The sequence below is a fragment of the Vigna angularis genome, chromosome 3 (genome assembly GCF_016808095.1).
Source record: "Vigna angularis cultivar LongXiaoDou No.4 chromosome 3, ASM1680809v1, whole genome shotgun sequence".
Classification (NCBI taxonomy): domain Eukaryota; kingdom Viridiplantae; phylum Streptophyta; class Magnoliopsida; order Fabales; family Fabaceae; genus Vigna; species Vigna angularis.
Genome location: NC_068972.1, coordinates 19155066 through 19227154, shown reverse-complemented (window position 1 = coordinate 19227154; position 72089 = coordinate 19155066). Strand labels below are relative to the sequence as shown.

Sequence of the window (72089 nt, the reverse complement as noted above, 5' to 3'; positions counted from 1 at the left end):
ACTTCCACGTCGGATATTCTTCCCGACGACAAGGCCGCTTCGGAAACTCTCCCCGACGAGGTTGCCCCGGCGGAAACTCTCTCCGACGAGAGCGTGGCCCAAGAGCAATCGAGCGACGACGTCGTTGAGCTTGAGTCCCTCCTACGTACAAAAATGAGAGCCAGCGAAATCGACGAAGCGCTCCTCGTCCTGGACCGTCTAATTGAACTGGAACCGGAAGAGCTGGAGTATCCGTTCGTGAAGGCGCACCTGCACCTCCTCAACGGCGAGCACGAACTCGCCTCGATGGGGTTTGAGGAATTGCTTCAGAGGGATCCATTCCACTTGGAGACGTATCGATGCCTGTTAATGCTAATTTCGGAGACGAAGGCGCCGACCGTGGAGCTTCTGAAGAAAATCGAAGAGGCCGTGAAAGTTTGCGCGGAACAAGAGAGGGATTCCGATGTGAGAGACTTTAAGTTGTTGATTGCGCAGATAAAGGTTATCGATGGGGATTTATATGATGCGTTGAAGGTGTATGAGGAGCTTGAGAAGGAAGAACCCAAGGATTTTAGACCTTACTTGGGTCAGGGTATTGTGTATACTATGCTGAAAAAGAATGATGAAGCTGAGAAGCAGTTTGAGATGTTTGGCACGCTTGCTCCCGAGAATCATCCATATAAGCAGTATTTTGAGGACACTTCTAGGATTTTGGAGACGGGACTACAAGACACAAACAGCTGACGGTAATTTTCTTTCTCTAGAAAATTAAGGAATAGAAATCCTTTCAATGATCCGTTTTCTTTATGAATGGAACTAGTTTAGGTGTTTAATGGTTTGTCACACTGATTTTTTACACATATTGATAGTGTGGTTTAAGAACTGGGTTATTTGTGCTCCGAAATAGAACTGGCGTGTGCCTCAGTCTATTTCCATTTTCCCCTGTCATATTTTAATATTTTTCCTCCTTGTGGTGTGCCTTTTGAGAGGTGTAGGAGCCTGGATTCCTTACATAAACCACAACACTGATATAGGATACTCGAAATAATGTAATATATGCTGGGACACTCTGGGGTCGAGGAGTGTATGTTCTGAAAATAGTTTTTCCATTGAAATTAAATTTGTTAATCTGTGTACATTGTTAGCAATCTGGTGGAGAATGACGCGTGAAAGTAAGAAACTGAAACCTCATTGGACGTGACGAGTTTACAATGAAAATTAAATTCAATGCACAATATTATATTTGGTGTTGTTGAAATTTTATTATACTTCCATTTACTATGGTGCTATGATGTTTTTGAATCCAATTACGCTAATTCTTGTTTTGTATTTTTATGGTGGGTTATCTGTCTCAAACTTTGTGTTTCTTGATGTTGTATAAATAAGTGTACCAGCCTGCTGGGTGAATTTTGCTTACGCAGCTCGAATAGTTTCGACTTGTGTCATGTTGTTATTTTAAATGTAATTACAAACAGTATGCTACTGGAAAATCATTTAGTGGTGTTGCTTGCAAAATGAATAGTCACTAGAAATTGTTTCTTGGTCAGTAACATGGTATTTGAGGAGATTCTTGATGATAAAAGAGTGTATATGGCTAAATGCAGCTGCAGATCTTTGCATTGTAGAGTGTACTGGTAGTTGGATAACAATAATTTGTAAATGAAAGAGTGGAAGAACTGAGTGGAATCAGGGTTTTTAAATTAGTATATAAACATATGCTTACATTACTGATAATTTGTAAATGAGAGTGTGTAACACTGGTTTGTTTTGAATGCTGGTTTTAATTTATGACAAAACTGGCTATTGGTAACCAACTCAATCTCTTGCGTTTTTTTCCAAATCTGCCTGCAACCAAATATGGCATTTATAAAATATTTGGAGAGTGGATTTTCTCACATGCTGGCCCTTTCCTTTCACTACCTCTCTTGAGTGTGCAAAAGTCATCATCCTCTTAATTATAATTTTTTTTGTCTTGTAGGGAGATGTTTTTGCCCTCTGTGATAATCTAAGAAAGAAAATAAATAAATAAGAAAAATTGTGGAGGAAAGTATAATAGAGTGGAAATATTATTGATGATTAATTATTGAGTATAGATAATTGATTATGGAATTTCACATATAATAACACTGATAATCAATTATTAGTGACTGAAGGCGTGATTAGAGGTCAATCTTCACTGATATCAGAGAGGAAACACATCTTACTTTTATATTTCCCTACCAACTTATCTCCACACTACCAAATTAACTTTATTTTATTCTTATTTCTTCGCTACCAAATGAAACATTAATTTCACAAAAAAGAAAAATAAAGAAGAAAAGAATTTGAGGTTTTGTTTCTTCATTTCTTGAGTGATATAACATTCCTTTGTCTTGGATGGGCCATTTGGGATGTTGATGTCTTGGGTTTAAATAATCCGTCTCACGGAGTTCGACTTTTGGAACCCAATGTAGAATAAAGATTATATTCTAATTTTTAAAAAATGCATATTTAAGTTCAAGCATATATATGAATACAGGATGTTTGCTATTAAAATTGAAAGGTGGATTGAATCGTGCTCCTAACTTATTATTTATCTGTAACATGTTAATAAAAAAGTTTACTAACAGATAGTTCTAATATATTATAAATTTTAAAGGAAGAACATTTCATGTATTATTTGTATTTTATTATTTAACAAAGTCAATAACATTTGTCGTTCTATAGTTAATGGTTTAGTTTATCATGGTAGTTTTTTGTTAACTAGACTCACGCATTATTTTGGATCTTGAACCTACTTGATAAATATCAGTTTTTTTAATCACAAATGTAATGTAGTGACAACCAAAATATCAATCTAAAGATATGGTAAAGCAAATGAGTAATTTGTTAGTGTGTGATCTGATTTGTTTGGGGAAACACATGAACATTAGTCTAAACTGCCTAAATATACTCTATATGCGGTGCAAATGATGTATCCATTTTCTTCCTAAAACAGAACACTGAACTAGTGCAGAATACTATGCTAATCACGGTTTTAATATCCTAAATGCATGTGTAATGAACAAAAATTTGATATGAATGTATGGAATGCATCTGCAAATGATATGGAAGTTGTGATGAATCTTCAAACTACTTAAAATGATACAAAATGCCAATTAATAAACTGTTTGTAGAAAATGCTTAGAAGAAAACCTAATATATAACGTTTGATGAAATTCCTAAGAAAAACTAATGATATGATTTTTACAATGTAAATGACATGAACATATTCTAAATGCTAAAACTAATCAAAATATCCAACTAAAACTGATTAACAGCTTTTAACATAAGTAGTTACCTAGTTCATGTTTTGTTGTTTTTGCTTCACAATGCGACTTTAACTAAAGGACATGCTATACGAATACTAAAGAAACAGTGGACAACACATTTCAGCGGATTTATGAAGAATCTAAGGACAACCATCATTTTATATGGCAAAGAATAATGAAAGGTGCTTGAGTCCGACACAAATCAACTACGTTGCTTCATGAAAGAATGCACTCAGAAGCAATTAAGTTAAATCTTATACAAGAAGTACAGAAAGAGGCTTGTGGCATAAAAAAATACCTATTTTAGGATTTAAAAATATTTTAATTGTGTTTTATCACTTTTACAAATTGAATAAGAAGAAAAAAAAAATCAGTGTGAATCTTTTTTCTAGCTGTTAAACAATTTCACACTCAATCATCTTTCTTACATTTGATGATCTTTCACGTAAAAGATGTATTAAATATGTTTTATGCATTGAATTTTTTTTCCCTTTAAGTGGCATTTTAATAAGTAGATTTACTTAAACATATATAATATTTGAACTTGTGAAAAACATAGAATTGTAAAAAACAGATAGAATTTTCAAAATTGACAAAGTATATATGTTACTTAGGAATGTTGAAGCAAGATAGCTTTAGCTCAGATTATAAGAGATTATTAAAGTGATGTAAGCTTTTTCCAAATCTTCTTGGTCAAAGTTAAGAATTGTAACATACAATAAGAAAAATGATACTAACAAAGTATGATATTAACATAAGGCTATATATGTATAGTCTAAGCATCACAATGTTTATCAAACATAAAACAAGATTATACAATGTTATATCATCTTAGAAACAAAAATATTTGTATCTTTCAATTTATTATTTAAACAAAAAGCTTACATATTTTATATTTTGTTCCTTTCAACATTTAATGAAAATCATAGGAAAATTGGACTTTTAAATAATACCCTAAATTATACAATAATCATTTTTTTCTATATGATTGAAATAAGTAATAATAATCGATTTTTTTATATGATTGAAATAAGTAATAATAGATAAAAAAAATTATAATAAAAAATATTAAAAAATAAGAAATAATAATAATAAATTAAACTAACACCTGAAAATACTAAATCGTTTATTACTTATGAGCTAAAACATATAAAATAAAACTACCTTAACATATTTATCACGCACTGTATTGATCAAACTAATTAATAAGTTCGTTAAATAAATAAATAGTTACTTTATTGAACTTATCAAACACGATCAAACTTATTAAATCCTCTATTATTAAGAAATCTTGAAATATTTTACAATCCATTATTTTTTAATTAAATAAATAGCATAACATTTGAATGATGTTTGATAAGAGAAAAAGCGATTCTCTAAGTTTGTTTGTATTCATGCATATATTTTGAAAAAAAAAATTATTCATTATATTTGGAAACGTATTTATTACGTCAAGTCGTAACACATCACATGAGTACTTACCCTAAAAAAAGTAAAATTATATCCGCTTAATTAATCACAATTAATAATGGGTAAAGTTGCTGATGAAAGAAGTACTCAACCTAACGCACTTAACATAGAAGGAAGAATAAGCAAGTGCAGCTTACTGGAAGATCGTTCCAATTACTCGCATTTACGTTGTGTCACTTTGACTTTTCCATAGACAAAACGCCATTTCAAAGCATTTTATTAGGCCACTAAAATGAATTTACATAACTCATAGTGATTTATATTCTTTAACCAAATGATACAAAATTCAAATTCTGAAAACATCTTTTTAATATAAAATAAATAAATCATGTTAAAGGAAAAATATTTATGTCGTAATAATTTTAGTATATAAAATTCATTTTGTTCCTTACATTAGTGTAAAAATTATGTTTAACGTCATGAGTTTAATGTATAACAAACAAAAAATCAATTTAAAAAATGATCAGTGACACTTTTGTAAATAAAACGTCATCGGTTACGAAAAGTCTCTACATTTCATAGTAATTAGACACCAGCCCCCCTCAAGTCCAACGTCAAATGGTTTGCGAAAAGTCATTGTTCTATGGACTTTGAACATCGGGGCCTTTGATGTCTTATTTATATTAGACATTAGATCTCACCACCACAGACGTCAAAAAGGTGCAAAAATATCTCATTTTGAGTGCCAAGACTAACCCTTTTACAAATAAGACGTCAGTTGGAAATGAGAGTCGATGTCAAATGCCATGTAATTTCACCAACTCCAGAACGCAAACATCAATTATGCATTTTCTCTCTTACTGCTTCGTCTTCTTTCTCTTGCTTTCCCGTTCACCATTATTGTTCAGGTACATTTTCTTCAACTTTGCACCGTTTAAAATCATTTTGTTTCGATTACATTACATTTTGACTCATTATATTTCATTTGCACTAATTAAAATTCGTTTTCACTGTCTTTTGGTGCAGTTTCTTATCCGTGAGTTCTTGGACCTTGACGATGGCGCTTTCCCTCTCCATTGCTTATGCTCATTCTCCATTGCTTGTATCCATTTTCTTTCGATGATTTCCATTTTCAACTTTTCAAGAAGGTTATCGTGATTTGCTAGGATGATTTTCTATATTTCAAATGTGGAATTGCAAAAACAAAATTATTTAAAAAAAAAACAAATTGGACGTCAGTTAGTGTTAAAACTGACGTGAATTAGTGTCTCATATGGAATTTGATGTTTATTACATCTTTCAATAAAACATTGGAACGAGATTAAATGTTGAATGTCCAAAATAACAAACATTAAACAACTTTTTTACACTTATGTTAGCACGACAGGTTAGAAATCTTACAGTAATGATTACGTTATAAAATAAAAGAAAAGTAAAAGTCATAACCAAGTTGGTTACGTAAAACTGAACTATATATAATATGAAGTAGGGTTTTCATCATCTTAAAACAAAGGGGAGAATGACAATGTGTTTACCAGAAGTGATTAAGATGGTTGACTAAGCTTTTGTGATTTTCGTAATACTGTGCCTAAGTTTTGATATAGATTCAAGCCATATATACATATTTGAAGTAGTGTAAAATATGTTTCTTTTATTCTTTTAAAATATGTAAAATACGTTTTAATTTTTAAGAAAGTATCTTGTTCCTCTGATTTTAAAATACCCTATTTTCTTAATCTTACAAGTATTATCTAAATTATTTATTTATTTATTTTAAAATATATACTGACATGTTTATTTATAAATAGGGTGTTTCGGTGTCGTCATGGACAATAGCCAAGTGTATTTACCTAAAGTCAAAAAGTTTGTTACCACATTGAAAAGCATAATTATTTGGACCTACATCAAATTTATTATAGGCAAATCGCTTTAAGCTTTTGTTGTTTATTTTCCTTTTGAAACCATTTCTACGAAAAAGATAATATTCCATCTATCATGCATGCATGCATCTTAATCCCTTATGTTCAGTAGCCAATCACGGTTGTCCTTCATATATCTTTCTGTCTAAATTTGCTTCTAAATTACACTATGTCATTTGTGTTCTTCATTTCAGCCAACTACTAGCAAAACCACCCATTCATTATTTTACTCATTCTAAATTATAGAATTTCTTTTACCATTTTAATCTCTCGTATGAGATTTTAATTTTTTTTTTAAATAAATATGATATAAAAAATTAAGTTGTCATAAATAATTCTAACAAATTATTAAAAAAAAAATCAATTAAAAATGAAATTACATATATACAACTATTCCTTTATTATCTTGTAAGCATAAATTAGATTAAAACCTAGTTTCGTAATCATGGTTTATATTTTAAAGAATCCATCTCACAAAGTTTTGAGAGGCTCTTAAATCCTTAAAAATATAATTTTGTTTGAATTAAATGTTTGCATTGTAAGAAGGGTGCACATGCGACTATAGACAACATATGATTTATGATTTGATGGTTGGTGGGAGAGGACCAAGGGCTCTTTGCTTTCACACGCTTCCATAGGAAGAGCCATTTGATTAAAGAAGAGGAAGACGTAGAAGGTGAAGAATCATTGTGATTCCACAGAATGCTTTGGGGAACTTTGGTCTGAAGATGTTGGCGACAAAATTAACTTTATAGTTGTCGTGTCTTTTCCATTGGATCCATGTGAAAGGACACTGAAACCAAAGATGCCCCTCGGAGCTATCTCCAACATACCACACTACACAATTAAACATAGTAAGTGTTATCAAAATAGATCACTTGGTCTGATTCAACTCGATTCATCATAAATTAATCGTAAATTGATTACTTAATAAGTTAATTTAACTCGATTCATTTATTAATGAATCAAAAAAATTTAAATCTAGTTTGATTACCACGGATTGATGGGTTAAACGGGTTGGATATTTGGTTCACTTAATTTTTTTTTACCCTTTTCTTCTAAAATTCTTATAACAGGATTGATCAAATTGAAACAATAATAATTGAACCAATTAATATAAAAAAGAGTTTTGCATAAACATAATAAGGGTTTGACTTACAATGTTTTTTTGTCATTGAATAATTAATTAATTTTATTTCATTAAAAAAAATTAAAACAATAGGTAAATTGGTGAGTCAATCCGACTCATCACAGGTTAAATCCGGCTGAACTGAATTCTTAGTGAGCTAAATCAAAATTGAGTCATATCGAAATTTTATTTTTTTTTCAACCAAACCTAACCTAAATCTATAGTGGAGTGAATTAACTTACAAGTTTCAACCCATTTTAACAACACTAATGATAAGTTATGATTTTCACAAGTCAATCCACAAACCCTAATTTTGGCCCATGATTTCTTAACCACCACGTTTTAACTTGTCCCTGTAATATTAATCCTTGTGCAATGATTCCAACCCCTTTAATAAGTCAAAAACTTGCATTGGAGAAAAGGCCGCGCTATATACTCCTATCATAATGTGCATATATATTATATATTCCTCTTTGTGGCTCCCTTTCTCACTCTCTCTTAAAAGAGAGAAATCAAATTATGAATATAAATGTAAAAGAATGTGCCCAACTTTTTTTAGTTTACCTTTTTGACTTTCATGTGTTCAATTTAAATATTCATCACCATGCCTATGCTCCCTACCTTCTACCTAGTTGCTTTCTCTTCCAACATTTAAACTTACAATATAGTAGTTTGGATAACTTTTATATAAAGCTACAGGCGATATATATGAGGTTTAAACAAAGTAAAATAAAAATAAAAATCGATTTATATATAAATCTTTTGTTCTTGATTGGAAATGAAGTAATCTTTTACCAATTGTGAAAGAGATAAAAATTATTATGGGTTAAATATTTACCCATGTATATAGAGTATAGAAAACAAAAAGTAGGTATATGAGACAAGCTAATACCTGTACTGTACCTAACAAGCACCTTTCACTCTTAACTTGGATATATGAGACAAAAACAAAATTAAAAATAACGAGCCTGCAGTTTGATTTCTGATTCTCAAAACATTTGTTTTTTGAAAAATCTACACACGACAAGATGCCCTGCCTGGTGAGGTTTATATGAATATCAATTTGGACTCAAACAGATAATAGAAGAAGAAAGTAAGACTAAAACAACATAAAATAACTATTTTTTTTCTATAATGTGAATTAATTTATGTACAAATTAAAAACATAATTTTTAAAAAAGTTGAACAAGAAAATTTCTTCCGAATAATTTATACATTAATTTCCTTATAAAAATTGAAAAAAATTTATTATTGTTTTCTTCTTATATTATATTTAAAATAGTGGCACGCTAGACAGAATCTCAATTGAAATTTTTGTTTGTGACCCTACTAAAATTAGTTTACTTTGCCTTGTTCTAGTTTGATCATATGATGGCGACTTCTTTTGCATGGAAGACCATAACATTATAATGTTATTGTCGTCCAAACCTTAATCAGACATGCAAGCTTTTACCACTGTATCGCAGGATTTAGCGTAAAAGTTGTTCTTTTTATATTGCTTATTTTATAATATAGCCTTCAATTTTATGGTTTGTCCTAACGTGAATATTAACAAGAGGAGTTATTAAAAGGTCACTTTAATTGTAGAAAGTTTTGATTGTAAGATGGTATTATATTATATTCTAATCTATTATCTAGTCATTTGCTCTTATAATTGTATAATGATTCAACTGAATTATATATATATATATATATATATATATATATATATATATATATATAGGAATATTCAACGATCACAAACATTATTCATGGATGCAGCATTTATCTTTATATTTTGTATTAGAAAATGAAAGTACTATTAAGGAGATTAATTATGATTTAAAGGGGTTAAAAAAACAGAGATCCAAACGATTATTTTTGTTTTTGCTGACTTGTAAAATTTTAGGGAGCCTAATTAGATAACAGTGACTAGGTAGGTTCAGGAGCTTTAAAAGAGGAAATGATGATATATGATATTTCACATCTTTATAACATGCAAATAAAAACTTGTTGATAAAAGAAGCACTCAAGAAAGGTTATGGAAATGAAATCATTCTTGTTTGGACAAAGAACGATTATATAGATTCTATTTACCTTTGATTAAATAATTTTTTGAACAATAAGAATAAGTGTGCTTTCGAAAAAAATAACAAACAGAACATTTTATGATAATTTTTTTTGCTTGCATTGTTTCTTACATAAGAAAAACAAGGCATATTTCCCTTACCAATAATCTGTTATTAATAGAGCAATTGATTTAAAAGAAATTTTTAGAGACAATGTTGTTGGGTGTTAACAATTGTGACCATGAGTGCTTGGTATATAACAAAGAGTAATGGTATCATGACACACTTTTACATTCATTTGACATAAAATACAAGGATAAAATGGTCATAAAAATATAAAGTTTTATATTTTTTTAAGAAGAGAGTAAAAAATAAATAAAGATAATGTCAAATAAATATAAAAATTTTATATGTGTCAAAGAATATTTTTCATAACAGAAAAGATTTTAGTGGTTGTTGAAATCTTTGTCCACCATGAGAATGGTTCTTAATTACTTGAAGAGGTAACTAGGGTTAGCAATTATCATGAATTTAGAAACATACATGTCTATTAGAGATTTGAAAGAGCCGTCCACAAGAATTATTTAAGGCAGATTTAAATTTTTGGTTTGTATAGTTACTATAACAGAGCAATTTTAGGTCCCTAAGCATTTAAAGTTTTAGTCTATGGCTTTCACTTTTGTGGTTATGAACAGGCTTCACAACTTTAAAGAACACACGAAATCCTACATTATAAATGCTAACTATATTTATTGCGCCGTTTAATTAAGTCTTTCAAACTGTCTTTAAAGTACATTTCGCATATCACTTCTTTTTAAACTATTTATTTTTCTTATTCTCATATTACTATACTTTTGTTACAATTATGGTAATAATGGAAGAGAAAAGAGGGAGTACAAAATAAGGCTACATGAATATGCAAGCTGATGAAAAGTATACATATGCCTAGTTATGCTACTGTGTAAGTCACATACGTAGAAGGGGAATTTTGTCATGGAATGAGAAAGCGGAAGAAGTGAAGCATTAGTAATTTAATATAAGAGGAGAAAAGAGATGTTTTTTTTTTAAAAGAAAAATAACTACTCCAATAATTTACTTAATTATCGGCAAAATATTATCAATGACAATAAATTTGCGATAAACTATAATTTACTAATTTTTATATTTTAATTATCGATAAATATTTTCATTGATACATATTTGTCTATAAAATTTGTTAAAAAAATTTGTTCATAAATTATAATTATTATTACGAATAAATTTATTCACCAATAACTTATTGATATTTTTGTTGACACTTTAAGTGGTAAATTTTTCACTCAATCTAATGGTATATATATATATATATATATATATATATATATATATATATATATATATATATATATATATATATATATATATATATATATATATATGAGAAATTAGTGAGAAGAAGACGATGAGGAGAAGGAGGAGGTGGTTAGGGTGACATGGAGGCTTGTCAATTGCATATCAGTAACACACGTTGATGATCGTCCGCATAAATGGAGGATGTCAGTGGTGTGCAGAGTTAAAGAAGGAAGTGAAGAAGGAAAGGTGGAAGAAGAGACAAAGGAAATAGGAAGGCAAATAGAAGGAGGATGGTATCACAAAAGGGGGAAATGGCCTAGAGGTGGAGGTGGTGGCACAACGACAATTTGCGACAAAAGGATAAAGATGATGAAATAAAAGAAAAAAACCAGGAAAAGGAGGAGAAAGCAGGAAATCCCATCGGTACTTATCGATGGATGTTATTAATAAACATTTATCGATGTTTCGGTTTATAAGGTCGATGTTATGTTTGCTTCTCCAAAGGGTTTCCAATCTTCAGGCTTAGGTCAAGATTCAATCTTCGGTCCTCTTTCACTGCTGTTCGATTGAACTGGGGTGCTACTTGCAGAAAACACATCGATGCTAAAGTGAGTGTTGGTCTAATAACACTAGTAATAAATGTGCAATCAATGTAACCAACTACCACAATACCAAACCTATATTTATAGATTTTGTGATTGACTTCTGATTAGTTATGTCGTAATTAGGACCCAAATGATGATGATCTAGCTTAGAATTAATGTAATTATTCTTGGCAGTAATTCTGTTTGTAATCTGACCGATCGGTTCACTGACCGACTCATGTAGGATCATAGATTGTTGACCGTTCGGTTAGTAGTTGATCGAACTTTCATTTTGTACGCAGGCCCTCCAAGCCCGAGCATATCTTTCATTGGTGAGATGTGTAAGGGTTTGTTTAAGGTGAGTAGATGGTCGTGTGTGTTAAGGGGGAATGGGTTTCGCTGAGCCGTTTGTTCAGAGCAGTTGCTCGCGTGGACAATTACCATGACAGTTAAGAGAAAATGTAACTGATGTAAGTGGAACATATGGCTTCTCAAGATTTGTGTGCCCGTTTGAAACGAAGGGTCGCCTCATGAAGAGTTGGATTACACTGGTTTCAACGAATAAGATTTGTTCGTTGAAACCTTTTTTTCGATTATAACTAAGAGATGGGGTTGATATCATGTTCACACTTGCTACTCTTCTTATAAAATCATAAACTTTTTAATAAACAAATATCGTTTTCTATTAGTTTACCTTTTATATATATATATATATATATATATATATATATATATATATATATATATATATACTTAAATTCTGACAAGCTTCACACCCTTAAAATCCATCGTTTTATTGACAATATGGTGATGATGATGCTCATGTGTTAACAAACATTAATTTAAAAAAAATAAGCAAATATTGTATGTAAATTAGTTTTAGGATGAATTATCAGTTTAATTCTTATTATTTTTATTGAAATTTAGTTTAATCTCTTATATTTTAGAAAAAAAAAATCAATTTAAACCTTTATTTTTTTAAAATAAGTTAAATTGGTCATTGTATTAATTAAGAATTTACATTTATTGAAAAATTATCAACCAATGAAAATTTTAACTAATAATTAGAAATTTGAAAAATAAATAAAAGTTAGAAAAAACAAAAAGTGGCAGCTGAAAAAACAAAAATGGATAACTGAAAAAGAAAGAATATGAATGATGAACACAATAACACACAGAAAAATCCATGCAATGATAACAAAACACAAATTCCAAAAAGCAGTGACTACTTAAGCATAGAAACACAAATCATGAAACTCATGCCTCTGATCATTTTTCTTCTCTGCAAAAAACGGGTGCAGAACACAAAGATAAAGCTAACACATGAAGTTCCGAAGGGGAAAGCAACAGTGACAGAGAACTAGCCAATAAAGGGAGAAGAAGAATGACAGAAAATTTGCAAAGGCAGGATCTTTTAATATTTTTATTATTGTGATAAACTGCAGTTATACATATATATAAATGAAAATTATATCAACTAATATTTTTATTAATTACTAACGTAAAAGGTTTTTGCTAATTCTATATATGAACTTTAACTAAGAAAAAAGAATGAAAGCTTCATACATATCCCTGAAATGAAATGTTTTACAGTTAACTCTGCGAAGAAAAACAAACATGTCTGTCCCCAGAAACCAAAACACATGAGCGCGTGAACTCATTAATTAATCATCGCAAAACAAAACATAAGATTTTGGCCACATATGACAATGATGTGTTGTTGTGTTTAAGAAGCTGCATGCAATCAAAATTATAAGATTCTTTTTGGCCACTTAGGTTTTGTATTGTAGCTACCTTCCACGACTCGTTTATTTATTAATAAAAGGTAGCATGCTGCATGCTTCATGCTTAAAACAATAGACAATGGTATTTTGATATCTATTTTTTTTTTCACTTATTTCATATTATCTTTCATTATTTTTTATTTATAAATACAAAAATTTATTGTGTACAAAAGATTTCCATGCTAGTGTTTCATATAACTTTGTTTAAGAGACTAATTTAAATACACTGATAACGATACTTAAAATTGCAATGTGTGTTTTTTAAGGAATTTGTCCTTCCATTCACAATATGGGATCATGTCATTGAAAGACAATAAATAATAGCTAATTCGTGTAATTATTATATTAACAAAAATTAACTATTTTTCTAATCATTGACAGAATACAAATTTCTAAACAAGCTAAGTTCATGAAAATTAAAACTAATAACAAAAATATAATAATTAGGCAATCTATTAATAATATGTCGCGTATAAACTATTTCAATTTTTTTTTATATAAATAATTTAATTTTCCTGTAACATAGATAATATGAATGGAGCATATTAGCGTGTATACCATTTTAATTTTAAATAAATAAATAAATATATATATATATATATATATATATATATATATATATATATATATATATATATATATATATATATATATATATATATATATATATATATATATGGAGAGAGTTGTGGTGGTGATAATGGGAGGGAGAGAATTGTCTACAGGAGGACATTTATGATGTATTCAAAACCCTTTGTCCTTATCTATAAAGTATAGTTACAATGACTTCCAAATACAACAATAGAAATAGAAATGAATAAAGTATCAAGAACGAGTATATAAAATTAAAATTTTTTGAGTCATGTCATATACATATAAACAGTAAATAAAAATCACAATCTAATAACTAATATATTATCTTTAATTATAAATTAACACATGTAAATATCAAATAAATTTATAATAACAAATATCAATTTTTGTTTTTTTGAAAAATTCATATTAAAATACATATTTAAAGATAAATAGCAGACACATTTTAAGTATTTTAGGTATAGAAATTTCAGTTGAGACAGATAGTAGACACATTTTAAGTTTGATATTTTTTATTTTTTACACGTGTTAATAATTTTGACGTTTATGTGGATAATTTATGTTAGAGAAATTCTTGACATAAATTTATATCGGACTTTATTATGATATCTAATGTAAATTTTGTGTATTTATTATAATAAAATAATTTGTTTTAGCATAAAAGCATAACTTGTGTAAAAAGAGATATCAATTACAATTATTATGTTTTTTACATACATAAAATACAAATGATACTAATATGCATACATTTTTTTTATTAAGATTAAAAAAACAATCACACTGACTGATATATCTTGTATCGTATCCAGTGGAGCCGAACGGTTAACAATCAGCACCGTTCGGTTCATCCACTTAGGTCAAAGATTGGACCGCAATTGGGTCAGTGCTTAAGTTATTATTGGGCCAACAGTCCAGCAGATGATAAAATAATCAAATAATATCTAATTAAAGATATTGATAAGCAGGTTATAAACAACCAACCAGATTTTTAGGTAATCTGTTTATCTTATTTTGTTTATATTTTATTGGGCTTGTATCAGCTCAAGATCCATGAAATAAATTATAAATACAAAGCCAGGACCGAAAGCCAAGTACGTTTCATTTACGTTCAATTCACCCTTCATAACACCCAAACATTCAGTAGTGATAATCCTTCACTGAATACTCAATCAAGAGCCGAGGCTCTTCAAACTCACGCCTAACTTGAGCGTCGGAGTATCTTTTACAGGTACCTCCCCCCTGGAGCACGAAGGCAACCGATCGGCCAAGACTGAAGTGACCGAACGGCCCAGACGGAAGTCAACCGAACGGCTCCGACAGAAGAAAGGCAAGCAGCTCAAGCGATTCCAGCCTTCGGGAGGAAGGAAGACACGTCAGCAAAGGTTCGTCTCTCGGTCCTGTAAAATCCTACCGAAAAATTTTGGCGCCCACCGTGGGGCCGAGCGGCAAACCCAATGGTGACCACGAGGAGCATGGAGGAACAGTAGAACACCAGAGATTTGATAGCGCAGATGCAAACACAGATACAAGCACAAGCAAGAACCATACAGGCGCAGGCGCAAGCACAACAAGAGATGCAGCGAAAGCATACAGAAGAGACTGCGGCGCTAAGGGCGGAATAGGTCCATACCGAGCGGTCCGCCTCAAACCACGAGAATGGAAACAAGGGAAGTAGTAATCGACAGCCATCACAACACACCAACCTGAACGGTCGAGGAAGAAGAGGACCTCCGCCCATCAAAACCGTTCGGCCAACTAGCTTACTCCCTTTTACGGCGACCATCATGCAAACTCCAATCCCAGAGAAAAATCCTCCGGTATTAGAGAGGTATGATGGCTCAACGGATCCCGACAATCATCTTAGGATCTTCACCAATGCAATGGCGTTCTACACGGACAGTGACCCGGTCATATGCAGAGCCTTCTCCTTATCGCTTAAGGACGAAGCATTGGAGTGGTATAACCCTCTTCCCCCAAACACAGTGGATTGCTTCGCCACAATAGAAACCCTCTTTAGAAGGCAATACGTCTCCAATCAGAAGCAGGAGATAACACCAGCGGAATTAGTAAATACTGGGAAACTTTGAAAGCCTTTATGACAAAAGTCAACCGAACGGCTCCGACAGAAGAAAGACAAGCAGCTCAGGCGATTTCAGCCTTCGGGAGGAAGGAAGACACGTCATCAAAGGTTCGTCTCTTGGTCTCATAAAATCCTACTGAAACATATCTCAATAATATACTTTATCCATAAAAATTCTAATACACGTTACGAGAAAAAAATCATTTAGCTACTAAAATAATAAAGTCTCAATGATTGAAATAGTAATCAATTTATATTAGTTTTAAAGATACAAAATGACTTGTTAGTGATATTAGTTCGTAAAGCTACTTAAATAGTGACAAAAAATATTAGTGACAAAAATTTGGTCGCTAAATTGGTGCACTAGTGAAAAAGGTTTTCCACAACATTAATTAATGACATTTAACAAGTATCATAGTAAAAGAAATTATTCACTGAGAAAAGATGAAAAAGGAATTATTCACTGAGAAAAGATGAAAAAGGAATTATTTTGGTAACCAATAAAACCTTCTAGGGTTGTCGATGTAAATGATATTTTTTATGTTTAATAACAAAGGGTTTGAACATAAACAAATAGCTCTTATTTACTAAAATTTCACAACACCTTTTTAACGTTTGATTCTTTATAGTTAAACGAAAATCATATAATATAATTGAACCATTTTTCATTAGTGGTTTAAGACATCAATATACAACATATATTACATATGTGTAATAAACTTTCATCTAACTTTTAACCAGATGAAATCTTAATATATAATATTTAGATACTTAATAAAGCTATAATGTTTTTGTTATATATAGGAAGATGCACTTAATACATACAATAAGCATATTAGGTCAACATACAACTTAATATCATCAATTCAATCAAATACATATATCTCTATACATATACTCATATTATATACTTTTAAATTAATTACCATTCATACAATTCAATCAAAGAAATTAATTGTATTATACCTCAATTGTACTAATTGAATTGAAAAATTGTTGTAATTTCTTTTAGATTTAAATTTGTTGAATCACTTTAAATTTGCTTGACAAATATATCTAATTCGATCATACTTATGATTGATATTGATCTTAAATTTTGAATTAACTTTTACTAAATTAATTTATAATCATTATATAAATTATCAAAATTCATTGCATAATTTCATGTTCAATGAGCAAATCAAATATCAAACTAATTGGAATGATTTTTGTTGAGTGAAAATAAGTTTAATAACCAAATTCCAAAACTCAAATCAAACATTCAAGTCCCAACGAGTTTAAAATGTACATTTACAACTAATTATTGCATAACTTACATGTTTCAATAATTTCAACTTATAAGTTGGAGATCAAAGATTCAATATTTAGATCAAAACATAATAAGCAATCAATTCTCTTCAAACATTTCAAAGAATAATCTTAATAGATCTAATATATAATTTGTAAACTACATATACTCCTTAAACTAAAGTTATATTAATTCAATCAACATAATATTTTAAATGAATAACAACTTAATATCCATCCTTACGTCCAAAAAAATTAATATCAAAATTCAAACTTCCAACCCTACTATGAATTATATTTGATTCAAATAACTTTCTTTATCTCAATTCCTGTATAAGGAGATGCTCCAAAAATTTAGAAAAGTTAGAGATATTTTTATTGTAGTTTAGTAGAGATTCAAATATTTGGCTTAGATACATTAACAAAACTGAAATAGAAAAGAAACATAAGACTTAAGAGATGAGAAACTATTACTTTTATATTGAAATTTGAATTAGTTAAAATTTATCATTGCTTTTGTCACAGTTCATGGATATTCGTTGATTAAGAAATAGATGAAAATAAACTCTAAAGAGAAGTCAAACAAAATGTTTAAAAAGTTCATATTGACAAGTTATAATTAGTTTAGTTATCATTGAGTTCAAGAATGTGCAGTTAGGTAGAGTTTATACTAACAGTTAAAAGTGAAGTAGACCACAAATTTTAAAAATATAGTAAAATATTTAAATTAAAAAGTTGACTTGTATTAATTATTGTGTTTAATAATCTATTAATTGCAAAATCATTTATTGTAATACATTAATTACATTAATTACTTATTACTTATAATATCTTCTAGGTTTAATAAATATAACATTTTCACTGAATGTATTAGTTTCATTCAAATTCATAAATGTTACAGAATATATTATTAAAATACACAACACAAAAGTAACGCTGGAGAAAGTAGATTAGTTAAGGTTTGAGAATTTGAAAAAAATTATAAAATATTTTTGTACCTATATTAGAAATATAATATATTAATAAATAGATAATTGTAAAGTTTATATATAATTTATGTTTAATAAATGTTTTGATTTATTAGAAACAGTTACTTACATACGTAACAGTTGCATTTGCAGTGTATATGGAGAGGGAAGGGAGGAAGTGGTATCCAATGTCTTTGGCACGTGTGAATGAAGGTGCAGTCTACCCTCACACGCTTCTGGACGCCCCCACTTGCCCGCGCAGAAGGTGAGGATCCTGTGTCAGCATTTCTGTATTTGAAAGTTCAAAAACAAACCCCACTCACTACTCATCCCTTTCCCACTCTCACCCTCAGGCACACGCACTCTCTCTCTCTCTCTCCTCCCTCTTCCCTCCTTCAACGCCTGTTGCCTGTAACGTAACGGATCTCCATTAATGCTCTCTTTGTCTTTCTCTCTCTTCAAATACATTTTTCTCTATTTCTATCTCCTCTTTTCCGTTTTTCTCTCCATTTCACTGTGCCTTTTCCTTTTCTAATCTTCAACACTGCTAGGAATCCTAGGGTTTTCATTTCTCCACCCTTCACCATCAGCATTCCTTCCTCGTTCATGATTCTTCATGGACAAATTCCGCCGCAGCAACTCCAACCACCAACCTTCTCTTACTCAAGGTCACTCTCTCTTTCACCCAAAAGTTCGGTTAAACTGCTTCTTTCATTCTCAGGATTTCTGATTTTACTGCTTCTGCCTCCTGTTGCTCATCTGATTTCTCTCAGGAAAAAAAAAATGTTTCTCTTTTTTATTTTATTTTTTTTATTTGGATTTCGGATTTTTTAATTTTTTGTTTATTTTTCGTAGACATTTTTTAATCTATTTTGAATTTTGGCCTTCTTTTTTTTTCTAATGAGTATAATTTTTTTTATACTATTTACTGTTGAGGATCAGTCCTCTGGGACAATAATTTAACCTATTAGTCCACTAGAGATAAATGTTTAACAGTGTGAAACTAGAGGAATCTCTAAGAAACAACAACTAGTCCTTTTCTCTCACCAGTGGAATCTGCTACATGGTAAAAATAATGATTGTAAGGACCCGAGTTAATGCTGCTTTCTGCTGTTTCATTTCTTTTACCTGCCTTCCAACCTTTTCTGCGGTGTAGTCGGCATGATTTCCTTTGTTTTCATAATGATTTTATGCGGTTGTAATGTTTTGTGATCACACATTAGGGTGTCTGGCAATTGATGGTATTCAAAAAATGTTCTTTTTGTTTTTTGTTCTGTTTTTGTCTGCTTCATGTTTAACTAGACTCCTTGTGGAGTTATGCTCTTTCACTGCTATTATCTCAGTGGTTTCTTTTGTTCATGATAAGCTGTTCATGTTTGTATAACAAATTTCCTGGTTGCTTCCTTGTCTTGATTCTAGTTATTACAAACATATATTATTTTTATTATCGGCAATATTTTATTATCAGTTTCCTCGTATTTGATCCTAAATCTTCATTTTATGCTAATGTTGTCGTGCAGCTCCGAGGAACAAACAGGTTCATAGACAACGACTACCTCCGAATCTGTCACCTGATTCTTGTTCAGGCGGTGGTGTTGCTGCAGAGAAAGATTCGGTAAGCTGGATTTTCCTATTTATTTGTTTTTTTGTACAATTGACCATGATCTACTTGGAAACATCTACCGATTAATGAAGAAACTTGCCAAATTCGGTGGTGGGGTAGAGCATTTAGTTCTCTGAATGAGGTATTTTGTATTAAAAGAAAAGAAATCTTTGATAGTAAATATGCTGAATTTTGCAGTTTTCTCACAAATTTGGTTGGAGATCTTCGAAAAAACTGCTTGGAACACCGATTAAGAAGTTATTAGACGAAGAGATGTCACCGAAATCTGAATCAAAAAGAAGATCCCCTGGAGTCATCGCCAGATTGATGGGTCTTGATGGACTGCCATTTCAGCAGCCTATTAATAAGCAGCGTAAGGGTTTATCTGAAAACCACCAGAAGACTCCACAATTGCAGAAAACACGCGGCAAAGGAGTGCCATATGACTGTGGATCATCTAGGAGAGGCTTAAGGGATCAGCAAGAATTTAAGGATGTATTTGAGGTTTCTGAGATTCCAAAGGTAGAGAGCAGTAGATATCCGTCGCCAGGGTGTGTAGACTTGAAGACCAATGATGCTGAAATGTCATTCATTGAACAGAAGTTCATGGATGCCAAACGCCTTGCAACTCATCAAGATTTACAGTCTTCAAAGGACTTCCGAGACACACTTGAGGTTTTGGATTCTAACAAGGATCTTCTGCTGAAATACTTTAAGCGGCCAGATTCTTTGTTTAAAAAGCATCTAAATGATCTTCAAGCTGTTCCTGTTCAATCACATTACAGACATGCAGAAACTATGGATATCGAGAAGTATGAAGATGACTTAAGTTGGAGGTCAGATAGGGAGAAAACACGGTTGAACTACAATAGATCTCATGAAAAGCATCTTGATGGTTATCCTTATCATTTTGACAAAAGACATGTGATGCATAGTTCACCAAAATCATCAAAGCTTCAATTTCAGGGCAGACATGAACAAGACGCAGTCCCCACAAAGATTGTCCTCCTGAAACCCAATCTTGGAAAAGTGCAGGGTACCAGAATTGCATCATCACCTTGTTCTCATAATTTTCTGTCGGGGCGTGAAGGAGACAGTGAACTGTGTCAAGTGACAAACTTGCCTGAAAGTGCAAGTTCTTGGAGGCAAGATTCTTTTGAATCTAGAGAAATTGCTAAGGAAATTACTAGGCAAATGAGAAATAGTCTTAACAATAGCGGCATGATGCTTTCAACTTCTAGAATTGCGGGATATGCTGGGGATGATAGTTCATGTAGTATTTCTGGTAATGAATCTCCTGACATATCTGGGGAAATAACTGCAACTTTGGGAAATTCATTCGACTTAAACAGTCGTAGCAGGCGATCATCCCATTCCGGTGAATCTTCTGTAAGTAGAGAGGCGAAGAAGAGATTGTCAGAGAGGTGGAAAATGACACACAAGTCTCAAGAGGTGGAGGGAATCAGCAGGAGTAGCACGCTGGCAGAAATGCTTTCTATCCCTGACAAAGACTTGAAGGCAGCAAATTTTGTTGGCACGGCTACTGGGGAAGGTTTCCATGATAAGTTTACTCCCAATAGTGAACCTGCTAAGTGGGTTGAACCATTGGGTATCAGCAGCAGGGATGGTTGGAAGGACGGCTGCATTGGTAGTTTGTCAAGGTCACAATCTCTTCCTTCTTCCTCCACTTCCTTTGGAAGTCCTAAAACATTCTTGCGCACTGAAGCACTTTGTTCTGATCGATATATGGTGCCGAAGGAAGGCCATAAACGTGAGAGGAGAAGAGCAGCAAAGAGTCTTGATCATAGACATGGTGTAAATAACAGAAGCCCAAGATCCGGTCACAAGAAGTCTTGGTCTTTGCATTCGTCAAAGCTAGAAGTAGATGAGTTTTGTGCTGACTTACATACAGTTCAGAATAAAATGAATATCATTCTTGAAGATTCGGCCAAGCTTGAAGTTCCAAGTGCAGTTGCTGATGATGACACGGAGGTGACAAATGAAAGCATAGTTGAGTCTTCTGAACCTTTGAATAAGGTGCTTCCTGAATTATCTTCTCATGTTCTGATTGAAGGCCATGGTGGTGCGGTTGGCAACAATTCAATACAGCAGGTTAAGTTTCTGACATTTTCAACTGGTATATTGTTAATGCTGTGGTCATTAATTGATTTTACTAGACAATATACCTGTATCCATTTAGATCAACCATTTCGTTCTTGTTGTTCAACTTATATCACATCTAGCAAATTAGCCTATTAATTCACCTGCATGGCATTCCACCGTTTTCATCTCTTTTTTCTGGTTCATCCTTACATGGTTTGCTATATTAGTTCTTTCACCGGATGACATCATAGTTCTTTCCCGGAGATTTTTTATCTATTTTTTTGAACTTGATGTTATTCAAATAAAATATGTACATTTTAGAAAATAGAAGTTGTTAATGCAGAACTGTTTAGATGCAGTAGTAGATGCATTCCAAAAGAGGACAGTTATATTTTCTTATAATCCAATATACTAGCCTGTAATTAATGAATTGCATAAAATTTTCCAAAGTTCATTATGTTTTTTCTTACATGATATGTTGTTATATTTCAGGATCTATCAGCTGCGTCGCCTCATGGAAGTTCAGTCATCCATGAACCACCTGTTCCTGGACTAGAAACTTCTTGCTGTAAAGATGCTGATCAACCCAGCCCTGTCTCCATCCTAGAACCTGCTTTTACAGATGATCTGTCTTCTTGTTCTGAATGTTTTGAAAGTCTGAGTGCTGATCTACAAGGTAACTGAACAAGACATTTATTTTTACTATTGTGCAGTGTCAATATAGTGTTATTGCGCATCCTATGTCTGGATTCACATTTATTTGCTTTAGTTACTCAATCTTTTATTTCCTTCATTTTGAAATTCTCAGTGCCGACCTACTGGGAGCTAGCTAGACGTTTATGTTGATTATTCTGCTCTGCTAATATTGGGTGGCAGTGAATTGCCATAGCAGTGAATGACAGCAATTAACTATGGTTTAGCAATTACCTTCGCTCGTGTGTATTTTTGGAAAAAAAATGCAGTGATTTTTTTTTAGTTGAGTTTCAGTGTGATAGCATCCTTTGTTTTCACTAATGGAATTCTATAATGAATTGAGGTTAGACTAGATTTACTAATGAGAGGACTGCATGGTGAGCCAATAGCTTCTGTTAAAATAATAGTTCTACCCATGGTAATAAAACTGCATAAATAAGGCCTCATCTATAGGTTCTAGTATGCTTAACTGCGAATGTTTTGTGATAATTGGTATTTGAATTGAATAGTTAGACACGATATGCTGCTTAACTGTTGAAATGATATTTCAAGGTCTGATCATCTTTCTCTTAAGCGTGATTTTGAGACTTAGACTCATTCCTTTCTCTAATGAAACTTTAATTGTTGATAGGGCTGCGAATGCAACTCCAGTTGCTGAAGTTGGAATCTGATGACTATGCGGAGGGACCCATGAAAGTAAGTGATGAAGAGGGTGAGGAAGTATCTGCGGGAATGTCAGCAGCAGACAAAGGATTATGTAGAACAACTGAAGATAGCTGGGAATGTTCTTACATTATGGATGTCTTGTCCGAATCTGGCATTGATGGAATTCAGCTCGATACAATTTTAGAAGTTTGGCATTCCCTAGAATGCCCTGTGAGTCTTTCGGTGTTTGATGAACTTGAAAAAAGGTATAGTGACGGGACAACTTGTTCAAGGTCTCAAAGGAGATTGCTTTTTGACCATATAAATATAGGAATTCTCAAGATCAGTGAGCAATTCTCTTTCTCTAGATCAGCAATAAAAAATGCCATTGGTTCTAATTTGACCAAAAACGGGTTCCGAGATGGCCTTCTGAGGATGGTAGTGAACGAAGCAACAGTAAGTGATGGTGGCCAGGGGAATGTAGTGGTTGGGGAATCTGAGTGGATGGACCTTAAAGTTTACACTGATGGAATAGCCAGGGAAGTTGAGAGATCATTGTTAGATGATTTGGTGGCAGAGGTAATCAGTACCTAGAAATTTGGTACCAGAGATCATAGTTTATTTCCATAGTTTATTTCCCTGTAATGTAAATCAAATAGGACAATGTTAATTTCATCAAAAGATGAATAAATGGATCATAATCTTTCGGGCAAACTAGGCTAAGGGTTTTTGAGTTTACTTATTTTTGTTATCTTCTTTTTACCTTTTATTACTCTCTTTTAATTTATAAAGTAATATAATACTATACATATTTTATGTTAACATTACATAGATCAAGAAATGTCAAAATATGTCTAGACAAGAAAGGATGTCAGGTATATTTTCTATTTTTTTTTTGTAGCAATAGTTTCTTCCATAAGACATGACTCTTCTATTTATTTATTTTTGTTTTAAACTTCTCTGTGTTTGGTTTTTATTTCTCTCACTCTCACTACTCCATCTTATGCATTAACTTTTCAAGTTATGGAATTTCTTTTAATCTTTGTTATTCATTTAAAATTCACATCCTTTTCTCTCCTTACAAAGTGATTTTTAAATTTGCAAATTATGTTGTCATATAAGTTCTGATTAAATTTTACAAGTCATTTATATGATTATTGTATTTCTTTTAACTTTACAAATTATTGCTAATTTTTTCAATGGTATCATCCACTTGATTGAATTAAACTGAAATTTGATTTACATAAGAACTAAATTTGCTGAGTTCTATAAAATCATTCTGTTGATTAAACTCGATATTTTGATACTCAAATCAAATTTGGTGTTACTTATTTTTGTTTGTAAATCAAAATCTTCATTGAATCAAATATAGCTGTCTTACTATAATCTTCAAGAATTTCTTTTTTCAAGTACTCTTATAATCATTGAGAATTTGAGTTACTCTGTCAAACTTACGAAACTTGAATCTAACTAGCTCGATCAAATATTTAACATCAGTTTAAATAATTTATGAAAAATGACTTCATATACAATCTTATTGAAAGGAGATACGGATGAAGATCAGAACTACAGATAAATAAATTATTTGAAAGCAAAGTGTCATATAGAATTTTGGATATTATCGTGTACAAATGCCCTTTGGATTTGGACAGTGGTTTGGCATGAATGATGGTGGGAATATTATTATGTTTTTGGCTTATAAATGTAGCCATGCTTAGTCAATGAAAGTGACAGATGGCGACTCAACACATGCAAATAGGTTGTGGACAAAAGCCATGAACTTGAACTTGTTACCGTTAGGTTTGGAGTAAAACCCTCCATTTGTGGTCCAAACTCGTGAGCTTCGAACAACTTAAACTCTATCCCTATCCCTGAGAACACAGCTGTCTCCCTTTTGTTTTCGTCATTCTTCTTACCCAAATTTTGCTTACATTGCTTACACTTCCTACACATGATGAATAATTTTAGTGTGACATTAGGAATTTAATTTACATTTGTAAAAAATTGAACAAGAGATCTATCGATGCTGAGAAATAGCTGAAGTCTAAGCGCATTTGAACTTTAAAAAAGTCTTTGTGAAAAACCCTTTACAAAAATACTGTATGAGAAAAGAGGTACACAACATACTAAGATAATAAATTGAGTAAAAGTCTTTTATATAAAGAAGAAATGTACTTAAAAATCTTGAATTGATGTTTATCCTTTTATGGAAGCAGTGGAGAAAATGTGTGAAAAAGGAATTAACAAGTGTTGATGAATAGTGTAATTGCATAAAAGTGTAACACAAGAAGTTTTATGTGTACTTATGGAAATAATTACATGGGACTTGTAATCATATATATATATATATATATATATATATATATATGATTTATTAAGAGCAATTAAATTGTATTTGTTATTTGAGATCCACAATAATGCCCAGAATTGAAAAGTGAACTGAAAATTAGACATGATATTCTTTATAACCTATATTTATAGTTTCTTTTGCAAGTTTTGTTTTATTTTGCTAATATCTTGTTTACTATATTTCTTGTTATTTATTTTTCACTAATTTTATAATCATTTTAGTTTGCATTTTCAATTCCTTATTATTAATTGCTGTACTATATGGGTTTTCACATTCCAAATTGATTTACTTATTTACTTAACATTTTATTAGTTTTAAAATTAACTCACTTTTCAATTTTTATTGTATTTGTCCATTTATTTATATTCTTCTTATTATATTTATTTATTAAAAAAGCATTTTGAAAATTTCTTAAACATATAATTAATTTATATATACATACGACTAAGTTATTTAAAGATGTTATTTCTCTAAATTAAGTAATAAAATTCATCTTTTCATATTTACAATTACAACACGGAAGTGAATTTTAGTTAATTTATAAAAAAATTAACAATATTTAAATTGAAAAATCGTCTCTTCATTGATCTATGCTAAAATATTAATCAATATTGAAAAATAATCTAAGTAAACATAGATTAAAACTCACACCAAATAAATATGTTAAAGTTAAAGGTTTCATAAAAAAAATCATAAAAATAAATTATTGTTTAAGTTAAAGAAAACTATAATAATTAATCAATGCTAAATGCAAGCAAGAAAAAAAGTTTAAGAATTCAAGTATGGAGTGAAAGAATAAATAAAATAAAATAAAAGATTTTTGTTTAACTTAGAGATTAAAACATGTAAAGTTTTTTGTAAGTTAATTCGCTCTACCTTGTGCATGGGTTATGAGTTATACGAGATTGACATAAGTAGTTCAACAGGTTCAAATACTTAGTTCTTTCAACACTTTTATTGTAGGCTAATGGGACAATCCATTCAACTGTGTTAAACGTGTATAAAATGTATTCATGAATCACCAATAGAAGTAGCACTAATTATAGAAACTCAAAATGTCAGCCAAGAATAAGGTAAAGTTGATAATAGGAGCATTCTCAACACATTGTCATCAAATTTTATACTTATAATTGATATATGATCAAAGTGTTATTAAAAATTATTCAAGTGATTCATAATGAGAGTCCTCTCCTTATATTTTAATTCTAAAACTCTTCAATAACTACAATTTGTTGCACCTTTATTTAAAAACTATTGATAAAAGAAGAAGATATATATCTTACTCCACGAGAAAAATTTGATAATAATGGTCAAGTTGAAAACGAAAGCTTACGTGAAGAAAAGAAATTTTGACGAGTTGTAAAATTTTGTATTAAGACTTTTGTATGTTGGCTGTCTTTTTTTTTTAGAATAGTGTCTAGAAATATTCTCTCTTTCCTTTCTTTCTCGAGAAGACAAATTCTCTGACTCCATCACTTTTTTCATTCTTATCCGCTGCACCAGCACTCTATTCCAAAATTTCTCGGTCTTCAAGAGATACAATATCTCTTTACAAAATCTATTTGTATTAAGCACATTAAATGGATGAGACATATAAATTGTCCATGACTAACTTTTCTTTTTTCTCTTCTCATTCTCGACTCATTCACTCCTCCAAAAACACTAACTATTCTCTCTCGCTTTCATGTCCTCTCAAACTCGAGTTCTTAAACCCTCTTTTTATCATTATTTTTATCTTTTCAAATCTCTTTATAAATTTATTTCTTTTTATCTTTTGTTACTTTGTTCTTTAATCTTTTCTTTATCTTATCCTTTTTATTATTTTACTAACCCTTTTGTATAGTTTTTATAAGAACTAATTTGTTAAGAATCAATTTCGTGTTCGCTGGGAGACGAATTAGGGTTGAATTTCCCTTTCTATTTTGTTGGCTATTATATTAGCAATACTGAAGTTGTTGTAGTTTAATAGTATTAATTTGATCGCGTCAATGACAACGTTATCATACGTCTATCTTCAATCCTTGCTCATCAGACAAGGCAAAGTGCCTTGTTTCCCTATTAGTTCCATCCTTGGATCACTTCCCACTCGGGGATCAAGATCCCCTTCCACAATAGACTTGGTGATAGCGGTTGATTTTACGTATTTTTGTGTGTATATTTTGTGAATAAATCAACTCTTTCATAGCTTTTACCTTGTTTTATCCTCAAGTTTAATGTGTTTTCTAGTTTTCTTGTGTTTTATTTAGTATATGCTTGTTTTTACCTCTAATATCTTTGTTTGAGTGTGTGAAATAAATAAATAGGAAGCAATTCTAGTGGAGGAAAACAAGCAAGAACTCAAGAGAACATGTTTTGGGACAATAAAAGACTAATTTGAAGCAAATACCCATGTTGGACGTTTTTAGAATTGCACAAGAACTTAAATTTTAGAATGCTGTCAAAATTGCCTGGGGCTGAGCGCTGTAATGCTAATTCTTACCATTATGTAAGCATCATTTTAGTAGCAAAATCAACTCCTTTCTAACTTGTAACTTGCTTAATCCTCTTCTTTTGTCTTGTTTTCTAAATAAATGTGTTTTAGGCTACATTGATGTATTATCATCACTAATCCCCTTATTTTGTAGCTAATATTATGCTTAGAAGAACCTCCACCAATGTATAGAACTTAACTAGCCACAAAAGCAAGTAAAACAAAAAGAGAGAATTTTGGAATGCTGTGGCTAGGGTGCAGCTGGCTTGCAGCTGAGCGTCACCTCTCTGGAATGCTGTCGCTGGGCTGCAGTTGTGGTGCAGCTGAGCGGTGACGCTGCTGATGTGTTAAAATGCCTATTTATTCAAGTTGTCTCGAAGCATTTGGGGTCTTTGGTTCTTTGGAGGTGCATCTCACTCAGAGGAGAGCTTGGAGGGTTGCTAGAGCTCGTGGGAACACTCCCTTCTTCCTCTTGGGTTCTTCATCTTCTTCCATGGCCATTTTGTAAGCTTAAAGGCTCTCCATGGAAATGGAGAGCCAAACCCATCTTGTTGGGGATAGATGCAGCCTCTAAGTTCTTGTGTATTAGTTAAATGATTTGATTATATATATATATGCCTTTTCTATCAATTGCTAGTATTCTTGTTTTCGATCTTAAAGCTTGCATGTAATAGGAATGTTCATGACTTGATTTTTGGGGTTTCATGGATTATGGGGACGTAAGATGAAACCTTGAACTGAAACAAGAGTCCTTGTGGTCATTGATTCTAGGGATGGAAGATGATTCACATGTTGTCTTAAGATCCTAGCTCTTTAATGCGGGTTTGCTTGTTGGATTTTCCAAGGGATAAGAGTTTAATAGGGACAACCTAGGCTCTTTCACCTAAGGGATTAAGGCTAGAGTGTTTTTGTGGATTGACTTTAGTAAATTGATGGAGGGATATGAGATTGTGTATGCACAAGAGTGAAATAGGTGAAACCTAACCTTAGCAATGTCATTTCATACCATTTCTAGTCTATTCCATTTCTAAGTGCCTTCAAACACCAAAGTCCAACCATGTAATTATGTGTAAATTTATCTTTCTTGCACATGCTTGTAAATGAATGTTACGTTCTTGAGTCTAAATAAGTTGTTAATCGCACAATTCTCAAGTATTACGAGTCTCTTGGGAAAATGACACCTGGTCTTACCATGATTTTATTACTTGAACGATTCGTTATGCTTGCCAAAATCGCCTAACAAGTACCACTTTCCAGCGCTGAGCGCCACACTTACAGAGAGCTCCCAGTGGTTCTGGCGCTGAGCGCCACTTTCCACCGCTGAGCACCACATTTCTAGAGAGCTGCCACGAAGGTTGGCGCTGAGCGCTAGGGCTCTACTGTTAAGCGGTGATGACGCTGATGTGTCAAAATGGGTTATTTAAACATGGGTCTCGCGATTTTTTGGGCATTCTTCTCCTCTTACACTTCATTCTTCACCTAGAGAGATTGAGAGAGGCCCTTGGAGGCTGTTTGGGGTGTTGGGAAGCTCTCTCACTCCTCCTTGGGTCTTCAAGCTTCATCAATAATGATTTTTTCCCTTTTGGATTGAGGAAGAAGATGGGTCACGAATTGGAGATGAAATTGCGAAGGGGAGACGCACATGGAGCAACTGCCAAGAACCTTGGGAAAGGCTGTGCATCTTCTCTTTGGTTCCAATTTCTTCCCTATCTCTTCAATTTTGTAGAACCCTAAGTTCTCCACCATGGAGGGTTTTTCCTATTTGTTGAGATTAGTTGTAAAACATGAAATTCTTATGTATTTTGTGATGTTAATGATATATGCTTTTCCAATTCATGTTATTGTTCAATTTTTATGCTTAATGCTTGCTTTGGATTGATCACCTATGCATGAATTGTGGTTCTTGATGTATTGAGAAATATGATTTGAACCTAGAATTAAAATTGAACATCTATTGGATGGAATTGAGATGTTTGTGAATGCATGAGAATGAAATGGATGAATTCTAGTCTTAGCAAATTGTAAATACACTATGTTAAATTCCTTGCACACCAACTGCTTTATAAAATACCAAAAAGAGTTTCTTGTGTTGTTTTGTGCGCTTTGATGTCTAATTGAGTTATAAAAGAAAGAATTGTCATGTGTTGCACAAGTCCCCTCAGAGAGAACGATATTTATCACTTACTACGCTGCGACCGGTGCACTTGTCGTTGGTTTTGAAGCCAACACCTGGCCAACTCCATTCACTCAGCGTTATTGATACTGAGTGGAGGGGTCGGTCGGGAAGCACAAGCTTGTGATGTAGCAACCCTGACTGTCTTTTGGTCTCCATGCATGGTGATGATGTCGTTGGATGTTGAGTGGAACTTCATTACTGAGTGCGAGGTAATACTATGAGAACTTGGCAAGCGTGGGCTCCCAAGGTTAGGGATCATTCTTCCTTTCTGCCTCTCTATCATTTCCCTTCTTCTCGACAGACTGTAGCATAACTTTCGTGCCAATTATCCTCACCTTAATGTAGTACCCTTCGACCTTTTTCCGGTGCATATACTTGGTAGCTTTGAGTCTTATCTATTGCATGCTCGTTGGAGGCGTCATACATAAATCGTTGACGAATGGTCAGAGTCATGATCATGTAATGGAGTATGAGCTCGAAATTCAGATTCTTTACCTACAAAGCCACCTTATTGAACCGATCAATGAATGCATGCATCGATTTGTCATCCTCCCGCCTAATGTTCAAGAGAGTAAACAAAGTGTGGTCATAATGGCAACTGGTAGAGAACTAGGCAGTGAAAGCCTTGGTCAAGATGTTGACATAATCTATGGAATAGGGAGGAAGTCTGGTCCATCACTTTAGGGCCACCTCCTTGAGGGCGGTGGGGAAAGCCTTGAACATGATGACACCATTGGTGAAGTATAGGTTGACCTGCAAGACGTAGACAAAAATGTGCTCGTTTGGGTCCTCACCTGAATGAGACTGAGTTATGGGTCATTAACCTATTGGCCCAATGACCAACTTACCTTTAGGGAACTACACTCATTTTTTATTAAGTTATCTAACGTGAGAATGCTTCCAACAAGCAAAAGTATGTATCAGCAGTAACACCCTACCTAGTAAAAAACGTGTTTATCAAAAGATGGATGTAACCTTTGATTTAGGGAACGCAATTTTCAGTATTCGATACCCACTTGTCAACATTGAACATACTCCTTCGGACATCCAGTCCTCGATATCAGATAGATAATCCATCAATTACATAATATTCAATGGTCATCCTGCTAGTTGTTGTAAGATATTTGGTACTGAATATCTGATATACAGTATCCTATTAATATTTTTGGTAACTATTTCAAAACATAGTTAATAAGACCGAAAGGTCTTTAGTCACATACAATACAATTACCTTTTAACTTTATTAGTTTGGATGCTTGTAACTTTTAGTATGATATACATTGGACATTTTTGAAATCTAAATATTACATTGTTATTAGTTTAAAGGGTTAAAATATTAACTTTATTGTATTTCACTTCTTTTAATTATTTATCCAATTATTTTGTCTACAACATATTTTACAATAGTTATATTGTGGTCTAAAAGTAGTAAGTCACGTTTTAAAGTTATAAAATGCGACATAATGTATAATACAATTTAAGAATATTATAAAAATGGTCTAAATGAATAACCATATTTTAAAAAATACTATAAATGTGATCTAAATATGCAGTCTAAGGCATGACTTATTATAAGATATATGTCATCATATATATAAATGCATGACTTATTATAACATTATAAGATATCGAAGCATGAGTTTTACATGTAGTCTAAGGCCATAATATTGATGCATACTAGGTTAGTTTGTTTAATTACTATGAAAATCAACTGATTACTTTTTCCCTTGATTATCTAATTTCTTATATTATTAAACAAGGTACTTTATCCAAATCTTCTATGACATCAAAATATCCCGCTTTATATTTTTAATGACTAGTGAGTTTGTCTACAAGAATTATTCATACATTTTGAATTTTTTTTTTAAAGAATCTTGTTTTTAATTTCTCACACCATGAAAAGTTTAAACATATAAATATCGATTAACACTTTATTTGTGAACTTTGTTCAAAAACAATTGACTCAATTCATGTAAAATTGAGTATCGAACAACATATATTCAAAAATGTTCTTTCTATTTTTTCAACATTTTATTGACAAGTTAGAAGTCATAACATCTATTTTTCAAATTGAGATTTTTTTCTACCACATCCAATAATTTTTTATTATTTAAAATTCGAAGCCAAATACAATTTAAATTTTTTTTCTCATTTTTTTCTTTCACATTCTAAAATATTTTTTAAAGATAAAATTGTGTCAAGGTTCTAGTCTCTAAAGTGGATAATACATTGAATAGAAAATGATTGACTCTAACTATATAAGTTAGAGATGAAATAAAATTGACCTTGATTATTATAGATATTATAATTAATTAATTTGTTTTCTTTCATTTTTTTTCTGTTTTACTGTTATATATATTTATCATTTTTTTATATAATCTATACATATTAATTTAATTAATTATTTTATTTATTTTTTAAAATGTGTAAAATTTTGTTTGATAAAATTTAATATGTTATCGAATTAAATTAAGCTTGGTTCAAATTCAAATATGACATTTTTTGAAAAGGGGATTAAGACAAATATTAAAGCACACGTGATACCGGTATCTTGTAATAAGTATAAATCGGACTATTTTAAATGGAATGAAATTGATTTTTAATAAAAGTAAATTTTAAATTCTTATATATTATATTGGAGTATATATATATATATATATATATATATATATATATATATAATTTATTGTGATTATATATTAAATGATTTGTAAATAAGTAGTTTAAAAGTAGGTTAAAAGAAATGAAAAGTCCTTAATTATTTTTAACAGATTTTCTTAACACACTTAATATTAAGAGACCTCTGTTCCAGGTACCTCGAAAAGCATAATTCTCGTTACCCCTCCCTATTAAAAATAAACCTAATTTACAGAAAGAAAAAAAAGGTTTTCTTAAAAGATTCACAAATGTGAAATGGCACCATACTTGTAGATATAATGAATACAAAATATTATTTCAAAGAAAATATTAAAAATAGTATATTTATAGAAGTAGAGTGGGCAGTAAAATGATACTAAAAGGGCATTTAATTATATTAAATAAATTATATTTTAGGATGTGTTTTTCAATTAGATTCCCAGCTACTATAAAACAAAAGGAAAATAAGATGAGATAAAATGTTAAAGAAATACATGGATGTTGTATGACACTAGATTGTGTTTAAATTGAATTCATCTATAGTAGATATAGTGTACAAATTATATATATATATATATATATATATATATATAAATATATATGTATATATATAAATATATATGTATATATATAAATATATATGTATGTATATATAAATATATGTATGTATATATATATATATATATATATATATATATATATATATATATATATATATAATTATCATCTAATTATTAGTTATATAATAGTTAGTTTAAATCATATTTAGATAATTTTTAATTGATTAATGTATAAATATGTGTACATTGACATCACATAAAAAAATAATTTTTTTTAAAATTAGCATATTCAAGTAACAAATTACACTTAAATGAAAACAATAAAAGTATCCACTAACCATTCAATAGAAACTATCATTTATTAGATAATTACTTGTTGTCGTCATGATGCAAAACCTTAAAAGATATTCACACATTTAAAATATAATTAAAAAAAAAAGATTGTAGCAGCTAAAGAAATATTAGAAAAAACAATATGAAAATATGCATAAAAAAATAGAAATATTTAACTTCTTAACAATAAAAACATATATACTCACATGTGAAATCCATGAATACTAACACGTGAACTTCACAAGTCGTACTTCAAAATAATAAATGTTGGGCTTGAAATATAGATACTGTGAAATTTATTTGTAATTAGAGAAAAGTTCAACTTCATTATTTTTCTCGAAAATTCTAGCTTGGTTTTTCCTAGCTTGCTAACATTTGCATTTACAATAATTAAATTGCAGAGTGAAGGATACATGAATATGAATATTCTACTTCCCTCTTTATTACTTAGTTTCAACAGTAGCTGATGCAGTTGCTGGCCATAATTGTGCATTTTTCACCTTCGATATGCTAGCCAAGACACTCAATGGAGTCACATCCCCAACAACTGTCACCTTCTTTGCAGCAAAATCTATGTCGAAGGAAGTAACTCCTGCTCATAGAATCAACAACTTCAAGATCCCCAATTAAGGAAATGGCTTTCAAAGTTAATCTTTAAAAAGAAGTTTCAATTTTCATGCTAGAGATAAGGTTTCTCACCTTGCATTCTGGAGAGATGTTTCCTCACTTTCCCTTCACAGCCTTTGCAATGCAGAGATACTCTCAATACCACAACCTGCAAAACAAAATTACTCAAACCAATTGTTCAAATATTGAAGTTACTTTGCAGAGTTTCCTCCAATGCAAACATTCCTGATAACTATGAAATGGTGTTCCAAATATTTAGTTTCACACTAGCCATACAATAAAGCTGCAAGAAGTGTGGCTCTTGAGAGCTCTGAGGCAAATGCAGAGAGAGAAAACTAACCTGGTCTGAGGAACAAGATTTTGGATGGGAAGAGCTAGAAAGTTTAGAAACAGGAATGTTTTCATCTTGAAAAACAGGATCATAATGTGAAGAAGAATCCAATAAGGAGGAGGCAGCGAGCAAAGATCTAGTTGAAGCATGAGGAGTGATTGAAGCAGAAGGTGGCTTAAGCGAAGTCACTGGTTTAGAAGTGTTGGTGAGATGTTGGGTGGTGTTTTTGTTCTTGTGATTTTGATGTTCCTTGGTTGGAGTTTTGGAACAAGAGTTTTTGTTGGGCTTGTGGAGCTCATGGTAAGGCTTGGGGTTGATGGGTGAGTGAGAAGAGGAACATGGGGCAGTGAGAGATTTGGAAGTGCTCCTTCTTGAGTCATTGATAATGGGGTTGTGGCGGTCAATGACTCTGCCTCCAAGCAGAATGGTGTTGGAAGAAGATGAACATGAGGCTTGATCCGTGCTGAGGCATATGGCTGTTGAGGCTTCAGACGCACAGAAGATTTCCATGCGTTTCATCTTTTAGATAATGCTCACAGAAAACTAGTGGTTCGGAGATTCTCCTTCCAAGAAGAGGGAGTTATAGAGAGAGAAGTTGAGGTCCCATATAGGGACTCATTTTTTAATATTTGATTACTTTAGTTTCTTTTGTTTCAGAGCTGAAAGGTTTAAAATTTGCCAAAGTGGTATCAGTTTGGAACATTGGTCTTTGTAATATTGTAACACCTAAGCTAATGGCTGGCATGGCATGGGACCTGAACCATAAATATGATGCCAAAAATATGATCTACATATTAAGGGTGTTGATGTAGTTGTCTATGGTTTTAGCATGACAATAGGAAAGGGTGCAGGTGCATTAGAAGCATATGGCATGAAAAATTAATCAATGCAGAATTTGACAAGTTTGTGAGGAAAAAGAAGAATGTCCTCAATGGATGTACCCTTCTTGATGTTTTGGTGTTGATTGAAGCAGTGCCAATTCTATGTTAGATCACCTTTATGAGATGCAACCAACATTTCTATTGCTTTAAAGAATGAAAATGATGTATGTATAATAAGTACACTGAATTAAACTATCACGCTCATTCAAAGGATAGATTGAAAAATTTAACTATTTAACTTTTCATAGTTTTTCACTTGTCAGGCATGATATATATCATGATCTCAAATATTCATTTTTTTAATGTATAGTCACGACTATACTTTATTTTATAAATGTACTCCCTGGTCAAGAAGAGTCAACTCTAATGTGATGTTCTGCAACAAGTTCTGTTGTGTGGAACCTAAAAGTTTGTTTATACAATGTGATTTATAGAAAAACTTGTAAACTAGTGAATAAATAAAACTAAGTGAAAATGTAAAATTTATTTCCAATGTATTAAATATTGGTTGTATATAAAAATCCAAGTAGAGTGGTGTTGTGTACAGAACCAGTTTGGATTGACGTAAAGATTAAGTGAAAAAAAATTGTGACACAAAAAACAATATAGCATTGTGAATTGGACAAAGGGGTTTAAATAGTTAGGAAAGGTTGGTGAGATGAAAACAGAGCAACGGCTAGAAATTTGCAGCAATTCATGTGCTAAGTTCGTAGAATCAACAATTTCTGGTTTCTGAAGAAATTATTGGCAACAACAACTGCAGTATGCCTGCTGGACGCAGACTACGAGGGTCCATTATGGACCAATGTACCATACACTGCACTCCAAAATATATTAATGAAACTTAATTACAACTCTTATTTACGTTCTTTTATGTAATATATAATAATGAGCTGGTTCTTTTATTTTTTTTATAAATAATTTTTTATTGGATATAATAAATAAATTTCTATTTTTATGTGTTTGTTAATTTTATACAATCAACTAACACTGATAACAAACATAACTTTTGATATTTTTTCTTAAAAAAAATAAAATCTTAAAATATAGAACTTTAAATTTAATTTATAAATTTTTTAACTTTTGCCACATAATGAATAGAGTAAAAAGATTTATTAAAAAGGTTTTAAGAAACAACTCATATGAAAGATTATGATCATACCTCCTATCAAAATGCTCAGGACAATGAATTTGAGTTTTCTTCATTATATTTATTTAACTTTTTCATTTTACTCAAATAAAAAACTCAATCCAAATTAACACTTCAAACAAGCCAAATGAAAAAGCACCTTCACCAAATCTTCTCGCAAATCAAGATTGGGGTAGCAAATTTTTTTAGTCATGTTCAATAAGATTGTGACCACACAATACAACAAAACACACATACATATGGATTTTACTCTCTTTAACAAAGAAAATTCTCTTCACTCTCTTTTCTTCAAAAATGATGTTCTCTACTTGTTTAATCATATTTATTATGTTTGGATATCTATATCTCAAAGTTAAGCAGCTCTTTTGTTTGAATTTGAAATACTTTTTTTGGAGGGTGTATTTAGGTAATTATTTACATTTTGATAGAACCTTACGTTAGATAATTTGTATATAGGATTGACGTGGTCATTAGACTTAATAATTGCTAAAAAATATTATGTTTTTTTTATTTGAATTTGATTATTGATGGATGCATTTACTTGTTTTGTATTAGTGAAATGGAATATAAAAAAGTTCCAAATTTTCGAACTCGTGATTTCCTGAAAATGGGGACATTAAAGTTTCTAGACGGGTGGGTCTAGTAAAAATCAGAAGTGTGTAAAATTCAGTAATATTTAATTTGGTGAAGTTAAACGGTAACTAGATGAATTGTCTAGTGAAAACCAAGAGTGAGTTAAGCTCAACAAGACAACATATCATGAGGAGGAATGTGTTGGTATCCAAGTGTGAGTCTAAGTCCCACATTGAATAGAAATGAGAAAGTAGAGCAGTATATAAAGATGAAAGACCCATTAACTCATTGCCTTAAGGTTTTGGGTAAAGAGTGATGTCGATCCCTTATATAGCTGGCTCAGATGTTATTGGTGTTTGTGTAACCCACGGGGAACCTCCTCCTCGAAAGACCCAACAGAATGAGTTTGCGAAAAGTTTTCCTATAACACTATTTCTTTGACCTACATTTTATCATTCGAGCATATAATGAGTTATTGTCTAACTCTTTAAAACAAAAAGTTAGTGATGTGGAAGGGAAGCTAATTGTTTTGAAAAGAGAAAAACTCAAATTATGCATCAACCTTTGAAAAGAGAAAGATGCCTAAGACTAACAAGATAGAACCTAATGCAAGATGGGTATCTAAAGATAAAAGTGTTTCTCTTGCAGATATGCTTAATGTCCATAAGGAAACGCCTGTCATGTTGGATAGTGGGTGCTCGCGACATATGACAGGAGAAAAGTCTATGTTCCAAAGCCTCGGAAACAAGAAAGGAGGATCAGTGACCTTTAGAGGAAATCAACGAGGCAAGATAATAGGTGTTGGAAGGATAGGTATAAACGCTTCCCCTTTTATTGGTAATGTTTTGTTAGTAGAAAAACTAAAACATAATCTGCTTAGCATAAGTCAATTACATGATAATAGATATAATTTTGTTTTTTAAAAAGGCCATTACAAAGTCCTAGATGACCAAGATCTACTAATACTTTATGCTAATAGACAAGGTAACTTGTAGAAAATAGATCTAAATGAATTGCATGCTCAAAGAGTCTCATGTCTAGTATCTATGAAAGATGAGGCAATCACATGGCATAATGAATGTGGTCAGGCAAGTATGAGATTAATCTTAAAGTTGCAACGCCATGACCTTGTAAGAGGGTTGCGTAAGGTATCATTCAATTATAAAATCTTTTGTAGTGTTTGCACAAAAGACAAACAAGTCAAGGAGTCTTTTAAAAGTAAACATGTTGTTTCTACAGAAAGACCTCCTGAGTTGCTTCATATAGATTTATTTGGACCTACAAGGATCGCGTCTATGTGTGGTAAACGCTATGGACTTGTGGTGGTCGAAGACTTCTCTAATGGACATGGTTATATTCTTAGTCCATAGGAATGAAGCAATTGAAGCCTTCTATAAACTTTATAAGAAGATATAGAATGGAAAATGTTGCAAAATTGTTTCAATCAAAAGTGATCATGGTAGAGAGTTTGAAAATGAATTATTTCAAAAAATTTGTGAAAACTCTAGCATTAAACACAATTTTTCAACTCCAAGGACACCAAAATAAAATGGAGTCATTGAGAGAAAAAATAGATGTTTACAAGAAATGGCCAAATTAATGTTAAATGATTTTAACACTCCTAAACACTTTTGGGCTAAAGCAATCGAAACAACTTGTTATATTCATAATAGAGTTTATATAAGACCTATCTTATGCAAAACTCCATATGAATTATGGAAGAACAGGAAACCCAACATTTCATACTTCCATCCTTTTGTTTATCAATGTTTCATACTAAATATCAAAGATAATTTAGGAAAATTTGACTCCAAGAATGATGAAGGAATTATGCTTGGATATTTTGGAACTTCTAAAGCGTTTGGGGTTTATAACTCTTTTTGTCTAAGGTAGAAGAAACTATCCATGTTAAGTTCAATGACCATGAGCCTGACCATAAAACGTCAGAGCTAGACAATGAATTTTCTAAATTACAGATAAACGAGAAAACGTCTAAGAACACTTTGTCTAGACCTGAAGCGACTAGTGCTCTTAACGAGTCAAGTGAAACCAAAGCATTTGGATATAAGATGAGGAACTTAAAGGGAAGAGAGAGTCTAATACATCACGTCATCTAATGGAGAAGAACCATCCTATGGATAGGGTGATAAGTGATATTAAGGAGAATGTCAAAACAAGATCTTTCCACAAACATAGGCTAACAACTCTCATCTTTGATGTTGAACCGTCTAACGTCAACGAAGCTCTGGAATATGACTCCTGGGTCAAAGTTATGCAAGAAAAGCTTGACCAGTTCTAGAAAAACAAAGTTGGAGCTTGTGAAGCTACCTCAAGTCAAATACCTTGTTAGAGCTAAATGGGTTTTTTGTTACAAGTTAGGTGAAGATGGTAAAGTAATATGAAACAAGACAAGACTTAAAACTAAAGGTTATTCTCAATAGGAAGGTATTGACTACACTAAAACTTATGTTTTTTTTGCAAGGTTAAAAGTAATTAGAATATTATTGTCCTTTGCAACGTTTAGTAAAATCAAACTTTATCAAATGAATGTAAAAAGTGCATTTTTAAATGGTGAAATCAAAGAAGAGGTATATGTGGAACAATGACCAGGTTTTGAGTGCTCTACCAATCCAAATCATGTTTTTAAATTAAACAAAGTGTTGTACGGTTTAAAACAAGCTCCTAGAGCTTGATATGAATGATTAAGCTCGTTTCTTATCCTAAACAATTTTACTAGAGGAAAGGTAGACACTACATTGTTTCGCAAATATATCAAATAGGATTTCATAGTAGTTCAAATTTATGTAGATGATATAATCTTCGCTACTACTAATGAAAATCTTTGCCAAGATTTTTCCAAGACGATGTAGGATGAGTTTGAAATAAGCATGATGGGTGAACTGAAGTTCTTCCTTAGGCTGCAAATAAAGTAAGAGTCAGACGCTATATATATACACTAAATGAAGTATATCAAAGAACTACTTAAGAATTTTCAGTTGGAAGAGGCAAAGGAGATGAAGACTCCAATGGATCCAACAACTAGCTTAGGACTAGACGAGCTCTATGAAGGTGGACAACACTATCTACTGACAAATGATAGGTTCACTCTTATATTTTACTGTGTTTAGGCCTCATGTTGAGCCTTTTTTTATGTGCTATATTTCAACCAGACCCTAGGGAAACTAACATGACTGTTGTTAAACACATTTTTTTGCTATCTCATTGGAACCACTAATCTTGGTCTTTGTTTCAAAGGAAGAGAAACATATAGATTGCATATATTGCAGGGTTATTGCAAATTGAGAGAAAGAGTACAAGTAGAGGTTGCCATTTTATAGGGGGGGAATCTTGTCACTGGGATGAGCAAGAAGTAGGGAACAATCACACTATGAACGACTGAAGTAGAATACATATTAGTTGTTAATTGTTGTTCAACACTCCTATGGATCAAGAATCAACTTAAAGACTACAACATCTACAAGAGTATGATTTCTATCTTTTGTGATAACATAGTAGCTATTAGTGTTGGAACAATCGGTACCGTTATAGAGTTGCGCAGCGGAATAAAATACTCAGAAAGCGTGTTACGGTCACAAATCAAGTTTCGATGGACCGTTTTAGAAAAACAATTTTCTTAGAGAAAATTTATCAAACAGTTGATGTGCATAAAACAATAAAAAGAGTAGGGAGTAGAAAAACTGATACACTGGATTTTTATCCTGGTTCGATTCAAAAGAATCTACGTCCAGTTGTTAATCACTATAAAAAGTGATTAACGTTTTCACTAAAATCAGTTTCACCAATTACAATAAGAGTGAATAAAAAACAGAGAGATAAAACCTTCCTTCGACGAACGAACCGGAAGATGACCACCTTGCCAACTCGAAGAGAACCGCTCCAACTATCGACACACGAAAGGCGAGCTTCTCCTATTCACGAGACCAGGCAAAGCACTTGAACTAGCTTTTTAGAACTTCCTCAGACAAACTGTATTCTCAAAAAGCTCAGAGTTGTCTTCTTAGAGTTTTGGAAGAACCTTATATAGCCAACTATTCTAATTTCGCAGATATGAATTATAACTGCCACAGATAATCGATTATTGTTAGTGATAATCGATTATTCGAGTCCGTTACAGGGTTTTCAAAGAGTGATAATCGATTATATGATGTGATAATCGATTATTCCTGTATGACTCTGTGATAATCGATTATTGCCATTCCATAATCGATTATTGCAGTTAAAAATGAAAGTTTACAAAGTTTACAAGAATTTCCTACTACATTTAATCTCTACAAATTGCTTTTAACTAATTCTAATATCTTCTTCAACTAAAACTTCTTGCAGCATCATCAAAACACATTTCTTCAAGATTTACCAATACTCCTTATTGGTAACAATCTCCCCCTTTTTGATGATGATCAAAAATACCTTCTTGTTAAAAGCATTTCTAATTTCCTGCACAGATTTCATACTTACAAACATGTTAGTAATAACTGCACTACTAAAATTAGAAGTTTTCTCCCCCTTTTTGATCATAAGCAAAAAGTAAAAAAGTGGAAAAACTCCCCCTCAAATTTTTCTCCCCCTCAACAAAAGAATTGATGCATTTCAAAACAGAAATAAAATTGAAATTTCATAACATGAAAGAACAGAATTCCTCATAGAATATAAGAAAAACAGAAATTCAACTCTAATTAAGAAGTACAAACAATATTAATTAATCCATAATAGAGATAAAAACAAGATATCTAACAAACTCATATATCTTCCCTTGAATGTAATAATCCCCTTTTAAAAACAGACTCAAAAAAGTTTTTTTTTTAAAAAAAAGTTTTTTTTTTTTTTTTTTTTACGCTGTGACTTAAGATAATCGATTATTACTTTAAATAATCGATTATTTGCGAGCCAAATTGCCAAGATCCAAATTTTGAGGACGAGATAATCGATTATTACCCTTGGTAATCGATTATTTACGTTAATTTTCGAAAAACACAAATTTGGGCCAAATTTTCAACCTAAGACACATCTAACATTCATAAATTATTTCAAAGCTCTTAAAAAATACCAGGATACCATAGAGTCTTCTTTTCCTTTTGAAAAATTAACCTGCAAAATAAAACAATAGAGTTTTGGTCCCCATAATCTCATTTGGGTCCTTTGGGGTTAGAGACAATTTACTTTATAACAGGAATCCAAGCATATTTTCCATTTGGAACATCAAAATGTTTAATTCTACATTTGTTAGAAGTGTGTCCCTTTTTCATACAATAAAAGCATGTGACAACATTTGGGTTTCTATAAGACACAGTTCCTTTTTCAACCCATACCCTACGGGTTCTTTTAATTTTGTTCTTACTTTTAAAAACACTTTTGTTTTTATAAACCTTTCTAACAGTTATTGGCATTTCAACATTATTATTTCCAGCTGCAACTTCAAGAAGATTTTCAAGAATATCAATATCAAGCATATGACTCTTACATGAAAGACATTCAACAGGATGTTCAACATTTGAAGACTCTTTCATTTCCAAGTTGCAAATTTTATTTCTCAAACTTACTTCCTCATCTAATGCTTTCTCATATTTAATTTGCAATTCTTTAAACTCCTTTTTCAAATTTTTATGAGCAGCATTTAATTTCTCAGATTCATCAAGCAATTCAAGAAAAGCTTTTTGTACATCAAATTCACTAGTGTCAAGGCTAGAGCAACTTACTTGACTTGTAGTGTCATCAACATTAGCTGTCAAACATAAGTTGGCTTCTTCAACAGAATCACTTGAACTAGAGGTGGTTGATGCATTATCCTCCCAAGCAATGTGAACCTTCTTCTTCTTGTGAATTTTCTTTTCTTTTCTTTCTTTACTTCTTTTGTTGCTTGAACAATAAGCTTTCACATGGCCTCTTTCACCACATCCATAACATTTGAAGCTTGATGAGGAGCCTTGATTGTCCTTCTTTTTCTTCAAGAGTTGGCTTTTAGATGATTCATTTCTGGCCATTAAGCATAGATTTTCTTGCTCATTTGAATTGTTTGAGCTTGAGGAGCTTGAATCAGACAACGTCAACTTAACAACATCTGTGACTTTATCATGAGTGACTCTTAAAAATTCCCACATTTCCTGAGCACTTTCATAAACAGAAACTTTGAAAAAATCATCAAGGGTTAGTGCAGATAAAATTATATTCCTAGCCCTAACATCATATTGTGCCATTCTATTTTCATCCATAGTCCACTATAAAAAAGGTTTTTCTACTTGCATATCATTTACAAAAATAGTGGGAACAATTGGTCCATTCATAACAACTTCCCAAATACCCCTGTCAATAGACTCCAAAAATATTTGCATTCTAATTTTCCAAAACGCATAATTTTCCCCCGTAAACAAAGGAGGTCTATAAATAGAAGCACCCTCAGCATAAACTTGGTTATGACCGCCCATTTTCGAAAAATTTGAAAAACTATCAAAGCAAGCTCTGATACCAATTGTTGGAACAATCGGTACCGTTATAGAGTTGCGCAGCGGAATAAAATACTCAGAAAGCGTGTTACGGTCACAAATCAAGTTTCGATGGACCGTTTTAGAAAAACAATTTTCTTAGAGAAAATTTATCAAACAGTTGATGTGCATAAAACAATAAAAAGAGTAGGGAGTAGAAAAACTGATACACTGGATTTTTATCCTGGTTCGATTCAAAAGAATCTACGTCCAGTTGTTAATCACTATAAAAAGTGATTAACGTTTTCACTAAAATCAGTTTCACCAATTACAATAAGAGTGAATAAAAAACAGAGAGATAAAACCTTCCTTCGACGAACGAACCGGAAGATGACCACCTTGCCAACTCGAAGAGAACCGCTCCAACTATCGACACACGAAACGCGAGCTTCTCCTATTCACGAGACCAGGCAAAGCACTTGAACTAGCTTTTTAGAACTTCCTCAGACAAACTGTATTCTCAAAAAGCTCAGAGTTGTCTTCTTAGAGTTTTGGAAGAACCTTATATAGCCAACTATTCTAATTTCGCAGATATGAATTATAACTGCCACAGATAATCGATTATTGTTAGTGATAATCGATTATTCGAGTCCGTTACAGGGTTTTCAAAGAGTGATAATCGATTATATGATGTGATAATCGATTATTCCTGTATGACTCTGTGATAATCGATTATTGCCATTCCATAATCGATTATTGCAGTTAAAAATGAAAGTTTACAAAGTTTACAAGAATTTCCTACTACATTTAATCTCTACAAATTGCTTTTAACTAATTCTAATATCTTCTTCAACTAAAACTTCTTGCAGCATCATCAAAACACATTTCTTCAAGATTTACCAATACTCCTTATTGGTAACAATTAGTTTATCTAAAAATCTCATTGTGCATTCGCGTACTAAACACATTAAAATAAAACATCATTTCATTCGTTATTATGTTTGAAAAGAAGTTATTAATTTACAATATGTGAATATTGAAGATCAACTTGTTTCTATCTTCACCAAACCCTTAGTTGAAGAAAAATTTGAAAATTTGAAAAATCTTTTAAGCATGAAACTTATTAAGTGAATATTTTAAATTCAATGGGATTATTGATCGTCATATAACATTTAGAACTAAACATCATAAGACATATCGTTTAGAGATATCATACTTAATTGTATGGTTTAAAATAGATCGTCAATAAACATTTCATATTGCATGCTTAATAGTATTTAGCGCTAAGCCCAATTATTAATAAGTAAAAGGTGTTTTAACTTTTACCACCCTAGCATAATCGTATAACATGTATTTATTGAGACATTGAGACATGATGGTAATTATGACTCGCTCATCATAGTTCCCCAAAAAGCCCTTTTCTTTCTGAAAAAGTTACCGCCTTTTTCCAATCATAAACACCAAGCTTGCACTCCAAGTCTCTCACATTTTCCCCTCAAAGACTTTCCCCTTCTGATACTCTCAAACATTCTGCATTTTCCTTCTCTCAAAGTTCATTAAAACCTCGACTCTCACAAATGGCCGATCAACTGAACCTAACTGTTGAAGATTTTTACGCCACAACAAGGAGATTACATTCCCTCGACTCTCATCAAGATAAACCAGTGAAGTTATATTCCGAACACTGGATTGACCTTCAAGAACTTTGCACCTATGGATTCAACGTCCCCACTTGAAAAGTTCTTCGATCGGGACATTCTCATTTTCCTTTAGTTGGTGCGACAATTTTGGCACAATGTTGAACTCTGCTATCGCAGCTTGGTCTCAAAAGTGCTGTGAAAGGAAGTGGTGGATAATATTGACACCATCGTTGAAGCCATTAGGTGACTCAGGCACACCAACTGTTATTACGATGGTTGAGACAAGATGTACAGCAATGACGACACTGTGGAAAGGGTGATTTATAGGAGCAACTTCAAGCACGAGCTCATCTGTGCATAAATCATTTACAAGGAAATGAGGCCTTACTCTAAGGTCTTGTAACATGTATGCTCCAAGACTTTTCTTCACAAGCATAGCTCAAGAGACCACATCACAGAGCTGGGGAGGTACTATATTGACCGCTTGATGACTGCAGTTCCTTTCAACTTTCCTCACATAATCTACATTAACTTGATGTGCACCATCAAGGACTTACATGAGAAACCTTACAATGATCTACTACTAAAATCTTATTTACAGAGTGTCTACATCAACTTGATGCGCACCATCAAGGACTTACATGAGGAACCTTACTATGCCTACTACTCAACTTTTATTTACAAAGTGTTGGTTCACCAAGGAATCGTCGATCTCTGATAATACTGCTAAATTAATAAGGACCAATATTTTGGTTTTTGGAGCATTTAGAGGCATGAGGTTTGGTATTGTTAACTTGAAGCAATGCACCTTGAGGTGACTAAGCTCGAGAAAATACCTCCCACAGATGTCCAAGACTTGGAGACGAAAAAGAGAAATAATTTGGCTCATACTCACATGATTGAATCCATGAAGGAAATGCTCAACATCAAAGGATTCAATAAAAAGGCATGTTTAATCTCCTGCCGCAGAAGTTGCAGTGCCTACCCTTAAACATTCGATGCTCCACAAGCTAATCATCTAAGGTTGCCACCCATGTATCATCCATTCCACCAACGTCCATCCAACTTACCATCACAAACCAACCAACCCCACCACTAAACACTCCACCCACCTTAATCCTAAAAACTCCCACATTCAGATCTCAAAAACAAAATTATACATCAACTCTGCCAAAACTTATCAATCTTCCCACCCACAACCATCACCAAACCTTATTTACCTTACTACCAACACCAACCATCCCAAACCTTATAAAATTATAAAATTCACCATTTTAGTTAGATGATAAAATTCATCTATAAATATCATTGCAGTTTTACTATTTCTTATCGTAAACACAAGCCTTTTTTAATCCCCTTTTAGCTTCATTGTACTTTGATTAATTATTAACACCTAAACGAGATTAAAAATATTGTATACATAGAAATGATAACTTTCGAGTGTAATTAAAAAGTAAATTTTTCTTTCCTGGGACTAAATTGATAACTTATTCCAACTATGTTGTGTATAAGAAATATATGTTGTGTTCTAAGCAATCATAAATTAAGTTGGACAGTCAGTTTTGATAAAATGGAGCGGTATTAATAGCAGTAAAAGAGAAAATATTCACCATTTTCTTTTAAAACGTGATACCAGAATCCAAATATCAAATACTACAACTTTTATCGATACAATAGAGAAGAAAACTAATAAAAAAAATCTTTCAAATGTAAAAAAATACATGAATTATGTGCTAAGAAAGCATAAATGATTAAATGTAGAAGGTCAGCAGAGATATTTTCTTCCGAAAGTGACGTGCTACCAGAATTTTCTGTTGATGCTGACAACCGCATATGTGAACAAAAAATGAACAGGAGACATACTCATCTCCATATACATACAGGTTTTGCTATTGTGCTTATTTCATCCCTTTACCTTCGTCTTCGTTCAGAATCCGATTTCGGAAATCATTAACCATGAGAGGCAACCCTTCTCTAAGTGGGACTTTTGGCTCCCAGTTCAACAGTTCCTTCGCTTTGCTAATATCTGGCTTCCTCATATGTGGATCATCAGCAGTGTTTGGCTTGTATTCTATTGTAGCACTGGAATCAATTGTTTCCTTAACAACCTGCGTGTTTATAAAATCATGACAATGACAGAATATCCATAATAAAGTCATTTCAATCTCACTTCACTCACCAAACGTGTGAACGCCACAACTAATTTGCTATATCTTAGGCTATTCATTAAGGAGTGAATAAAAATAAAATGCAGATGCCCCACACCATATTCTGACAGAAATAGGAAAAGGCATAACAAGGAAGAAATGAAATGAGAGAAGAAAAGAAGACTTAAGATACCTCTGCAAGCTCTAACATGGTAAACTCCCCTGGGTTACCCAGGTTGAAAGGTCCCACGTGTTCACCTTCCATTAAAGCCACCAGCCCATTAACCTGTGGGTTGGAAAAGAAATTTAGTTTACCATTGCATCATGACCATTCCTCACCAATTCATATCAAAATGCAGACATAACAAATCCTTCATTCTTAAATTCGAACTTGTCCTATTTTAAATCAGGTCGAAAAAAGCTAGTTGTATTTTTTATTTTAAACTAAAGAGTTACAATTTGAAAATACAAGCTTCACACACCCCTGCCCCCTATCTCATTCCCCAGATAATAAAAAAAAAAAAAAAACTCAAATATATATCTTATCTCATTATTTAAAATCTGTTTATAATCCAAGGACGAAGGATTCAGTGAAATATATTTTCCAAAATAACTATAAAAGAAGACATGTTAGTTATATACCAAATCAGAGACATATTGGAAACTTCTTGTTTGCTTCCCATCACCATATACAGTCAATGGTTGCTTACGAATAGCCTGCAAAAATAAATGAACGAATAAATAAAAATGAATAGTATAAGAAAACAACGTCTTCAAAATAATTTGAAAATAAAGAAAAGAAAGTCAAACCTGTGCAACAAAATTGCTAACTACACGACCATCGTCCAAACACATCCGGGGTCCATATGTATTGAAAATTCGAGCAATACGAACCTGTAAAACACAAAACCAGACCAGTCTCAATAACATGTAATTTGCAGAATTTACCATAGGTAGTTTAAATTTCTCTTGTATAGGATTAAATAATTATTTTCTCTGAATAAAAAATTTGTTACGCATATAAAGTCATGCATTGCATTAAAAGTCTATCAAAACCTACATATAAACAACACATGATCGATCTCAAAAGATGTCATGGAACACATATTGCCAGCAACCAATAGTTTAGAATTAAAAAGGTTTGTTTTAGTAAGTGCACTTGCATACACACAAAAGAGTTTATCTGAATCTATTTTGTGTTATAGTAATCAGTCCAAAATATAGCAAAGCAACTTATCCAAAAGCACTATAGCAGGACAGCAAATAGTGGGATGGTCATTTTATTATAAATACAAGATAAATAATTTAGAATCTATATAGCATACACCAATAAATGTTTAAGCATAGCGAACCATCCAAAATTAAAGATAAATCCATAATGTATAATCAAGACTAATGCTATTATTACATCGAAGTCTGAAACAATATCACGAACAGAAGGGGGAGAGAGGAAGAAAACAGAGAGATGTGCAATATAATGTGTGATGGGGCGGAGGGTGAGACACAAAAAGGAAAAAAATGAGATTATACAAAACGGAAAACAATTATTGTAGGAATATTAATCAAATAAAAAGTCACAGCCAAACACACAATTACTACTAGCTAGAGCTATAATTAACAATGAGAGAAATAAGAAGGCAGGAAAGAAGTTCAAAGAAAAAGGAAAAGGATGGAATTTGTAGAAAAAAATAACTGACAACAAAGTATGGAAAACACAACATATAACTAAAGACATATCGTGTATGCCAAGCTATGTTGCAGGAGCTGAGGCCTGTAATCTCTACTCTGTTTTTAGAGCCACAAAACAAAGGTTGGAGGTAAGCTTGGCCAGAAAAGGGATGGGTTGGGCAAATTAGGAGAGTTTAGCAGAAACAAAAAGGTTTAGAAGGATATTTACATTTTTGGGTAAATAAAAAATTGACTTAACCGACCAAATTTTAAAAATAATTACCAAAACAGGTAAGCTGTATCTAAGACAAGATTTTCTAAATTAGAATTCTAGTTTCAAAAAACAATTTACTGATACTCCTAATTTTTTAGAAACATACTGTTAGGCAATTAAAGGTGTACGTGCGAAAGAATTAGAAGGGAGGAAATAAGTAGCGGGAAAGGTGGTTAGTTGTTAGAAGAGAGAGAGGGAGTATAAATAACAAACAGAATAGGAGAGAGGGAGATCGGATATTTTACATTTGGGAATAGACTGGGCATTTTCCAGTGGAGGAAGGGAGGCTTCCTTGGGTCCCCAACCTGTAAATTCTGTGTTTCCATACCTTCCAGAATTAATGAAATACATATACATTCATCTCTTTTCTATTGTTAGAGTGTTGTGAGAGAGGAGATTCATCTGTTAAGGTTCCCTGCATAAAGGAACCTAACACATACCTATTTCGGTAATTGTCTAACAAGTTTCCCCACAAACATGAACATCCCAGGTTTAGGATAGGACAGGGAATAGTTGTGCCATCCTCCACTATTTGGTTGGCTGTTATTTGGGCAAAATTTGTGCAATGCAAAGATGCTATACTTTCCTCCAGTAGGCAGCTGCTGCTCCACTGGGCTACAGAGAATCATATTGTACCAATTAGCCTGAATAACCATGTTTTGTTCTGGTTTATAGTAGAACGTAAAAATGATGTCATAACTAACAGCATATCTACCTGTCAAACCTAGGCTGACTATCTGGTTTATATCCAAAATTAAAATTTCGCAACTCTAGTTGAAAGAACATTCAGGATATACCACTGCAACAGAAAAATTAACTGCACCTGTTTTCAATGAGTTTTAAAATAAATAGGTAAGAGATGTAGCAACAAAAATAAAAAAGGTGCTTAAGTAAAGGACGAATGACCAAAAACATGTAGATATTCGGTTGAAAAATGTAGCACCAAATACCTATTTCAGATTCTTAATCAGAATCCAACATTAGCAAAGTGGAATATGTATTAACCAACTCATCCTATAGGAAGAACTTTTTCTCCTTTCTCATGGAAGCTGCTGTCACTTCCAGCAATAGATATCACATTATATATGCCTGATTTTTTATCAATTTATTAATTTATTCTAGGAACTTCACTTATTATTTATCAGCAAAAAGGAGACTCTCCACGGTCTTTATTTCTCTAATAATCGTCCACAAGTTTGGTTAAGGCTTCCTCTATGAATGAAATTAGAACTGGATTTCCTTGCAAACAATCAGACAGTCAGCTGCTCTCTGATAAGAGATGGATACTGAATCTTCAGCATTTAGCTACTGATAAACGTGTGCATGTTACACTTCTGATCAGAAAAGGTTACAGAAAATTATATATATACATTGGCGGAAGTTTAATATGTTCAATAATGTAAGGGCTGAACACTACAGTGTGATACAATTTCCAGTGTGTAAGACTAGCAAACAAACAATCTAAATAATTTAACATGACAAGTAAAATTAATAAAAGAAAAATATGGAAGGAAAATAAACCACATGTAATCCTGTTCTCAAGTTAAAACAACACCATCATACAATACAGATATAATACATCACACTAAACTTATCATCAAACAACATAGAATAACACATCAAAAATAAATAATTCAAACTATTCAATGAATTCAACAAACACATAACCTACCTCAACGCCAGCACCTCGATGATAATCCATGGCCAAAGTCTCCGCAGTCCGCTTCCCTTCATCGTAACAACTCCTCTCACCTAAATTCGCCAAAGGAAACCACAAAGTTGAAAGATTATGTTAAAACATAAAAGCTTGGTGTATTCACTCACTCGCTCACTCACCTATTGGATTGACATTTCCCCAGTAAGTCTCCTTCTGAGGATGCTCCAGCGGATCACCGTAGACCTCACTGGTGCTAGTAAGCAGAAACCTAGCCCCAATTCTCTTCGCAAGGCCCAACATGTTAAGCGTCCCCATCACATTCGTCTTGTAAACCAACAATTAAGGATCACAAAATTCAAATAAAGCAATATTTAAAAGAGAGTTCAAAAAAGGGGGAGTCGGTTAGAAATTAGAAGGATATGATGGTCTTCACAGGGTTGTACTTGTAATGCACCGGCGAAGCGGGACACGCGAGGTGGTAGATCTGATCCACCTCGAGGAGAATCGGTTCAACGACGTCATGGCGAATTAGCTCGAACCTAGGGTTGCCGAAGAGGTGCACCAGGTTCTCCTTTCTCCCGGTGAAGAAATTGTCAATGACGATGACGTCGTCCCCACGCGCGATGAGCTTGTCGACGAGGTGGCTCCCGACGAAGCCCGCGCCACCGGTGACGACGATGCGGGGCCTTCGGCCGGTGATCCCGACGGGGACCCGGCCGGTGTGGGGCCCGGACAATCGAGTGAGGCCAGAGCGGGGGAGGAAGTTATGGGACTCGGGTGGGCCTAAGCGGGAGAGCGTGGGCTGGATGATGAAAAACGTGGAGCCGATGAGAATCCCGACGAGGATGAACAAAAGACGCTGCTCTCTGAGGAGATAGTTGATGGATCTGGGGAGGGATCTGGTGTGCTTGATGGATTTGGGGGAGTAGGGTGAGGCCTCGCTGCTCCCCATCTCTTCCTCCCTTCTGTGATTCAGACTGGGTTGCTTGTGAAGCTGTTTCATCTTGCGGTTAAAAACAAAACGCAACGCTACGCGTGTTTTTGACCAACGATGTTTTCTTTAACTGCCAAACAGAATTTTCTTTCTCCCTTTATTTCTTTACACGATCTTTTTTTTTTCTTTTATGATGCACAGTGCGAATGAATGCAGACTGTTATAGGGGGTACTCTGCCCTCGCCATGGATGCCACTTTTTCTATATTACAATCGATGTGTGCCAACTCCTACGTGAATACCTCTCTCACCATCATTTTCTTTTTTCTTCCGCATTTAAATTAACCGTATTCTTTGCTCACTTGTAATTTCTTTTAAATTTTATTACAAATTAATGGTTTACATTTTTCTTAACTTTTAAATTTTATTACTAACGAGATCTCCGATCTGCACAGTGCTCAATACCTTTGCTTAAACTTTTTATTTGCTAAATTAACTTTACATGGAATGAAAATGACGTTAAATTGTTCTTAACTTTATTTTTAAACTATTTCGAGACCGTGCATGGGTTGGTTGTTTTTTTCTTATATTTAATATTTTTATTAGAAAATAAATAATATAATTATTATTATATTTGAATAAAATATTTATTTGGATCATGTATGTATTATAATTGTTTATACTATGTAAACATAATATTGGAATAAAAGGGTTAATAATATAAAAAGAATAATTAATAACTAATGAAGATTATTGAAATATATGTGAAATATATAATTATACATACATTTGTGTGTAGTTGATGCATCATTATGTATGTCTAAGAGGTGTATGTACATACGTACGGGACAACAGGTTGTTATTATGTTATTATAAGTTAAATTTTTAAAATATGGATTTATAAGTGGATCATAAATTTTTATAGTAATAATTAATTGAATGTGTGTTTGTGAATGAAAAATGTTATTTAGATAAATTAATATATTGTTAAATGTATTTAATCAATATATAAACAGATTTATTTAATATGTATTGTTATATTTGTTTAACTTTGGCATTGTTAGATATGTTTAATTAGCATATCATACTTATCATATATGTATCAGTATACATTTTTAATTAGTGTATAAACAAACTTATCTAGTGTATATTGTTAGACTTGTTAGATTAATGTATAGACAAACTCAACTAATGTGTATTGCAAGACTCATTAAATAAGTGAATGGACAAATGTGTCATCCTTCCTTTGGAGTGTTTTTCTTCCTAGTTAGTGGTTTGCATGTCACTCTAAGAATGAAAAGAATTCTCCATAGGTAGTGGTCACATGTCCCCGTCTCATTAGAGAGAATTTTCGCCACTTGTTCTTCTCCTAATAGAAAAGATTTTCTCCTTGCTCTCCAAGTTAGCCAAGGTAGGTTTTTTAGGTCTAGCTTCTACAATTTTGGAGAGCCCTTAGCCTATAAATAGAGGTGTCTCTCACTCTTGTATTCACCTGCTTATCATACTTATCATATATGTATCAGTAGACATCTTTAATTTGTGTATAAACAAACTCATCTAGTGTATATTGTTAGACTTGTTTGATTAATGTATAGACAAACTCAACTAATGTGTATTGCAAGACTCATTAAATAAGTGAATGGACAAATGTGTCATCCTTCCTTTAGAGTGTTTTTCTTCCTAATTAGTGGTTGCATGTCACTCTAAGAATGGAGAGAATTCTCCATAGGTAGTGGTCACATGTCCTCGTCTCATTAGAGAGGATTTTCGCCACTTGTTCTTCTCCTAATCACTAGTGCAAAAACAGCGTATAACGTCACATGTTCAACTTCCAACCACTCAATAGACAACGTTAAAAATAACCGATGGCACTTTTGTAAATAAATACAATTATTAAACGTCGTTTAGAATTGTAATTTGACGTAAAAGGATATAAAACGTCGAATGCCCCAACGTTAGACGTCAAAAGGTTAGTGAATTCAATACAAATTTGAACGGGAGATTGAAAATTCATTCACTTTATCTTAGCGCGCGAGACCCTCTTCTCTCCTCAAACTTTTCTCGAACGAAGTTTAACGACCATCACATGTAATCTTTCTTTCATTTGATACAAATGCATGTTAATTTACTACTTTAGGTATGATTTTAGTTTGTTTTGACCGATTATTTTTGTGTTCTTGTCCTTCATAGGCACATTCTGCTTTCTCTCTCACTTGTGACAACACTTTATTCCGATGAACCAAGGTTAGTTTTCGTTTTCATTTTCGTTTTGAAGAACTTATTTGTTGAACTTGTTTGTTGTTGTTGTTGTTTGGTTGAACTTGTTTGTTGTTTGATTGAACTTGTTTGTTTTTTGTCATTGTTGTTTGTTGTTGATACTATATTACACGTTCATAGTTCATGCTTTACAAAATACCAAAAACTGAAATTTGTTGTTTTTCTGCTTTTTAAGTCTCGTAGAGTTGTAAAAAAGATCACAATTAATTAAAAAAATAAAAAAATTGATTAACGTCGTTTATTGATAAAATTCGACGTTAAATTTAACGTCGAATTTTTTAAATTCGACGTCAATTTAACGTCGAATTTTTTAAATTCGACGTCAATTTAACGTCTCCCGTTATGACGTCGTTCTCAAATTCGACATGAAAGACTCAAAATATTTGACGTTGTACGCTGTTTTTGTACTAGTGAATAGAAAATATTTTCTCCTTGCTCTCTAAGTTAGCCAAGGTGGGTTTTTTAGGTCTAGCTTCTACAAATTTGGAGAGCCCTTAGCCTATAAATAGAGGTGTCTCTCACTCTTGTATTCACATTTGATTTAGAGTATTGTTATGCGGCCAATTTTGAGTCATACAACTCTTATTAGGTCACCCTAGGTTAGAACAACCCAGTGGTCTCCTCTAGCCACCTTCCTCCAAGAGTTAGTTTAACATCTCTTAAAGCATCACTAAACACCACCTTCATCACCGTAAAACATCACAAGGTCGAGTGTTAAACTGATTTTTGTCGCCTAAAATCAGAACAAACTCAGTTTCCCCACTAATGTAGTAGAGGGATAACCAAGGATCAATCCAAGGACTCAACTAATTAAGTTTCAGAATGTAAAGTTAATTCTTGTTACTATTTATTAACTATTAACTACTAATGCAAGGTGGAGAAATTTAAAATGAATGAAACTAAAATAAAAGAATTGAAACTAATCTAAACTAACATCTATTTAAAAGAATAAAGAATTTGAAATGTAATGAAAGAGAAGAAAATAACAGTATCAAAACAACAACAAAATCTACTTACTACAACTTCCTACAATCTAAACATAACTCAATTGCTAAAAATGAATAAGGAAAGAAAATCTTTGAAACAGAAATGCATAACAGAAGCAGAACCTAAATATAAAAGAATGCATTAACAATCAAGATATATTTCTAAACTAAGCATCCAATCTGAATTAGAATGTAAAACATAAAACCTAAAATGAATCATCAAATCCTACTCTAAATAGAAGTAACTAATAACAAACATGCCAATATTATTCTCAAATAAAACTGAAATCAAATGAGCAAATACCTAAACTAATGAGTAGAAACAGATTGGTTGACTGGAATCATGAATCAGAATAAAAAATACCAATTTTAGTGTAGAAAAGCAATCATTTACCACTCAGGGAGACATCCTGGATAGTCATACCCACTGTGTGGTATTTAAGTTCCAAATCAGAACCTAGATTGGGTAAATGTCCACTTACTATACTAAATCACAGCAAGTTCAATTCCTAATTCATGTTTCTAATCATCACCAGATGCAAAACCTAATCTAAATGCAATTTAAACATGTAAGATACTCTAAAACATGCAAAACTCTAATCAAAATGAAATAACAGAAACAAAATACTAATTACAGTGTTTTTCTTTCATTAGACTCATCTCCAAAGTCGAGAAGACATCTCGGTATATCATGCTCACTGTGGAGTCATGTAATTCCCTAAGGAATTTTAACTGTGTGAAGTCACAGAGTCCAAATCAATTTTTTCTCAAATTGAAACAACACAAGAAAGACTCTCACATCATCAAACAAGAACACAAAATAAATGGAAAAATCAGAATGACAAAATCACCGAATGTACAACACATAGAAACATCACAGTAGAAATTTTTATTAACAAAGAACAAGGAATACACGAAAATGTACCGAACAAAATGTGAGCGAGAACGCAAGAAACTCGAAGCCGAAAGCGCGATAAAACCCTAAGCTCTCACGTTCGCTCTATCTATTCCTAAGACTAAAAACGTAAACTGAAAAATATATGTCTCCGTGAAAGTCTCTCTATTTACATGGCAAAAGAACCCCCTTTTATAGGGTTGAAGAAAATAGAATAGAGAAAGAAAGAAGAAAAAAAACAGAACCTTCATCGTATCTTCTTCTTCATCCAACGGCTATCTTCACTTTGCTAACTAGGTTGCTTCTGCACCCTTTGATCACTTCAGTACTCTCGCTGATTCGACATCCGGTCAGCTTCTCCGGGCAGGTGCCTAGCTTGAACAATGGGAGCTTTCCTCTCGCCTTTCGCTTTGCTCTTTGCCCTAGCTTGCGGGTTCCTCTTTCTCCAGAGTGAATGTGCTTGCAAGATTATGTTTTCTCCAAATGAGTTGCTACTCAAATGACCCCCAAAGGCTGCAGTCAGACATTCTCCAAAACGACGTCGTCACACTAAGACGCAGGCCTAATCCAACGTCCCAACTCTTCTGATACAATCAGCTCCAGGCAGCGGCTCAATCTCCACTCTCAATCAGAATCAGCCAAATAAATTATTGAAGCGTAACAGATTTCTAGTGCAGGCAGACCAGTCCAATTAATCAGCCAATGGCCCAATGTACTTCAGCCCAAAAACCTACAAAATAAAATGAATTAAAGAGTTAAAAAAATTACTAAAAAATATAACCTATTCTAAAAACTATTTTTACTTTGTTTTCTAAAATATATTTTTCTAAAAAAAATCTAATTACTTAAAAACCTATTTTATTTGCCTAAAAAGAGAAAATTAACCAAATTTTTATTTAAAAGCTATTTTTACCATTTTACACTAAACTATTATATTTCTGAAAAATTAAAAGCTAAAGAATCTTAAGAAAAGAGTTTTAACTTAGAAAAATATGCAAATACTGAGAGTTATCATCGAGACACTTAGCCTTTTCCTCCACATCACCATTTCTTCACCCTCTTCATGACTTCCCTTCTAGTTTTGACCCAACCTAACTATGAGATTGTCATTAAGTTTGCTCCAACCAAAGTTACGTTCAGTTCTCCCTTAAGACCTCTTATGGGGTTTCATTAATCTTTAACAAAGATTACACGAGTTTCATCACTCCTGGTTTACAACGAGTATCAATCACTAATGGTCTCAACACTAGTCAACTAACTATATCGTTTAACTCAATAGAGCTAAGCATCAAGTGTTTTAATTCACTTCTGAATTTATAAGACAACTAAAAAGGTTTTTTAAACAAGATACAAATTTGATAACTCTCAAAGAGAGAATAAGTTTTCAATATAAAGAAAATTTTAAATTTGAAATACTTGTAAAGATTTTCTCTTTAAACGAAAGCGTTAGACGATGTAGAGAAAGAGAAACAGCGTAACAACAAGCTTGTTTATATGCACGTATTCTTCTTGTCTTCTCTTCATGCAATCATCTATATATAGTCTTATTCGAGAAAGATCTGTTAGACTGAGAGTTGACTTTCATGTAGAGTTCATAGCCTTTTTACGTAGGTAGTCAGACTCGGGTCTACATTGTAGAGCTATTGTGCTTTATCAAAGCTTTTATAAAAGTAGCTGGTATGATTCTGCAGAGCTTGAAGCGTTAAGGAAACATTCCTGAAATGTCTTCCTATCTCTTAACGTCTTTATCGATCTTGTGTAGAAATGATATGCACAAATAAAGAGAACAAAACATACAAGCAAAGAGGTATTATTCATACATTCAATAAATGTTTTAAATGTTGGTAATCGTTTAGGCATGTTTGCGTGTTTAAAATATTTTGGCACACATAAACTCGTTGATAGAAATACTGTTTAGGAAGTAAAGTGTTTAATATATGATCTATAGATGATATAAAACGTTAAAGGCTTATTTTATAAAATTGTTTGTAAGTTTCATTACATCGTTTAACGAGCTTTTTCTAGATGTTTCTTTTCTTTAAATTCTTATTTGTTCAACACTGTTTAGACATAAAATTTTAGGCTTATGTGTTTTTTTAAATGTATAATTAGACTTTTCCTTTTGTTAGCGTATAGTTAGACGTTTCTGTTGGGAATCCATGTAAGTCTAAGTCCCACATTGGATAAAATTAGAAAGTAGAGCAGTATATAAAGGTGAAAGACTCATTAACTCATTGCCTTAAGGTTTTGGGTAGAGAGTGGCGTCAATCCTTTATATGATTTTGTTGATGAATCGACAAGTGTACCGAATCGCACAAGTAATATAAAATGGTAAGACCAAGTATCGTATCCCAAAGGACTCTCGGCACTAGACAATCGTGTGATAACTCGATTAATGAAGACTTAAAGAAAACGAGATCATTGGTTTTAGATGCAAAGAAAGAAAATTAAATATGACTGTAGTTTGATCAATAGCAGAATAACACAGTGACGAACGGATGTTGATTTAGTATGAGATGAGTATGTTGTTGGGGTTAGATTTCGCCAAGTTCCCTCTCATATATGTAAGAATTCTTCTTTATGCATTAATGTTAACGTCACTCACTAAATCACTTAAACCCGATCCCTCGGCGAATAAGCTTGTCCTTAATTACCAGTTCATACAATTCCTAGCATTCCTAGTAATTAAATGTGAAGATCAAGAGCTTAAGACGGCCAAGACTCATACTCTCATCCCTGAGAAATATTACTCTTGGGAGTAATTCAACAAGAACTTGAATTGTAAGGAACCTCCCAACACTCATGCAATTCATAAATCATGCTATTGAATGAATTAAACAAAGCAAACGTTGTAACAAATGAATTACTCTAACGATTAATGAAAAAACATAAATTGTTAAGACTCAATTCAAATACATGAGAGTTCACAATGTTACATCATCCCCCAACAACAAATAGAAGTTAGTTCACCATAGACATGGTGAAATTAAATGAATAATGGAGAAGAATGAGATAGAAAAACCCTAAAAGTAGAAGATGGAGGCTCCCGCCTCCAAATCTGCCTCTAGAGGGTGAAAGAGTGTGCTGCCGCGCTCCTCCTGCCAAAACACAAAACCTAGGATGTCTGGGTTATTTAACTAGAGCGAAAACAGAACAGAAACAAGGTCCAGGCCCGTGTCGCTGGCGCTCAAGCACCCCACTTAGGGCGCCCGAGCGATGAACGGTGGTCTCTTGCGCTTAAGCCTCAAAAAGGGGCGCCCAAGCTTCATGCTTTTGGCGCTCAAGCGCCCCAAAAGGGGCGCCCGGGTGGTGAGCGACACTCTTCTGCGCTTAAGCCTCCAAAAAGGGCACCCAAGCTTCGAGTATTCCTCTCTTCTGGTGCTTTTCGAGGCCTTTCTGAGCTTCATCTCCCTTTCACTTCTTCTTTACTTTCCATATTATCTCATTCCCTGCCAAAACAAGGGAAATTAGTCATAAAACCATCAAATTCAACCTCAACTCTCTTATTCACACAACTTAACAAAAAAACATGATTCCAAGCAAGTTTCTAAGCAGAAAATGGTGCATTTAGTGTCAAAATTATATCACAAATAACAGTATTTTCAACCGTTATCAAATTTCTCTAGACGATCTTGTCTTGACATCTTTATGTCCTTTAAGTTCTAATATTCTTGGAGCGTTATAAGTCTCGAGGAGAATTAAGTGTTTACTTTCTGACTTTGTTATATGTTCTTTGAATTGTAATAACTCTTTTTCAAGTTTTTTTTTTCTATAAGATTAAAGATACTCTTATATGAGAACTCGAAAACCCTCTAGGATAAACAAACACTAGACTAAAATAGGATACCTATCCTATCTTACTTAATTATCAAATGAACACTTTTCTTTTCAATTTTAAACTGAAAATAATTTTCACATTTAACTTACTAATCTATTTGATTTTTTATTTGAAACTAATAATTGTAATTTACTTTAGACCCTAATTATAAAAATATGAAATTTTTTTTAATGTTTTTATTATTTCTCAAATATACATTAAAATATTATAAAACACACAAAAATATGATATCCTATGAAATTAATATACAATAAACTTATGTTTTTGTTAATATAATTTTATTCAACTTATTTCCTATTTGAACAAATTCTTTTACCACTAAGTTATAGAATTCAATACAACCATTTCCAAAGATATTTTAGTTAATAAAAATTAAACTAAAATATAATAATATTTTAAATTTACATTAATATATATATATATATATATAATTTTCTTTAATATATTTAAAGTGATTATAAAATAAATTTTCCAATTAAATGAAATTTCAATTTTTTTTTCACGTGAGATCTTCATTGTTTTTATTCTAGAAAATTTATTTTGGAAGGTAATATATTTATTGTGAAAATTTTATTCGAAAAATCTTGTGAAAAATTTGTTACAGAATTTTATATATTTTGAAAATATTAATCTGAAAATCTTATTCTAGAAAATCTGTTCAAGAAATCCTACTTTAAAAATATAGTTTGTAAATTGTGAAAAACTTATTTCGAAAGGTAATTAGTTAGTCACTTTTTTTCAGAAGAGTGAAATTGTTATTTTGAAAATATAGGAGTGCGCAAAGAAATTGTGAGATCCAGGAATAAAAAGCCTACTTCTTTCTCAATACTTTTCGGCCCACTAGTTCTCCAAATACTAGCAACAAAATGAGAGCCCAGTTACGAACAGAAAAAAAACACGAAGGAGCTTCTCCTTGTATATAACGAATCATCGTTAATATAGTGCCTCCGACTTTAGGGTTTCGGAAGAGCTGCGCGTCGATCTACGAAATGGGTAAGTCAAAGAAATTCGTTGTAACAAGGATTCAGATTCGTGCCATTTTTTTTCATGTCTGTTCTGAGTTAATTCTTTTCCGCCATTGAAGCGAGGATAAAGGTGTACGAGCTGAGGAACAAGACGAAGGCGGAGCTGCTGAACCAGTTGAAGGATCTGAAGGCGGAGCTCGCTCTGCTTCGAGTGGCTAAGGTCACCGGCGGCGCCCCTAACAAGCTCTCCAAAATGTACTATTCGAACTCGTTCTGAGTGTTTGTTGTGATTGTTTTGTTTGTTGGAATCGCGTTTTGTAAACTGCATTTTGTGTTCGTTTTGTAGCAAGGTAGTGAGGCTTTCGATAGCGCAGGTGTTGACGGTTATTTCTCAAAAGCAGAAGGCAGCGCTCAGAGAGGCTTACAAGACAAAGAAGCTTTTGCCCCTTGACCTCCGTCCCAAGAAGACCCGCGCCATTCGCAGACGCCTTACCAAACACCAGGTTTCACTCGTTTTATTTTTTTCAAGTCTTTATTTAATTTTGTTCGTCGTTTTTCTTCTAGAATTTGAAATTTTAGATTTTATTTCGTCTCGATAAATTAAATTGTGATCTTGGTACAACATGTGCATCATACTCCAACTTGACCTTTACTCTTGAGTTTGAGTTATGGTGCATCTGCATTGAATATACTCAATAATTGGTTCCAGTAGTATTGTGATCTCATATCTTTAATTTAAACTGTAATTGCTACCAAACATGGATAGACTGTTCATGTTGTTTTCAGTCTCATGTTTTTGGACTCAGACCGTATTTTGTGGTCTCATAAAAAGTAGTTAAGGGATTTTTGAGGTCTTGTTAAATGATGAATTTTAATAGAAGTTATTTTATAGTTGATATGTTGTGGATATGCATCCATTTCTAAACGAGGGTTTGGTTTTATCAAATTGTCTTTGTCTTACCACCCTCTTCTCGGTTTGTGCAGGCATCATTGAAGACAGAACGGGAGAAGAAGAAGGAGCTTTACTTTCCACTAAGAAAGTATGCCATCAAAGTTTAAGTTAGAATTGATTACTTGTATTGAAATTTTAAGGTGTTGATGCTTGCCACTGAGGCTGCATTCCAATTTTTAGTACCTGAGTTGTTTTGATGTCTGCCTTCATAGTTTCCAGGGTATTTGTTAAAACTATAGTTGCTTCGAGAAATTATGGTTGTTTTTGGCCTTTTGTTTTATGGAGTAGCACTGGATGAATGATCAATGTGAAATCTTCATTTCTCTTACAATTATCATAAGCATTTAATTTAGTCCTTATGTTTAGTGAATGCTTAGTGGCTTTTAGTTCTTGTATCATTCTTAATATGGTTTTGGCTGAAATAGGATTTTAGTCCTTGCATAGTTTTTTATTTCGATCTCTATTGAATTTTTCATCTGTTTTTGCCCCTTTAAAATTGAAAATTACCAATTTTTGAGCTTTAGTACTGTAACACCAATAAAAAAATTGTGTTGAATAAAATGTTAAATGATAATTCCCACTGATTCATACTAGTGCTGTAGTATAATGTGTGCTTTTGTAATCACAAACATTTAAAGTATGTAAAACAAAAGTCATTCATATATCTTAACATGAATATTGACTACTAAAAGTAGTGAATTAAAATATCAATTGATAGAAATTAGAGAAAAATAGTGACTTTTGAAGGAATGAAAAACAAAGAAAAATTAAAGTAAATTAAAATCTTAATTCATTAATTTTACGAGAATTAAAACACTACATTTTTTTGTTTCTGTAAATTTTTTAATTAAATTTGTATCTGTGAAAACTGGCAGTTTGAACCATAATGTCATGTATTGATTAAGCTCCGTTAAGCATTTGTATATTTGTATATGCCATTTTAAATTTGAGTCTAAACCTGTGATGTATCCGTATGTTTATTCTTAAACATGTGAATGGAGAATGTGCTATGCCAGTAGGAATCAAATTAAGAATATAAAGTGTGAACTGATCGAATTAAGAATCTGGAAGTAGATAACTAGGAAGAGTTAGAATTGGCATTTTACGGAGAAGGAAACTGAATTATATGTTCTGTATTAGCATTATTACTACCATATATACTCAATGAATGTTCACTACATAGCTCTAATTGAATTTAGGAAAAATGATGGTCGGATTTCGGTAATTCTTTCTTCTTTGGGTAGATAATTATTGTTTTATTATCCGTAATCATACATTTGCATACACGCAATTTCCTATATTCGTCAAAAACTCCTTCTCACCCTTTTTATTGATATTGTTTTCTGCACACTTTGTTTGAAATTATATAATAGCATTTTTTTTTTCTCATCAAATCAATTGCTGAGTAAATTATATTTCTCTTCAAGAAAGTATGACTAAACTGCCTGCTAGTCCTGCAAACAAATTGAATTATCTTCCTTCCATATAGTAAATATATAACTTTTTCTTTTTAATTAAGTCCCTTAACTTTAGAATTCATACGATTTTTCTGGTATACTAACCTGAAAAATGAAATTCTGACTGTTTCTTCCTATACTTTCCTTTTTTTTCCTCCCGCATCCCCACAACATCCATAAACTCAAAATTACCTCTGATTACAAGTATAATCTACAATCTGAAATGTTTTCAATTACACAATTTAAATATGTTACACAACTCAAAAACAAGAAATGCTAAATTGGAATTTTGGACAAAATTCAGTTGATAATTTATTAGATATTTTACAAAATAATAAATTTAATTATATCTAAAAATATCAATATAAAATATTGGTCAAATATTTTTAAAATTGATTAATTTTTTTAATTATTTGGAGATATTGCAATATTAGATAAGAGATTTCATTAACAGAAAAATCAAAATTCACGTCAAATAAAATTCTATATAAAGAGATATTGGAGAAGCGGGATGAGACATTAGCTACTCTAGTTTTATGTAGTTATATCTACCATATCTCTTATATTCTTTCCACCTTTCTTACTTTTTCTTTCATGTATTATCTATTTCATTCCATCCATGGAGGGTTAAGTTTTTAGGGATGGTTTAAGGTTAAATTAAAATAATGTCTTTGTTTTTTTTATTATTGTTTTGAGTTTTCACATATATATATATATATTATATGTATGTATTTTATCTTTGAATCACGTAAAAAATAATGATTTTTACATCATAGCTAATTAGCAAAGTGTTTTAATTTATATGCATGTTGATCATATGAGTCTAATGATTTTTAATTTTGATTGAGAATATAATTTGATTAAAGTTCTAAACTTTCATAAATGAGTTTTTGCTACCAATTGATAATGTACTTTGATTAGTGATAAAAAATTTAATAATAATTAATCAAGAATATACTTTGATTAATTAATTTTTTATTTGGTTAGAAGCTAAAAGAATAAACATGATTAAACATAATAGAATTTAAGTGAAAATGTACTTTGGTTGAATTTATTATGTATAATCTAAAAAGTTCTTGTTTTTAATTAAGAATCCATTTTGGTTAATAGTGAAAACGTCAACAAATTAATTAAGAATTTACTTTAATTAATTTGCAATATAAAAACAATAATCAACATTATTTAAGTTTGAATTTAATTTTTAGGTCAACTGACCTTCTCTATAAATAGGGGGTTGACTTCGTTAGTAAGGCATATTTGGAATAATGAAAATATGAACTTTTCTTTCAAGTCAGGTTCTTCTTCAAAACTTCAATCCTTTTTTTTAAATTTTACAATTCAAAGTGTCAAATCTTTCTTACTTATCTTAGATCATCCTTCTGAGTGACGTGACTTCATTCATTCCCAAAATTCATTGAATTGATGTCTTCCATTTTCCCCCTTTCGTTCAATTTAGCTCGTGGGTGTACCTATTTTTGTCCAAGACAAGCCCTAGCACCCTAGATCTTAAATGTCGTCTTTATCAACTATCATCCGACAACCACCATCATTCTCCAAACCACACAAAAACCCTACACTACACATTATAGAGCCATCATCCCAACTTCATCTAATTTCTCCATTCATCATCATAATATTCCTTCCACTACCATTCACAGATTCCATATACACTCCCAAATCTTATTCACTCTTTCATCCTCTTTCCTTCATAAATACACAAACAGAGAGGAGGTAGGAGAATCACCTTTGACCTTCACACGTCAAAATACAGACATTATTTCTATCATCCCCTCCATCTTTAGAGATTTGGCAAAGGGAGATCCATGGTTGCTCTCAAAATCCTAGTGATTTGGGTAGAAAGTGACTTCATACAATCACTGAAGAGGAAGGAGGTAGTGGTGTCGCTAGAGATGTCTATGACAATAATAACATAGCATCGTGACAGTACTGAGAGACAGTGGAGGAGTTCACGCATCTGTTTTTGAGGAGGAAGAAGAGGAAGTTGATGACATCTTAACAACACCATGACTATAGGCCATCAATGTTGTCATGACGACATGTCGCAATGTCGATGTTGCAACACCCCGATTTAGGATGTCACATGTAAGTAAAAGAACGTGTATTGATTAGGAAAAATACAACTTTGATATCATCAGGACCTAGTGAAAATTTTAAAATTATTACGTCAACGTGAAATTTAAATAAAAATGCGAAATTAATAAACAATCTCAATACAACTCTAAATGGCGTACTAAAACTCATCAACATAATTTATTTAAACAAAATAATGTTTGAAAACCCCAAAAATAATTCTCCACTCGTCTTACGATCTACACAACATCAACATCATTAGCAATGTCCTTTGTAACATCATCTGCTCTTGTATAAATACGATCATCGCAGGTGGAAACCATCACCATAAATGTAAGAATGAACTAATAACATCAACATCAAAAATACATATAATACTACAATTATTATAATACATTTATCTTTTAAATCATAACATCTTTACACAAACCAAATTCACAACACAATAACAAATTGTTAAGTCCAAACTCCAATCCAGACAAATCATGCCACCACCACCAATTACTGTCACCATATGTCATCTTCCGTACTCCAACAGACACGACCAATTCACCAAAATCGGGCGTATGCACCAACTTAGGGATTCTTGTTTAGCAAAACAAGGCTCATGCACCAACGAAAGTCTTGCCAGTTCACCAAAACAGTGTCTAAGCGCCAATGCATGACTTGTATGTTCACCAAAACAGGGTTTATTCACCAAAGCAAGAACTTTCTTGCATCACGACTAATGGGTACATAAGACAACATATAATCCACTATCTCAACACAGTCCACCCATAACATGGCTTATCATATAACAGTAAGGAAAAATAATTCAATAAACACCACATACACTCTAAACAAATTGGCACTCAATCATAACAACTCGGCCATACATGAAATCATCAAATCACATCACATATACATCAATCCAGTCATAAAATCTCATGATAGCAAGGTAGGAAACATGAGAATCAACTATATAAATGCATACACCTCACAAATACACACTGGGACAACTCGACACTATCTCCAATCACATAATAGTTTCACACAACAACACTATCTATGCATATATCAACATGACATTACACATACATGACCCGACAACCCATAGCACAAGTTATACTAACCCTATAACAATCTAGCATAACCCAATACCACTTATACACAACTCAGTCTTGGAAAAATATAATGCAATAAAACCATATAAAACATAAAATCATGTCTCATGTTCATACAACACATCAAAACCCTAAATCCCTAAAACTATATGTAATAAAATAAAAACACAAGGACAATTATAACTCAACAAAACACATGCAACACAATAATATTTGACTTGAGAAAACAACATGTATGACACACCACACCATGGTTCACGACATTCACCAAAAAAAATATAATGAACAAATTAAACACTCGTACACACATTGATTAAAAAAAATAAAATAACACACATGATACATGTCATCAAACCTTCATGGCATGTACACAAAATATAATGGACATGCACTCACACATAATTACTCAATCATAGACATTGAAGGCTAGCTCCCCTTACCTATACTCTAAGCAAATCTTTATCCTTAATCAACCTCCAACACTTTCAACTTCTTGACGGAAATCCTTCTTTCTTTCTCTGAAGTTGACTAGGTTTTTATTATGAGGTTAACCCTCATTAATTTAGTATTTATACAGCTAAACTAGTGCTAAATTTGTCACCCTCATGAGCCTAAAAATTACACGTACTTAATGGTGCTCACTGTTTTAAACCTTTAAAGAAAAACTCAAAACAAAAGCAAAAGAGCTAAAATAAATGTCAGGATTCAAATGGAGGATCTCCATGCATGCGCATGCAGTACCAATGCCTCCACCATTGGTCAATGCCTTAAACTAATATATGGCCCAAAAACTAATATATAACCCTTTTTTAATTCTTTTAGTAGCTCTCTCACATCATAAAAGTTAGCAATCACTTATACAGTATTACATGCATTCACCTAACACATTTAAACTATAGTAAATTCATATAAATATTATTCATAAATATTCCTAATCTTTTCCCGAGTCTTACAGATGTTACGCTAGAGAAGCTCAACTGCAAGCTCAACCTTTGACATCATCCTCTACGACGTCATGTAAGAAGAGACCCATGCAGAATAAACATAAAAATATATATTGATGGTATAAGATTTTTGTGTATCAATGCCCTTTGATATGAAGCTCTGAATCTAGGAGTAAGAATCGAAATACCTAATATGGGATATTTCTATATCGAAAGAGGCAATCCAATTAACATTTTTCAAGGGTGTAGTTATCGAACTAGACAATTTGGTGCATATCTCTATATCTCAAAAAAGCCAACTAAATTGATGAATCCGGTTGGCTCTTCCTAGATCTAGAGTTATACACCGAATTGTCCAGTCTGCTAACTACACCCTTGAAAATCATTTATCGGATTTCCTATTATGTTATAGAAATCTCTCGAATTAGGTATTTTGATTCTTACTCCCAAATTTAGGGCTTCATACTAGGATGCACAATACGATGCATAAAATCCTTACCCGATTTACACAATCTGGATCATGTCGCCAAATTCAAAAAAGACTTTGAGATCAAGTACAAGAATAAGGGTTTAAGTATTAGAGGAGGAAGAAGATGAAGGTTATATTTAATTATTTAATATATAATTTGGAGAAGACAAAATCGAAAACAATGACAAATTTAGAGGTGTGGGAAAAAATAATGAGATGCAATAAGAAGCCCCTTAGATCGACAACAATGAGAAAGAAAATGAAGTATGACATAATTTCAAATTAATTATCTATTAACTTAATTAATCACAAAATTGATTATTTTTAACAAAAAAAAGTATAGTCAATTCTAACTTTAAGCTTTTTAAAGAGAAAAATAAAATAAAGAATTTGATCTCCAATAATAACAAGAAGGGTTTAACCATTTTGGTTGAGTTCATGTTTTGGTTAAATTGTTAATCTTTGATAAATTTATTTTGTAAAGTAGTAAATTTGTCATAGTTTTGTAAGATCCTAATTTTAGCAGTTTACAATTGATAAAATAAGACTTATAAAACTGATAACATTAAGAGATTGTCTCAACATAGAAATATATAATATTAATAGAATTATTAAAACTTAATAGTTTTAATAATAAAATATATGTAAAACTTCTACAAAAACTATAAGGTGATTATCACAGTTTTCTTTTTGAGATATTTCGACACCTATCCCTCAACTACTCATACCATCAAGGTGATCATTGCAAAAGAAAATACAAAGAATACACCAAAAGAAAACGACAAGGTAAGTTAATGTGCGAAAAGGGTTTTCTAAGACAATTAAATTATATCAATATAAGCTAAATATTTACGAAAGATAATAACTCATATAAACACACGTAAATAGTTTACACTAGACTCAATTATCCAGATACACGCCTTTAAGATTAGGTTTCACTGTAGGCCTGCATTTGTAGTAGTATTTATACTCCACAAAGTCATAAACAAAGGGGTTATCATCCTATTGCTCGCAAGGTAAATCCCCTTCGCACCTAGGACCAAAAATAGTTCAGTGACGAGGACCTCCTGTCATTCTCTCCCCCATCCTATTCCTCTCTAAATGAGTTTAATGATTGGTAGTATATCAGGATACCTCCTTAGTAAACTCCTAATGTCAATGCATACACAATCACATCATCACAAAGAATTTCTCCTTGAAATTCTCACAACACCATCACCACACATATCCACAACCATGTTCTCAAACCTTAATACATATTAAACATACATCATATCCATAATAATCCATTTTAAACAAATCAAAACATTAGAAAATCACAACATATACACTGATCCTTAAAAGTGGTGCTCAACGCAAAGCCTCTTGCAAAAGAGAGCGTTCAACAACAATCCTGACACTCAACGCCAAACCTTTCGCAAAAGGTGGCACTCAACGACACTCTTGGTGCTAACGTCTCGCTTAGCGACATCATTCTGTCTCTGAAAACCCTATAACTAAATTGTTCCAAACCTGCAATGTAGAGTGTTTGTCACAATGATCAATTATGCGGTCTCGATTCTTTAATCACGTAAGCAAAAAGCCAAAACACTAAGAGAGAAGTAAGACAACTCTAAGAAATGGTTTCTAGAGAGATTGTGTTTTAATATTTTAATAAAAAAACTATTTATACTAAAATCTTTTAATATTAAAATAATTGAATCTCACTGCATTATCACCTCTAAAGTGTCATTTTTAGGTCTTTACATTTTTATTGTTTTATTTGGATATTTTGCACAAACCTCTTCCTAAATACTTATAGGGAAAAAAATAAAATCAATTTTTATGTAATTTAAAATAGTTTTGATAATTTTACAATAGGCTTAATTGTTTACTTGGTCCCTAAATTCAGTCGTTAGTGTGTAGTTGATACCTGCTTTTCAAAATGTCTCAATTGCGTTCTCACGTGGTATAATTGCACCAATTAAATCTCTTCCGTTAAATTGGCATAAATGAGGTTAAATGTTTGATGATGTGGCAAAGAAATCTGCAAACATCATCAAACATCTAACTCTGTTTATGTCAATTTAACGGAAGAGATTTGATTGGTGTAATTATACCACATGAACACAATTGAGACTTTTTTAAAAGCAGGTACAAACTAAATACTAACAATCATTAACAGCTGAATTTGAGATCAAGTAAAAAATTAACCTTTTACAATATTTCTAAATGTTAAAAAAATTTATGCGATATATTTTAACAATTTTGAAGTGGCTTTTAAATATTAAAAAAAAATCCATGTTATTATATAATTGCAATATTGATATTTTATATTTCATCGAAACTTTTTTAGAAGTAATTGTGTCATTAAATCATGTCTAAACTATTTATAACCTTTTACCGATTTGTATTTTATTTTTGGATTAAAAATAAAATAAAAAGGAAAGAAATCGAAAAGATAGAAAATAAAAATCTATACATTGTATAAAGATGTGTTCACATTTTATTCTAAAATTTAACTTTGAAGTATTTTTTTTAATAAAAATAATTATTTTACCAATTTTTGGAACTTTTTCTTTAATTTAAAAAATTAATTATTTATAATAAAAAATATTTAAAAAAACTAAATAGAATAAATTTATTTTAATTATAATAATAATAATAATAATATATTTTTTTATCGTAAAAAATAACACGAAATAGAATCACATCGGTCATTATTAACCTAACACGAAATAGTAAAAGGTATCCCAATAAATATTTAAAATTTAAAATTATATTATATAAAAATAACGAAATAATTTTATTAAAATAATGTATTTTATTTTATTAAATGAATAATATAGTTTCAATAAATTTTGAAAAAATGAATCAAATTTTCATTCAATTTTCTACTATTATATTTCATCTCTAAAATAATATACGTAAAATTTATGTATATAAAATAGGCATGATAACATTTGTTATCTTCATCCCTTCACATTGGAAAAAAATATTCAACTTAAAAAACGTGATTTTATATTTTCAAGTTATTTGAATTGAAATGAAATTTTTTAAATTTAGGTAAATTCGTATAATTTTCTTAACCTTTTATCATGTTAATTTAATTATATATTTTAAAATATTAACTTTATCTTTACAATTTAATTTAGTTTTTATAGTACGGCATCACAGGAAAATGTTATAATAAATACTTTAGATATTTAATTTTATTAAAAAAAGTAAATACTTTAAATATTTTATCATAAATCTATGAGAAAATTTATTCAACATAAAGAAACACATTAATGAAAGGTTTAATACAATTTTTGGTTCTTTTCGTTTGACTTTGTTTAATTGTAAGATTTATTTTTTGGGAGTATTTAATGTGGTATCAATTTTTATAATTTATATTTATCTCTAAATTATTAATCAGTCTAAATTATTAATCGGAGATAAACAGTATATATCACGTGTCAGTTCGTGATTTTTATAATTTTTTATAAAATTTTTTATTAATTTTTTAAAATTTTTTCTTAATTTCAAAAAAATTGTTTACATCTCAAGTTAATATTATGTCACGTGTTACATGGCAGGTCAATGTAAGTGTTACATGTCAAGTCAATATTATTAATTTAAAACTAGAAAAAAAATTCTTCATTATTTTTAAAATTAGAAAATAAATTCTTCATTATTTGTAAATTAGAAGAAAATTCTTTATTATTTTTAAAATTAGAAGAAAAATTCTAATTTATTTCTAAAATTAAAAGAAAACTTCTAATTTATTTCTAAAATTAGAAGAAAACTTCTAATTTATTATTAAAATTAGAATGAAAATTCTTTATTATTTTTAAAATTC

The 72089-nt window shown here is 31.9% G+C and overlaps 5 protein-coding genes across 12 annotated transcripts in view; 3 read left to right on the top strand and 2 right to left on the bottom strand.

Annotated features, from left to right (window-relative positions):
* LOC108324985 (protein SLOW GREEN 1, chloroplastic) overlaps window positions 1-1747 on the top strand; it is a 2239-nt gene extending 492 nt beyond the window's left edge. The window contains exons 1-2 of one of the 4 annotated variants that reach the window (XM_017557956.2): window positions 1-725; window positions 1584-1747. The exon at window positions 1-725 is cut by the window's left edge and continues 492 nt beyond it. In XM_017557956.2, coding sequence (XP_017413445.1) covers window positions 1-723 — 723 coding nt within the window. In that variant the 3' untranslated portion in view covers window positions 724-725; window positions 1584-1747. The other 3 variants (XM_052875397.1, XM_052875398.1, XM_017557954.2) reach the window with 3 other exon arrangements.
* Window positions 1748-18721: 16974 nt separating this feature from the next.
* Window positions 18722-24162, top strand: LOC108326286 (uncharacterized). Of its 5 annotated transcripts, none has more exons than XM_017559690.2 (5): window positions 18722-19072; window positions 19925-20019; window positions 20206-22119; window positions 22603-22786; window positions 23435-24162. In XM_017559690.2, the coding sequence occupies exons 1-5, from the start codon at window positions 19021-19023 to the stop codon at window positions 24040-24042; spliced, it is 2853 nt and encodes a 950-aa protein (XP_017415179.1). In that variant the 5' UTR covers window positions 18722-19020; the 3' UTR covers window positions 24043-24162. The 5 variants fall into 5 exon arrangements, with proteins under 5 accessions (XP_017415179.1, XP_017415183.1, XP_017415182.1 ...); XM_017559694.2 differs by lacking the exon at window positions 18722-19072 and adding an exon at window positions 19091-19470; XM_017559693.2 differs by lacking the exon at window positions 18722-19072 and adding an exon at window positions 19091-19485.
* A 10063-nt stretch (window positions 24163-34225) lies between these two features.
* On the bottom strand, window positions 34226-35624 carry LOC108325401 (protein SODIUM POTASSIUM ROOT DEFECTIVE 2). The gene is made up of 3 exons (XM_017558470.2): window positions 34942-35624; window positions 34674-34749; window positions 34226-34566 (listed from the first exon to the last, which is right to left on the bottom strand). The coding sequence occupies exons 1-3, from the start codon at window positions 35449-35451 to the stop codon at window positions 34418-34420; spliced, it is 735 nt and encodes a 244-aa protein (XP_017413959.1). The 5' UTR covers window positions 35452-35624; the 3' UTR covers window positions 34226-34417.
* An 11549-nt stretch (window positions 35625-47173) lies between these two features.
* Window positions 47174-52362, bottom strand: LOC108326301 (UDP-glucuronic acid decarboxylase 1). The gene is made up of 7 exons (XM_017559711.2): window positions 51781-52362; window positions 51539-51686; window positions 51375-51454; window positions 48571-48654; window positions 48403-48477; window positions 47954-48046; window positions 47174-47721 (listed from the first exon to the last, which is right to left on the bottom strand). Exons 1-7 carry the CDS (start codon window positions 52360-52362, stop codon window positions 47512-47514), a joined length of 1272 nt encoding a protein of 423 aa, XP_017415200.1. The 3' UTR covers window positions 47174-47511.
* Window positions 52363-61141: 8779 nt separating this feature from the next.
* Window positions 61142-62536, top strand: LOC108324669 (60S ribosomal protein L35). Its single transcript, XM_052875396.1, has 4 exons — window positions 61142-61281; window positions 61373-61508; window positions 61600-61756; window positions 62238-62536. The coding sequence occupies exons 1-4, from the start codon at window positions 61278-61280 to the stop codon at window positions 62310-62312; spliced, it is 372 nt and encodes a 123-aa protein (XP_052731356.1). The 5' UTR covers window positions 61142-61277; the 3' UTR covers window positions 62313-62536.
* The last annotated feature ends 9553 nt before the right edge of the window (window positions 62537-72089 follow it).

Excerpts from the sequence above, each read along its gene's own strand:
- LOC108325401 (XM_017558470.2), bottom strand. The coding sequence starts at position 35,451 with ATGAAACGCATGGAAATCTTCTGTGCGTCTGAAGCCTCAACAGCCATA. Across the intron at positions 34,750-34,941 it reads AATCTTGTTCCTCAGACCAG|GTTGTGGTATTGAGAGTATC; the intron begins GTTAGTTTTCTC and ends TTTGTTTTGCAG. Across the intron at positions 34,567-34,673 it reads ACATCTCTCCAGAATGCAAG|GAGTTACTTCCTTCGACATA; the intron begins GTGAGAAACCTT and ends TTCTATGAGCAG.
- LOC108326301 (XM_017559711.2), bottom strand. The coding sequence starts at position 52,362 with ATGAAACAGCTTCACAAGCAACCCAGTCTGAATCACAGAAGGGAGGAA. Across the intron at positions 51,687-51,780 it reads ACAACCCTGTGAAGACCATC|AAGACGAATGTGATGGGGAC; the intron begins ATATCCTTCTAA and ends TTGTTGGTTTAC. Across the intron at positions 51,455-51,538 it reads GGGAAATGTCAATCCAATAG|GTGAGAGGAGTTGTTACGAT; the intron begins GTGAGTGAGCGA and ends TGGCGAATTTAG.
- LOC108326286 (XM_017559690.2), top strand. The coding sequence starts at position 19,021 with ATGGACAAATTCCGCCGCAGCAACTCCAACCACCAACCTTCTCTTACT. Across the intron at positions 19,073-19,924 it reads CCAACCTTCTCTTACTCAAG|CTCCGAGGAACAAACAGGTT; the intron begins GTCACTCTCTCT and ends GTTGTCGTGCAG. Across the intron at positions 22,787-23,434 it reads TCTGAGTGCTGATCTACAAG|GGCTGCGAATGCAACTCCAG; the intron begins GTAACTGAACAA and ends AATTGTTGATAG.
- LOC108324669 (XM_052875396.1), top strand. Across the intron at positions 61,509-61,599 it reads CCTAACAAGCTCTCCAAAAT|CAAGGTAGTGAGGCTTTCGA; the intron begins GTACTATTCGAA and ends TTCGTTTTGTAG. Across the intron at positions 61,757-62,237 it reads GACGCCTTACCAAACACCAG|GCATCATTGAAGACAGAACG; the intron begins GTTTCACTCGTT and ends CGGTTTGTGCAG.